The sequence below is a fragment of the Pollachius pollachius genome (assembly GCF_949987615.1).
Source record: "Pollachius pollachius genome assembly, chromosome: 14".
NCBI classification, from domain to species: domain Eukaryota; kingdom Metazoa; phylum Chordata; class Actinopteri; order Gadiformes; family Gadidae; genus Pollachius; species Pollachius pollachius.
Genome location: NC_136947.1, coordinates 15,570,130 through 15,637,449, shown reverse-complemented (window position 1 = coordinate 15,637,449; position 67,320 = coordinate 15,570,130). Strand labels below are relative to the sequence as shown.

General features: G+C 44.0%; 9 protein-coding genes across 13 annotated transcripts; 7 read left to right on the top strand and 2 right to left on the bottom strand.

The window, feature by feature from the left end:
• Positions 1–16,378: 16,378 nt before the first annotated feature.
• On the bottom strand, positions 16,379–18,694 carry ift22 (intraflagellar transport 22 homolog (Chlamydomonas)). Its single transcript, XM_079750451.1, has 5 exons — positions 18,489–18,694; positions 18,260–18,342; positions 18,024–18,110; positions 17,727–17,929; positions 16,379–17,168 (listed from the first exon to the last, which is right to left on the bottom strand). Exons 1-5 carry the CDS (start codon positions 18,525–18,527, stop codon positions 17,020–17,022), a joined length of 561 nt encoding a protein of 186 aa, XP_079606577.1. The 5' UTR covers positions 18,528–18,694; the 3' UTR covers positions 16,379–17,019.
• A 636-nt stretch (positions 18,695–19,330) lies between these two features.
• On the top strand, positions 19,331–27,152 carry LOC307085521 (outer dense fiber protein 2-like; the record flags this gene model as incomplete). Its single annotated transcript, XM_079750340.1, has 16 exons — positions 19,331–19,491; positions 19,614–19,749; positions 19,892–20,023; positions 20,131–20,205; positions 20,644–20,715; positions 21,047–21,163; positions 21,593–21,778; positions 21,917–22,026; positions 22,182–22,317; positions 22,599–22,709; positions 22,921–23,025; positions 23,495–23,653; positions 24,064–24,164; positions 25,952–26,114; positions 26,550–26,675; positions 26,832–27,152. The coding sequence occupies 16 exons, from the start codon at positions 19,331–19,333 to the stop codon at positions 27,000–27,002; spliced, it is 2,061 nt and encodes a 686-aa protein (XP_079606466.1). The 3' UTR covers positions 27,003–27,152.
• Positions 27,153–28,947: 1,795 nt separating this feature from the next.
• Positions 28,948–31,114, bottom strand: LOC307086492 (CCN family member 1-like; the record flags this gene model as incomplete). Its single annotated transcript, XM_079751719.1, has 5 exons — positions 31,006–31,114; positions 30,477–30,687; positions 29,706–30,050; positions 29,363–29,571; positions 28,948–29,244 (listed from the first exon to the last, which is right to left on the bottom strand). Exons 1-5 carry the CDS (start codon positions 31,051–31,053, stop codon positions 28,948–28,950), a joined length of 1,110 nt encoding a protein of 369 aa, XP_079607845.1. The 5' UTR covers positions 31,054–31,114.
• Positions 31,115–34,395: 3,281 nt separating this feature from the next.
• Positions 34,396–36,819, top strand: bcl10 (BCL10 immune signaling adaptor). Its single transcript, XM_079750450.1, has 3 exons — positions 34,396–34,656; positions 35,112–35,400; positions 35,788–36,819. Exons 1-3 carry the CDS (start codon positions 34,609–34,611, stop codon positions 36,243–36,245), a joined length of 795 nt encoding a protein of 264 aa, XP_079606576.1. The 5' UTR covers positions 34,396–34,608; the 3' UTR covers positions 36,246–36,819.
• A 193-nt stretch (positions 36,820–37,012) lies between these two features.
• On the top strand, positions 37,013–42,280 carry LOC307085639 (mucolipin-3-like). 2 transcript variants are annotated; one of them, XM_079750505.1, is made up of 13 exons: positions 37,013–37,130; positions 37,933–38,150; positions 38,249–38,416; positions 38,545–38,698; positions 38,998–39,073; positions 39,157–39,253; positions 39,454–39,553; positions 39,704–39,816; positions 40,224–40,373; positions 40,559–40,660; positions 40,955–41,077; positions 41,451–41,657; positions 41,805–42,280. In XM_079750505.1, exons 2-13 carry the CDS (start codon positions 37,938–37,940, stop codon positions 41,931–41,933), a joined length of 1,632 nt encoding a protein of 543 aa, XP_079606631.1. In that variant the 5' UTR covers positions 37,013–37,130; positions 37,933–37,937; the 3' UTR covers positions 41,934–42,280. The 2 variants fall into 2 exon arrangements, with proteins under 2 accessions (XP_079606631.1, XP_079606632.1); XM_079750506.1 differs by having other exon boundaries at positions 37,063–37,130; positions 37,938–38,150.
• A 189-nt stretch (positions 42,281–42,469) lies between these two features.
• Positions 42,470–48,196, top strand: ssx2ipa (synovial sarcoma, X breakpoint 2 interacting protein a). Of its 4 annotated transcripts, none has more exons than XM_079751475.1 (14): positions 42,470–42,570; positions 43,447–43,592; positions 43,846–44,012; positions 44,141–44,344; positions 44,571–44,681; positions 44,804–44,939; positions 45,027–45,102; positions 45,209–45,389; positions 45,594–45,753; positions 46,031–46,170; positions 46,409–46,582; positions 47,042–47,159; positions 47,280–47,436; positions 47,708–48,196. In XM_079751475.1, exons 2-14 carry the CDS (start codon positions 43,550–43,552, stop codon positions 47,844–47,846), a joined length of 1,806 nt encoding a protein of 601 aa, XP_079607601.1. In that variant the 5' UTR covers positions 42,470–42,570; positions 43,447–43,549; the 3' UTR covers positions 47,847–48,196. The 4 variants fall into 4 exon arrangements, with proteins under 4 accessions (XP_079607601.1, XP_079607604.1, XP_079607603.1 ...); XM_079751477.1 differs by lacking the exon at positions 42,470–42,570 and adding an exon at positions 42,573–42,662; XM_079751476.1 differs by lacking the exon at positions 42,470–42,570 and adding an exon at positions 42,617–42,874.
• A 92-nt stretch (positions 48,197–48,288) lies between these two features.
• Positions 48,289–49,647, top strand: LOC307085612 (guanine nucleotide-binding protein G(I)/G(S)/G(O) subunit gamma-5-like; the record flags this gene model as incomplete). Its single annotated transcript, XM_079750470.1, has 3 exons — positions 48,289–48,459; positions 48,891–49,033; positions 49,357–49,647. 2 exons carry the CDS (start codon positions 48,289–48,291, stop codon positions 49,014–49,016), a joined length of 297 nt encoding a protein of 98 aa, XP_079606596.1. The 3' UTR covers positions 49,017–49,033; positions 49,357–49,647.
• Positions 49,648–50,247: 600 nt separating this feature from the next.
• On the top strand, positions 50,248–52,354 carry fuz (fuzzy planar cell polarity protein). Its single transcript, XM_079751514.1, has 2 exons — positions 50,248–50,361; positions 50,627–52,354. Exon 2 carries the CDS (start codon positions 50,647–50,649, stop codon positions 51,964–51,966), a length of 1,320 nt encoding a protein of 439 aa, XP_079607640.1. The 5' UTR covers positions 50,248–50,361; positions 50,627–50,646; the 3' UTR covers positions 51,967–52,354.
• Positions 52,355–53,449: 1,095 nt separating this feature from the next.
• LOC307085497 (alanine aminotransferase 2-like) lies at positions 53,450–66,754 on the top strand. The gene is made up of 11 exons (XM_079750314.1): positions 53,450–54,145; positions 60,924–61,013; positions 61,196–61,304; positions 61,590–61,723; positions 62,110–62,353; positions 62,786–62,865; positions 62,982–63,118; positions 63,379–63,553; positions 65,208–65,363; positions 65,620–65,732; positions 65,886–66,754. The coding sequence occupies exons 1-11, from the start codon at positions 53,783–53,785 to the stop codon at positions 65,974–65,976; spliced, it is 1,692 nt and encodes a 563-aa protein (XP_079606440.1). The 5' UTR covers positions 53,450–53,782; the 3' UTR covers positions 65,977–66,754.
• The last annotated feature ends 566 nt before the right edge of the window (positions 66,755–67,320 follow it).

Sequence of the window (67,320 nt, the reverse complement as noted above, 5' to 3'; positions counted from 1 at the left end):
AAAGTTCCCGTTCATTAGAAAGCAATGTAGGATACATTGAAGTTCCTGCGCCATAGTGCGCCTGCATCTTGACCCGATGAGTCAGTCAGAGACTTGTGTAACTTAAGCAAAATCCTTTTGCAACTGTGTAATGTATTCCATGTAGAACTTAGGCTTTGGGTTATTTAAACGCTTACCAGCCTAAGCTGTGGCCAACGGTCGATGGCAGACTGCGCTGTTGTTCATCGTAACGCAAACAAGAGATTGAATATGAAAACCATTTCTCTTTGAAGGTTCGGACAGGTTTTCGATATGGATTTACGGTTGATTTTTTTAATTTTTATTCCAATCAGTTGCCGAATTTTAACTTCACTTTGAGATCCAATTTAATCTGGCAGGACTAGGCTTCGATAATGATTAAGAACCAACAATCTATACCTTTTCCCTTGGTTTCCTTTCATTTCTGTTGGCGAATAGGCCTCATTCTCGGTTTCTAATTTATCCTCGGGCGCACACACGCAGACTCACACACAGACAAACACTCATAAATTTGCAAAGAAGTCTCAGTGTTTACTGAATTGATAATGCAAGAAATGCTTATAGTAATAATACAATCAATAATAATAATAATAATAATGTGAATATTTACAAGAAGATTTAAGATGCAGGCCTGGCACACAATAGATACTACAAAATAGATCTACAATCTTTGTCTACAAATTTGCTAACAATATAAGGGTTGGATAGGTCTGATGTAGAAATATCAATAGACAAGGCTCCAGACCTGGTTGATTAAAACATACACACAACCTTGGCAATGAAAGTATATGGTCGTCTTTGGTTATCGCAGTAGTTCAATACATACTAGTATATAATTGTTTTGTAAGGGTTGTTAGGGGTCGATTTGATATGATAGTTGTAGCTAATCTGGGCTAATATAAAGTATTAAACACTGTTTATTGATGCCAACACATACCGAACGCCAGTGAATTGTGAATTATGGTCCGTTCAACGTTACAATCAGTCATTGTTTGTTTAATTCAAATTATGAAATGTGCACACGTCAATGAAATGTAGAATAAATAATTGAAGGAAAGAACAATGTTGTGCAACAATATATGTTCAATAGATTTAAAAAATGTAGACATGCAAAGATACATTCAGGAGCGAAGCTAGATAGCAAAACAAAATGGGGATGAGCGGCTGGCCAAGGTGGCGGCGTCCCATTGGTTGGAGTACGAGCGGCACTCTTCTCCTCGCCTTGTTTACAGGAAGTGCTTTTAACCTTATACAGATGGTCACGGTCACACAACAACATTTTTATTGCATTTTTTCGAGCCCGTAAAGGGCCCTGATTCTGCCTATACCTGCATTTACGCGTGGGAAACCCGGTCTGCCATGGCCCACTTGGCTGCGCTGGGCCCAGTGAAGGCCCTCATCCTCATGAAGGATTCTCTCTGCTGGGATTCTGCTTTCTGCAGTCGCAGCAGGCGTGTAAAACAAACAGAAAAGAGGGAAAAATGCAGCAGGTTTTGCATGATTTGTGTCTGCATCTTCAAATATTTCCCTTCGTTGAGATTCATTTTTGAATGTATATTCTTAAATCAGATCATGCAAGATACACAGACATCCTTTTTTCAAATAATCATGGCTAATGTATTCATCATATTCATCATTCTCTTCTAACGTTAAACCGACTCAGGGAAGGTGATTTCACGTAGAATTCATATCTGGAGACATATTTTACTAAAGTGCATGTTTAGAATCTAGTAAAGAAATAGTATTTTGTCTATGTATAATGTCAAATATATTTATGATGGATATAGGAAATTATTTCATTTATGTTGCTAAATTACTTTCTTAATTCAATAATAGTAGTGAAATCATCAGGGTAGTCAAAAAAGGTATTTTCCGTATTGACCACAAAACGCTTTGCCATTCACTTCTGGTTTGATTCAACACTTTCTGTCTGTCACGTGGGCAATTTGGAAATCTGGGAGGGCCTGTGTTTAACTGGCTACCATGTTGAGAGCCTCTAGAGAGCAGGTCTGTAAGAGATTTAGTGGGTGAGGCAGCCCTTCTCAAGGGATCTAGGAATGGAAGCCAAATCACATCTTGATTATTCTCGGTTGGATTCTTTCTCTGCAAATGTAATCCACCCCATTGTTCAATTTACATACTGTATTGACATATATTATCTTGGTTGTTTCTGCACATTGAAGGCCTGACTTAGTAAACCTGAGTTAATGAAGTCATTAAACCATGTCTAATTATAAAATCAACATGCGCTGGAATTACAGGGACATAACACGCTGTACTAACCTGTATTGTAAGTATATATGCAGGAGTTAGCGCCACACATAGAGGGGAAGTCCTTCAACAGTATACTTTTAGGTTTTCCATTTTGTATTTCCTTAAAATGAATAAGACTTTTGAACCACCTAAAAAACAGACACAGGACACATAATAACAAAATGTTTATGCCCTCTGTTTCATCAAAAAGGCGAGAGGTCATGTATTCATTGTTGCTGCTACAATTAGCCCAATCTATGGTGATGGCATGCAACATGTGATACATTCCACTGACTGTCTGGCCGAAAATATTCATATTTATATTTATAGCCAACCAGACAGAGAGACACATCCCATCTGAAAAGGGTTAGAGTCAGCTCTTAAAGTTATACAACGTTCATTACCTAATTTTACCCTTTCTGAGTCCTAGCAATAGTTTGTGATAAGTTACTCAAAATAGTTTGAGTCTTCACAAGAACCTGGCAATCGTCATTTTGAATAAAAACCCATAAAAAAATCGTTTGATCTCGTCTCCCACTTGCGTGAGAGAAATTATGAGTTCTGGGAAGGACTTCTTTGGGCCATTGTATTTGAGACTACTGAAGATCAAATCTCACTCCCTCTTTCTCTCCCTCTGTCTCTCTTTCTCTCCCTCTGTCTCCCTCTCTCTCTCCCTCTCTCTCGCCGTCTGTGCGGCGCTTCTGTTTTTCTCCAGCTGCAGAGATTGCCGTCTGCCCGTACGTCATGTCTACTTCTCTGTGAGCTGCCCAACATTAGCCTTTCCTGCCCCCCCCCCCCCCCCCCCCCCTTTTCCTAGTCTGTGTTTTTTCTCTCCATGCCCGAACCCGCCCCCCCCACCCTCTACCCCATCTCCCCAACCCCTTTCCTGTTGGTCACACAAGACCCCGGTCGTCTTTACGCACGGCGGGCACAAAGCCAACTTTATGTGAAACATGGACTTGGGAAACCCTCCCACACACACACACACACGCACACGCACACGCACACACACACTCACAGACAGACATGCATACAGTGGGCGCCTTGTCCATGCCAAGGACTTCCCACGCATGTAGGCGGTGCTGAATGCCGTCATGTTTTGGGGGCCCCGCAGAAACGGGCCCCTCCCTGGGTGATGTTAACCACTGACAACGCTGCGCCGGAGAGGCAGAATTACCCTTCTGAAAGGATTGTTCGTTATCAATATGTTGTTAGTCACAGCAAATACAAATACGGCACAATGAACAATTTCTATGGTTACGAAAGACTGGTTTACGTGGTAATGGTACAAATGCATTCATTGGAAATAAGTTGCCTTATCAAGCCATTTTTTAAATAAGACCCCTTGTTTCAAACATATCTTTAATTCATGAAATGCACAAATGTTTTGGTTGGACGTAGACAAGGTCAGGGAAAGCAGAGAAATACGTGTAGTCTTTGACTAAGTAAATAAATAAACTATAATTAATACAAAATAAACCATGCACAGTGGAGGCCAGTGAAGTCCCAGGGCCATGGCCAGAGGAGGGCGGCTGGCAGTGGCAGCCAACAGCCGGGCAGAGAAGTGGGTCTGGAAGACAAGGATCGTCTTGGAGTGTGACTCAGACAAGCCACGCATGACTTTGACCAGAGCGTTTGCTCTACGGCTCCTCAGATCCCAAAGCTGTCTGCCGCCAATATGGTCTTATCTGTCTGGGAATTGTAGTTATTTAAGGCGAGACGATGGGCTCCTGTTATTTGTCGTTTGTCTGCAGTGAGGACGTATATTGGCGAGATTGAAGGTGGAATGGATGTTCTCAGTAAGCAAACTCGCTGGATTTCGGTTTTTCAATTCATAACACATTTGAGATATGTTTGTCCGACATATTCTCAAATTGTGAACACAGATTTGTATATTAACACGGTGTGTCTGCTCATGCTCCAGGAGCCAGCCATCAAACCACCCATAACGCAGTCTGCGGTATCGCCATTCAGCACTCATAAACTACAAAGGATCAAGTGAAGATTACTTTTAAACGCTCCTTTCTGTTGTTTTCGTACACGCCCGACTCGTTGAAATGAACGGGCAAATGAGACTCCCAAAGCAAGTGGACCAAAGAAGAAAGGGAAGCGTGAGTGGAGAGCATTAGTCATGTGCTTCCTGCTGTTATGAGCAGCTCTGGTGGTCTGGAGCCTGGCCAGTCGCATTTCAACTCGATTAGCCGTCTGGTAGCGGCTATGGCCGAGAGGCAGGCACAAGTAAGCGGGTTTTATAAAAGCCAACAAGGATTGTTGTTGTTGGTTGATGTTGTTGACTGGTTCTTTTTAGTTTGACTTTGTTGTGTTTTGAAGATACATGTGATTTATCTGCTAAAAACAAAGGTAGGCTATTGAAGGGCCTGAAGGCAGTAGTAGAGAAGTACAGATACAAGACACATGGCTTGATTTAATCTCTGTCACCTCTCACACTCTCCACCACCCCCCCCCCCCCCTCTATGTTCCTATCGACCATTTCCTATAAGAGGTCCCTGATTCCTACTGTTTCTGGGTGGGTGGGGGGAGGGGGTGGGGGCATGTAAGCGACAATTATAAACAGATTACAGTAGCCGCATTGAAGGGTATTTCACCAAACTCCCATGTTTACTTTTTCACATCCTGATGCTGACAGATTTACCAACTTTAGCGTAGCTTTCAAAGTAAACAGAATCTGCTAGGCGCCATGTCCGTTCTAAATATGTTGGGACTGTGATCCTGAGCCCTGCATGCCCCATGGGGCTGAGATACAAAGCCACCGCACTGCGTCTGCCCTTTATCCAGAGGGCACACACTATACAGAGTACAGATTGTGGGATTGCACCCACGTGTACCAATAGGCTTTGAGGCAGGTGTGGATTGATAGTACAGAGCAAACCCTCAGATACAAATGGGGACGAAGATAAGAAAGCAGCAAGAGATAGCTTTAGGCAACAGCATTTTTGCAAGTCTTTCTTTCATTATATACAACCGGTGTGTTTATAAGTACAAGACTCTTTGGGTTTCAATGTGGGTTTGTTTTTCCATTTGTGTATTTGTTCTTGAGCATGGGCAAACACGCTTCCCTGCATGTGAAAGTGTGTTCAACCACTCCCACCAATTTAAATACCCGCTGCAAAATCATTATATTACATCTCTGGTAATCTTCACCCAGATCCCGCCACATCCCAAAGCGTGATTAAATAGGTAGTAGCTATAAACAAAATTGTAATTCGAATTAACGGGAAATCCCGCAATCTGATCAATTTTGATGGGTTATAATAAGTTTAGAAAAATAGAAGACATCTGTATGAAATAATAGCATTGACAAGCAACAGAGTCTCTGTTACCCGAGCAGTTGTATATTTGCATCAATATTGTCACAAAAAACAATTGTCACAACCCATCACAGGCGGCGTTCCTCAAGGCTCAGTCACTTTCTCGACCTTTTATTTCTCCTCTTCCTTGGTCGTATTCTCTGTCGGCCCAATGTCTCCTTACACACCTACGATGATCCCAGCCAGTTATACCTCAATGCTATCCCAAACCAACATGCTGCATCAACTTGCCTATATGCCTGCCTTTACGAGTTCAGAGGACAGACAACCTTCTCCTACAAAACAAATATCCTCCATGTGGTACCCCTCATCAAATCCACGGTGACACCACAACCTCCCTCGACGTCCCTGATGTCCCGATCACCACATCACCGACATAGAAACCTTGTGTGATGAAGCATACGATTTGACACCTATCTTTCCCTTGAGAATCAAATCAAGAACATTTGAAGAATTTACTGCTATCACCTTTGCAACATCGCCCAACAAAGACCTGCCCAAAGCAAAGCTGATGGAAAGATTGCTCATTGATGTACTTATCACCTCCAGGTGGATTACTGCAATAGTATCCTGGTCGGCTGTCCAAACAAATCACTCCAAAACACAAAGGCAAAGTATCAGTCTGTCAGGCCCTCAGTCTGTCGGACTTTAAGTATTAACTCCAAAGAGAGGAGTAACAGCCTTTGTTTGGATTTTATTATATTTAAGCTGCTTTATATTGTGTCTAGTGTTATGTTATGTTTGTCCTGTGAAAACATAGTCAGTGAAAATTGCAGAAAAGGTCTACTCCATTAATACCCTTTAACTTATCACAAACAAAATTAAACATAGACACACAGCTGCACAAACACAAAATTGTGCCCAGATTGGCTCACAAAGGAAAACAGGCGCACACCATTAAACCAAAATGCCCGCGAAAAATGTACACACACACACACAGTACTGCTTTCAATACATAGCTGTTTATCCAGGTGTGTCAGTGAGAGAAATTCATCCAGCTCCCCTACATCAGTGCGATGTTTTTGTGAGGATGTAAAGCTGCTGCTGCTGCTGCTGTGTGTGTGTGTGTGTGTGTGTGTGTGTGTGTGTGTGTGTGTGTGTGTGTGTGTGTGTGTGTGTGTGTGTGTGTGTGTGTGTGTGTGTGTGTGTGTGTGTGTGTGTGTGTGTGTGTGTGTGTGTGTGTGTGAGGGAGAAACTCTTCATGTCTACATCTGTGAAAGGTTTTCACTTTACAATTTTTTCTTTCTTTTTTTGCTATACGGTAATATGTCTTATATGATCATTGTGTAATTTTGGGTACTAATATAAGACTGCAATTAATTTCTGCAAGTCTCTGCAAGTCCAGTTTGTGAACATTGTATTCTGCTTTAAACTCAGTTTGCGTTCTTTTCAGCTTAGCGACTTTTCAGAGGCACTTAGCGACAAAGGGACATCTGGTGATGAGGTTTGTGTTGAGGGCTGTCTGGGCAGCACTGGATGTTTATGACCACGTCGTGACCAGAGGGGGATATGCTTCTCAGACACTTGAATTCTAATGCCACGGTCTTGGGGGTGTGGGCGGTGTGTGGAGCTCCGTCATGGCAGCGGTTGATTTTGAAATCAGCGTCTGACAGAGGGTTTCGCTTCTCGGACACGTATGGAACAACGCCACAGTGTGTGGTGCATTTCAAATTCTCATTATAACGCTCAGACAAAACAACGCAACTAGCTGAAGGTAGCCGTGGGTCGTAACAGTGGGGATAATACATCTCAAGAACTTTTAGCCGAAAACATTCTGTTTTAAATGTCAGTGTTCAAAGTTCAGCTCCTAACACTTAGGTGGGCCTTTATCTGTGTGTGTGTGTGTGTGTGTGTGTGTGTGTGTGTGTGTGTGTGTGTAGGTATCAATTTGTTTGTGTACGGGCTTGTGGGCCCAGGTGTGTGTCCGCCCATGATTGCAGAGCGACGAGTGAGCAACTGAAAGGGCTGCTCCGTACTGATGTGTGCACAGACAGACACGCACCTGTGACGGAGACACACCTGCAACACACACACACACCTGTGCTCTGGGTTTTGCTTTCACCTCAACGTTCCCATCTCCCTGTCCCCTAGCTCTCCCTGTCTCCTTCTCCCTCTCCATCTATCATTCAGCCCATCCATTTGTTCTCTCTCTCTCTCTCTCTCTCTCTCTCTCTCTCTCTCTCTCTCTCTCTCTCTCTCTCTCTCTCTCTCTCTCTCTCTCTCTCTCTCTCTCTCTCTCTCTCTCTCTCTCTCTCTCTCTCTCTCTCTCTCTCTCTCTCTCTCTCTCTCTCTCTCTCTCATAAATTCAACACACACACACCTAAGTATGAACCTCTGCTTGGCTACCCGGGCTGCTGATCGCTTGCTCCAGCTGGAGGGATTCCTGGCAGAGTGATTTTGTTGTGATGTCATGTAAATCACATTGCCAGGGATTTCCAACCAGCTGCAGCCCCCACAGCAGCACCCAGAGACCCCGAAACAAGAGCACCTCGATGGGAACAACAACAGGCACAGCAAAGTTCTATTCTGTTCTGACACAACCACACAAATATCCACACACACATACACACATGCATACAGTAAGATACATGTAAACCTGAGGGGCCCCCATTGGTGTTTGTTGAGATTGTCCACGGTACAAGAATACAACAATAGTCGTGAGAAAAGCTACAGGAATCGTCCAGGATCGGTGTCTGCGTCCAGTGGAGGATTGCCTGAGGTGTAGGACTTAGCTCGCTTTGTGAACAGTTGAGTAGAAAGATAATGTTCACAGTGGCTAAGTTCCGCACTTCACAAGCTTATTCAACTCACATTGATCCTGACCCATCTGTCTGGGATCTTGGACAAATGGGCAGATGGGCCATCGCATGATTGTGACTCCTTCAATGAATATTGACTATTACCCTTGCATTTGTGTTGACAGGCTGGTTTTGTTGTATGCTGGGCTTTGTGTATATATATATATAATAATTGTCATAGAAACGACAGGGACACAGAGTACTTGAGGTTATGCTTATTTTGCTACGAGCATCAACCATGCAGCCCTAAAATAAACGAACGAGATATTTCTCATTTGCATGTGTACGTTATCTCTTTTCTCAACACAGGTTGAGATAGGACCGCAGGAATGAACCACGGCAGGCAAGACGGTGTGGAGGAGGAGCGCGAGCACATGGGGCCGGGTGGGTGGGGCCCCCGGCATACAGGAAGGAAACGCAGGAAACGTTCTAGCAGGAAAACAATGTAATCATGAACCCTGGGCTCATTTACTGTCTGGTTGGTAATATAGGCAGTGTGTGTGTGTGTGTGTGTGTTTGTGTGTGTGTGTGTGTGCAGATTTTGGGCTGCAGATTTCATAATTACATCAATGCATTGCATGAGAATAAAATACATTGGTTAAAAGTATATTGTTTGAAAAAGACAAGGGACTTTCTCTGGCGAACTTGAAGCGGCTGAATGGGGGACAGCCTCTAGCAAACTTCAACCTGCTCAGCCCCCCTGCGGCTCCAGACAGATGAGTGATTCCCCTTGGTGGACTGGCAGTGGTGCAGTCGTTTGGGCTCAACCTCCTGTGCCTACTGAGCTGATAACAGTTAGATGTCAAAATAAGCACTGGCTCAGTTCAGCAGGAACCGGAGTTACGCCTTCAATAAACAGAGGGGAGATATCCGTCACCACGCACGTTTCTGCACTTGTAGTAAATGTTGCAGTAAACATTTGTAGTAAATGTCTCTCTTTGTATGTGTAAGCCTAAACTGTGTTGTTTTAGGTGCCATGTTTCTCGTTTTTTTTATTAAAAACATAAAAGTTCATACTTCCTCTATGACTCATAGGGAGATTGCAATCAGCAAGTACAGAGAGCTTTGATGTTGACCCACACCCACACACATACACACGACACACACACACACACACACACACACACATCCTGAAACCAACCTGTTGGCCATCGATTCTCAAGGCCTCGTGATGGAGGAAATTTGCTCCTGTTGGTTGTGTGTTTACTCAAAGATCACAGGAGCAGAGATTTTTCCAGATGCACTTCCCCAATAGCACATCAGATCGCCCTCTGTGGGAGCACATAGTAAAGCAGGGAAGAAGTGAACCTTCTGACTTTGAGAGCATTAGGGCTTTTTAATGCCAGTGTAATATTTGTAAAGAAGGCCTGAGTCTGGTTTTTCAGTTATGTAAGTAACTGCTCCTTTAAATGTGCAACTCTGACTCTCAGCTTTTAAGAACAAGCAATATATAGCAGGGGAAAATACCATTACCAACACCTAACTAACGTTGTACATCTTTTTCAATAATGTTCATACAGTCAACAGTTTGTCACTTTATAATAAAGATATTGATGAAGTGTAACGTTGATTCAGTAATCATTTTGTATTACGCGAACAAATGGGGATGGGGAACGAATTTCCCCATCGTGTCATATTATTTACCATACATGAATGCCAGGTCATATGCCCCTCAACTGTACAGCGAAAATACAGTTTCTATGTGAAACCAAACACATTACATATTTCGGTGTATATCTTACCTTGGACAAATAAAGACAATGTTCTACTCCGTACTTCCATTTTATTTGTGCAATTAGACCCTAAAGTTGCAGTGCTAGCACTTTGTCAAAATGTATCTATTTTTACAATTTGATTTGATAAAAAATATTTATTTGATTTGATCTGATGAAAATGTATTAAGGATCCGGCGACGAGGGACTTAAAGAATATGAACTCAGACACCAGACCAATAGTTATTTGTGGTTTTAGAACAAGGCTAGTACTAGTTGATAGGCTATTTCTGCAGTCTATCTAACACCCTTGTAGGTTAAAATCCCAAATGGTAACAAAACATGAGTATCATCGAACGGTGAGCACACATACCCTAACTTATCTTGTGTGCACATCCACTCATAACACACATGCTCAAGGACACACGCATGCATGCATGAAAGCACGCAGTCCCACCAACACACACACACACTCACACATAACACACACACACACACACACACACACACACACACACACACACACACACACACACACATGCACACACAAACACTGGCCATGAAGATGAACATTTAATTGGTCCATTGTGCAAGATACGTCTGAAATCAATGTTTTTCTGTTGTTGCTGGGGGTGAGGTGCTATCTACCTTGATCTAGACGGCCATGTTGGTGTCTTTGTGGGATACAATGTTTGAAAAAAAAAACAATCAAGTGATGCTCTGAACTTTAACTTGTGGAGAACAGTGCCTGCAGGCCAGTGGCTGTGGATTCTGGCCTCTTTTGTCGCTATAAGGGAAGACATGTTGATGCGATTGATTTGTTTTGTTTTTAAGCTTCCTCAAGCCTCCCCTCAGCCCCTTATAAACAAAGCTGTAAATAGCTGTATATTACAAAATAACATTGCACCCACCCAACATGTCTAAAAGCCACACATGGCTTACTCATTGTACTAATTAGGTGAGTGCTGCATGCAGCGCTCCACTATTGTTCTTCATAAATTTTATTCTCTCTTTCTTTCTTTCTTTATTATTCCCTACAAACATTGGGACCTATCTCCTTCCTCAATTTTTCACCTAGAGATTCCATTCAAATTTGAAAATATTCGGAATAGCTTGGAATCGCGTGCTTCTTTTCAGATTTTTTAAATATTTAATACTTTTTAAGATATTCTACTTTTAAAATATGATCTTTTTTTAACATGCAGTCAATGAGAGGACGGCAGAACCGTCCTCTGGTACTTCAACTGTTTAAGACGTAACTACAGGAGCGTCGGTAGCAATTGAAAACATTCGGGGCTGTAGCCCAGAGTCCTTTTAAAATGGGGTTTCGGGGTTTCTTCCCCGAGAAAATTTGAAAATCGGGCTGATGAAAATGCAATTGTAACGTAGTTTGAGAAGGAAAGGAAAGACCAATCGTCATGTCTGACTCTAGTCGGGGCAGGCCTACTGAGTAAGTTAATGTTTACGTTAAGGATAGGAAAGTGCACCACATACACCAGCAGCCAAAATGAGACATTAGAAAAGCCTGTAGCCAAATAAACACTGTCATGCGCCTACCCGATGTCAAGTGGACCGGGTTGAATTCACTGCAGGTCTCCTGAATCTGTGCAAACTAGAGCAGCACTAAACAGCAATATCGATGTGATGCGCTATGCATAGAGAATACAATTTGCAACATTTTGCAACAAACGATTCTAAATGTGCCCAAGGATACAATATTGCATCTGTCAGTTGTCAAATTTGCTGAACAAAATGTTAAACTTCAATAATTGTTCATAGTCAACGTATATAGTCCATTTATTTAAGCTCTCAACAGCATAACCATACAGCTTCGCCACATCGGCGGGAAATCACGGCACACGCAAAGTACATCCATGGAATCAGCCGTTCAAAGCCAGTATGCATGAATCGTATGGCAACTGGATGGCAGGGGATGCGGACAAGGAATACACCGAAGGGGGGAACATGAGAGCCCCAGCTCGCCGCATACTAGTAGCCTGGGTGCTTAAAGCGTGAAACAAGCTGGATACGGAGCTGGTGAAAAACTCCTTAAAAATGTGTGAGTGTCTGTGTGTGTTTTTGTGTCACTCTGTTCGAGCATGCACGACAGTTCAATTTTCTCATTAGCTGTTAGGTTACGTCTTTCTGACCAATCGCAGTTCAAGGCCGACCTGGGCTGTATCACTTCGGGAGGGGGCGCCCAGTTACTCCCCTCTAGACAAAATTGACTTGGTTGCGACGTTGACAGATTGTATGTGTTGCGTGTGTTGAGTGAGTGAGAGGTTGCGGTTGCACAGCTCAGGCTGCCGGACGGCGCTGCAAGGAACTTTTATAAACGCAATATTGTTATCCCGCAGTAATCAGCCCGGCGGCCCCGAAACGTGTGTGTGTGTGTGTGTGTGTGTGTGTGTGTGTGTGTGTGTGTGTGTGTGTGTGTGTGTGTGCATGCAGGCGTTATTCGATTGCCTGGTAAACATGTACGGTAATATTCATACTGGTTTAAATAATACATTTGATAGTATTTCCCATCTTTGCAGAGCAAGAGTTTTGTTTGAAAGTTCAGTGATTGAAACAAATAAAAGCCCGGGCTATTAAAGTTTTATGGTACCATTACCACAGTCATGCACCTACCCGATGTCAAGTGGACCGGATTGAATTCACTGCGGGTCTCTCGTCTTCTATCCATCTTACCAAAGATATTTTATTACTGTCCTTCTCAACACTCTCTGATCTCACTAAAAGGCTAGCAGCAAGATACAGCAATATCGATGAGATGCGCTATGCATAGAGAAGAAAGAATTGCGACATTTTGCAACAAGTTATTCTAAATCTGCCCATTAATGGACACATCAGAATTTTGCGGTTTTCACTGGCTACAATGTTGCATCTTTGGCTGATGGTAATGCAACCACAAAGAAGTATACTCTCTGGGGCTATTTTCATCATTATGTTTTTTTTATTTATTTTTTGACCGCACAGCGATCCGGGGCTTTTCCCGAAAGATCCGGGGCTATAGCCTCGAATGCCCAGGTCTAACGACGCATCTGCGTAACTAAATCAATTTTGAACCGTTTATCTTTGTTCAAACCATTTAACAAATTGACACACTTGTTTCTTCAATAATATCTAAACAGAATTTCGATATCATTTAAACTTTCTTCAGAATCACAGTTTTAGTTTCAAACCGTCATATTCTACAGTTGGTCCCATTGAAGCCGTCTGCCCATTCTGACACTTGGATGACTTAAGACATCGTAACTCGGTCAAATTTCAACCGTTTACCTTCGTTCAAACCATTTAAAAAATCTACACACTTGCATCTTCAATAATAACCAAACGGAATTTCGATATCATTTAAACATTATTCAGAATCACAGTTTAAATTTCATACCGGCTTCGTTTTCAGTTGGTCTCATTGATTTAGTTGACGCTGGAGCGTGATGACGTTCAGCAGTTTTGCCAGATTGGGCGGTTTTTCCCGCCAGATTGGGCTACTTTTGGAAGACGTTCAGGCAGTGTTGCCAGATTGGGAGGTTTTTCCCACTCTATTGAGCTACTTTTAATCACGCACCGGCTCGCTATTCTCTTACACACACACACACACACACACACACACACACACACACACACACACACACACACACACACACACACACACACACACACACACACACACACACACATTATCACCACATCATCACATTACAGGGCAATACATTTGACGTTTGGTCAAATGTATTGATTCTTCAATTCAATTCATTGCACATTTCTGCATTTTTAGCAATACTTTGCGCTTTTCATTCAGCGGTCACTTTATTTGTTTCCAACCATTTATTTTTTCTTAAATGGTGTGCATGTTTACATTGTTTACTCCATTTAGACTTTTGAACTTTTGTTCAAGTCCCTTCACTTGATTTAAGCCATTTAACGTTTCTTTATATCTTAATCTATGTGGCTTTAAAAAATATTTTCAACCTCACTTTGAACTACAGCACTCACCGCATTTTCTGCAGGAAATGCATTTTCTAGTTATTAACTGCTATCTTCTTTAAACACCATTTTAAACGTATCGAAGTGGGGAAAGATGAGGGAAGGATTTGTTGCAACAAATGTATACATCACAAAGAATAAACAGATATTAATTAAATGGGCAGGAACATACACATGCTCTCAGTGAAGCATTCAGAGTTCACGCACCCCTAACACACACACACACACACACACACACACACACACACACACACACACACACACACACGCACACATACACACACACACACAAACACACACACGTAACACACCCTAAGCAAATACATCATCATCATCTGTCATCCCATACCCAACCATATAATAAGGGGCAGGGTAATCACAGTTCCATATGAAATCCTGAGATGTGTGGCAGCATGCCTCACCCAAACGATCAGGGCGATAAAGTGAGATCTAAGACCACACTATAACTTTACCACAGCGCCATTAACCACAAACAGCTGCCCCTACATACTGTTCTGTCTCTGTGATAAGATGGTAAGGGAGGTCAAAGGGTTTAGTATGTGTAGAGCGTGTGAATGTCTTCCGTTATCTTAGTTGGACCCATTGGGGATGCCCCTGGCCTTGGCATTGTACTTTGCATTAAGAAGATAATGCAAGGTAGGTGGGAGGAGATATAAGGGAAGAGTTGAAGATGCAAGCATAGAGATAAATAAAGCCTATTTAGAATTTCTTGATATTTTTTTGACAATTTTGTTATACGGTGATAGTTACAGGTCCGATGACAGAAAATAGAGATGAGAGTGGTGGAAAACCTCACTCTTGCACTATGCCAATAAGAAGTAGAAAACAGTCCTTTCAGAGACCTAATGATTCCCCTCTTCACCCTTCTTCCTTCAAACACTCACCGTCAACCTCAGGAAGAGGACGGGGACAAGAGTAGGGCCATTCTCACCCTGGCCATTGTCTTCTTTCTCTCCATTACTCTTCTGTGTGTGTGTGTGTTTGTGTGTGTGTGTGTGTGTGTGTGTGTGTGTGTGTGTGTGTGTGTGTGTGTGTGTGTGTGTGTGTGTGTGTGTGTGTGTGTGTGTGTGTGTGTGTTGCTAGCTATTACAATCTAAGAGACACCATAATAATTATGCCGGTGTTTCCGAGCATCCTGTTTGTCCGTTTCATTGCTTGTGTTACTTTTGGTCGAATAACACAAAGTATGACGTAGAAAAGTATGTTTTTCCATTAGCTTTGAGATAATGTTTATTTTCTTTGTTAAATATAGACATAACGTTGCGGTCGGAAAAGAAAACGACCATGAAAATTATGTTTGACAGTTTTGACATCAAAATAAGTGTGTTAACTCATTTCCCTTTATCAAAAGGACATTGTCAGTCGTATACCATGTTGACCTGTTATTTCAAGCGTGTTTGGTCCTCCAGCGCCCCCATGAGCTGAGACTTCAACCTGCCGTTAAAGTCCTCGGTTTTCACTAGTTTTGTCTAATAAAAGCCAAGCTCACTCGGTTAAAACGGCAGGATTAATATTTGGATTATATTATACCCCATGCATTACTTTCGATTTTGTGAAAAGGGCAAGGATAAGTTGTTCCCAGTTGTCTCCTCTGTGGTTTTTCAGTTGTACACTGTGGTTTGTGTAATTGTTTTAAAGACTTTGAGACTGAGTTAGAGCACAGTGAATCATTTGTGCGTGATACAACAGTAATAAAGCCGTTTGGCGCAAAAACACAAACGCACAAATAGACCTGCAAGGCCTTGATCTGTGAGAATCCAGTCGGAACATGTATTAACAGCCAAGAGGAGGAAAACACATGTTAATGCAAAATGTGTAAGCACACAGCACTGATCCCGATCAGGCGTACAAACCCCATAGACCGGATGTTCTCTGGCTCTTGGACCACATCACTGGAAACTATTTCCAGAGCCTCAACCAGTTGTCACAGGCCTTTACACAGGCCGACTTCCCAAACTCTTTGGTTACATTGGCAACAACACATTCAAGATTCAAGATGGTTTTATTGTCATATGCACAACAATTACAGAGCAATCGCTGGCAATGAAATTCTTTAGTCTTGGGCTCCTCCAACAGTGCAATATAAGAGAAAGTAAAAGTATAAGAGAAACACAACTCATCTTCGCATTAAACGAAGATGAGCCCGCTTGTAATACAAATGCATGCCATTTACCTGGTGGAAATTTAAAGGTAAGATCCCATTGATATCTAAACACAGAGCTGCATGAATGTTTCTAAATTGACCTAAAAAACACTTTGTCCATTTTGCAACCCCTCAAGTCCGTCTCCATCTTTGATGTCCTTTGTGACTAGATCCATTTGGCAGATTAAGACATTCCCAAAAAGCTGTTCAAGTGCATCTTTGTGATCCATTTCTGATAATGTTAAGGTTTAAAATTGTGTGTTTTTGGAAATAGAATACCTTCACTTCATCTTGTTTTTAATACTTTGAAAGATATTGAAAGACACTGTCAGCATACAAGATGTGTTACCAAGAGAATTGAGGTAATGCCTGATTAAATAAAATTGTATTCAATTAAAAAATGAAGTTAATTAGACATGAAGTATGAAATGGGAATGGTTTATTTTCTTCAGAACATTATATGCTACTTTACTTAAAATTTGAATCAACTGATTTTCATTTCATCCATAGATTTTACAATAAACAGTTGTCTCTGTCGATAAAATGTACTCACAAGGCGCTTACAACCCTTGCATTCACAGCTAAGAGTAGGTGAGCATTTTAACTTATACCTATGTAATAAAATATAAAAATAATAACATAAACATAGCTTTACTTTGATCAACAAATCAAATAGGCTGTAACCTTCACAACTATTCATGAATTAGAAGCAAAGACACAAAGCTAACCAGCAATATTAACATTAAGGTGGATGGCTACGTAAGGATAGACATCTCCTCCCGCTCTCTACTCTCGGACAGCGTCGTCACAATGTTTCCCAGGTATCTGTGGAACGCTTGCCTCACCTCCTCAGGCTCGTCCTCCAGGTTAGAGTGGATATGGGGCAGTCTGCTCAGATGGGTGGCTGCATTGGAAAAAACGGGAGATGCTAGACCCCAGCGGATTGCTGTGTATACTATTCTCCAAAAGGTTTAGTACTTGACGACCCGTACTAGACCTTTCATCAATAATTCATGAGCCATGTAATTAGAGTCATGCTATTCACAGTATCTACAATCATTTGGACGTTCGGACGTTAAGCTATGGCGACCTGGATGCATCCAAAGAGTAAGAAAGGAAACTGCCTTATTAGTTATCACTACTATCACTACCCCTTGACATCCGCAACACCGACTCCAAAATACATAATTTAATCAAAGCTCAAAACTCACCTTTTCAAATCTGCGTACCTGATCTTCCCTTCCCACATCACCACATCACCATCAGCCATTGTCCACTTTATTTGAACTGTTTTTATTTATATTGTTTCTTGTGTATCTGTTTCTGATTGTATATCTGTTTTTCTAATGTACGGTATCCTTGAGAGCCATGAAAGGCGCCTTTTGGATGAAATGTATTATTATTATTATTATTATTATTATTATTATTATTATTATTATTATTATTATTATTATTGTATTACCCAGAGGGAGGCGCTCGTCGCTGTCTCCACTGCCAGGCTTGTGGTGCGATATCAGCAGGCACTGGGCGTCCTGCAGGCCCTGGGGGGCGATGAACATGGCGTGCCATGTCTCGATCTCTTTCAGGTGGCTGGGGACGTCCGGGTTGAAGACGATCACCACACCGTTGGAGTCCTTCATTAACGCCGGCCAGCATGACTCAAATCTGTCCAGACAGAATGGTTATCGTCAGGCAAACTGTTAAACTGGGACATCTCAGCCGTGTCACGTGCGAAGCCTTTTGGGGTGCTTGCTCTTACTTGAAGTCCCCTGCGCAGTCCCACAGCTCCACATCACATGTGGATTTGTCACCGCTGCCTTGATTTTGGGATTCAAATTCCAGGATCCTTGAAACAACGGAATGTTAATAGCTGGGGACATGCTTGGCTTTCAAGACCCACTTTGTAATTCTCAGCTGTGTGATGTTGTGGTGGACAAGATATTGTGTTAAAATGGCATCTCAGTGCACTCTACCAATGTTCTTTAGCAACTCTACCTGACTCCTTGTGTAGGACTGTATTCACCTCCCACCGTTTCCGTTGTGTCGGAGAGGAAATTTGCGAGGACCGTTTTCCCACTCTGAAATAATTGAAGGTCGAAGGTGAGAATGAAGAGAATGGAGAAAAGTCAATGCATTGCTTCGCTTGTTATAGTGCCTAGAACATTTATATAAAGGATGGATGCCTACGAAGCAATGAAAACATGCGACGAATCCGTGTACCTACCTCACTGGGTCCAATGAGAAGGATTTTTGCTTTGAACATTGCAGGAAAATAACGCAAGAAGTGACAAGTAGCTCATAAATTAGCTTGCCTGCTTTGTTTGACAGCAAAGCGAACTAAATGGCTGATCGTTTTATAGGCTTTACTCAATGCGAACATGTGGTTACTTCTAACGCTGTAGCTGTAGCTGTCCGGAAGCGATCGACTATGAAAACGTAGTAAGTTATGCTTAGCATTAGCATAGCATTCATTGCAAGCTTCAGTTGGTTTCTATGGTTTCCACGACCAACGTGTTAGCCATAGCCAATCGCAGGTAAGAGTCGCCCACGTGGCATGTAGGGAACCAATCAAGGCACAGCAACTACGCTTGGTCCATCGGCGTTGGTTTGTTGACGTCTCCTGAAGACCAACCAATCCTTCTGATCTTGCAAGAAGAGGCGATAAGTGAAACTGTCAAGCGTTGACAGGATTGCATGTTCGAAGGTAACTAATAAACATCTCATTACGCGAACTTTTCAATATTGAGTTATATATGGCAGCCAATACTTACCACGTTGCATACAATGTGCTAGTGTTAGTGCAATGAATGTTTTACACTAATTTACTGCATCTAATCTATCTTAATATAGTCGCCTGCTTAATCCAGGACGTTCCACGCATGGCTACTACTGGTTGCCAAGGAGCAATGCTATTGACTTACTTGACGACCCATACTAGACCTTTCATCAATAATATATGAGTAATGTACTAAGAGTCATGTTATGCACAGTATCTACACGCATTTTGATGTTCATATACTCTTCGTGTCTCTTGTCCTTCTGTAGGCCCCTGGAGCAATAACAAGGATGTCTGCAGAGAATCGCACAGAATCCACCCTTGGTTTCAGCTCTACCAGGGATGATCTCACGTTATGCTATGGTGACCTGGAGGCATCTAAAGAGTCAGAAAGGAAGCTGCCTAAACACAGCAGTCCCTATAGGAGAACACCAGTCGATGACAACTACTGGTAAAGTGATAAATAGAGAATACATCATGGAATCATTCATATCATCTGCAGAATGCTTATTATTTTCAATTAAATATTCTAATAACACTAACAAACTAAAGTTTTTCCCCACCCTTATTTAGTCTATTTAGTAGAGTAGATTTTGCTGATGGAGACCAGAGTCAGCTGATGAAAACGTTGCTGGAGGCTGAAGCAGCAGCCAACAATGCCGCCTTACAACTTGTGTCTTTCAAAGACACCATGGATGATGAATTTGCGGCATGTTTTCTATTCGTTTTTTTACCGCTGCAGACAAAACCCAAAATACATTTAACGTATGTAGAGCCAAGCATTTGCTGACTATTTATATTTCACTATTTGAATATCTTCATAGATTTCTTTATTCTCCATTCCTGTTTAGGAATCCCATCTGTCTGTCACCGACAAGCAGCAGGTTTCCAGGCAGCGAGGCCTTTTGCTGGAAAAGTTGGAGGTCTTTAAAAGAATAAATAGATCAGTTCGACAAAAATTGAAGAGGCTTCAGGAAGCAGAGGTGTGCTGCAGGGCCTTTCCTCAATGTAGGGGTATTGCTTGGAGGATTGTACCCTAACATTCCAATCTATAGCTCATTTGCATTTGTGTATTTTTAAAATTTTTTAGGCTGATCGACTCGCCACTGACAAGCAGATTGACATCTTGCTGAATAAGATAACACAGGCTGAGAGTGACAATGTGGTGAGTATTGGGCCACTTTTGTAAATAGAATAAAAAGGCCTCTCTACCACATACTTCAGCAATGATAGCAATCAGTTGTGATGTGTGAGTTGAGCGGTCAGTTGAAAAGCTTCAAGGGCAAAGCCAGTACAATCTTTGTCAGATCGGTTATTGGCAGATGTTGGCTAACCTTGTGCTGAGTAGACTTTTTTAAATTGTCTCAAAGAACATTCAACCCCATACTGTACATTCTTCTGAGAATCCATCTTTACAATTATTATTTTCAATCATCCGTTTTTTTTCTTCCTAAAAGTTGTTCTTCAAACATTGAATCTCTGACAGATTGTGTAACGCAAAGGCATCGCCGTACAAGCACTCTATATATTTGTCCAATTATAATGCAAGATATGAGTTGCGCTCCAAAAAGTGCTTGCATTTGTCCTTTCTCTTCTCCACCAGCATTTGAAGAGAGACTTGAAAAACACAGAGAAACAACTTGGTGAACTGATGTCTCTACGGAGGAAAGAACAGGTACTCTAGCATATAGGGTATACAGGAAGTAAAGAAGTAAATAAGTTAAGTTTTTATAAAGCACCTGTTCAGAGCAATTGTCACAAAGTGCTCCACCGGTCAACATAACGAAAGAAATAATAGATGCGGTACATATAAATTACACAGCACAAGGTTAAAACACGAAACAACGCCTGCCAATACACACAAGGTCTTTGATTGGATTTTCAAATAAAATCGAACCGACGTCTTAATTGACAACAGTTTGCAAATCAAGAGAAACAGTAAACTCTACATAGACACATATACAGACATTTGTAATAACCTATCAATGTGCTCCTTGATATCCTAGGAGAGCGCAGAGACTGCGCTTCATGCCGGTAGGACGGTGGAGACCACCCGGGCTCGCCTGCAGGGCCAGCTCAACCTCAAGGAGGCGGAGAACAACCGTCTGACCTCCCAACTGAGGGTGAGCCCCCCAACCCGTGGGTCCCCCACTAATGGGGCACTGTTAAGGGCCAGCGGCGGTAGCTCAGGAGGAAGAGCGGATCGGCCTGTTGCTGGTTTGATCCCCCATCCATAACAGCGATCAGTGTCCAGCACACTATTCATATTTAGTAATTTAGCAGATGCATTTATCCACAGTCAGGGACCGTGCATTTAGAAACATGTAAGTGAGGAGCAGGTAGGGTGTCGCTAGGTCAGGCTGGGATGGTTTGACTGAGAACATGGGGCATCGAGCTCCCCACCTTTTCGCCTGGGGGTCGAGCATCCAGGCACGACCCTGCATACTATCCTGCGGTCCAAAGCAGTGTATGTTTATAGCTCCTTAGCCCTTCGTGAGTACAGTACGTTAGTGTGTCCCACTGTGGAATGTCTTAACCGGTGTTGGTTTTAGGCGCTGGAGAGAACGCTGACAGAGCAGAAGATGCAGATGGAGGACCTGAAGGCGGCCATCACTGCTCAGTCTGTCAAGATGGCGCAGGACAAGGAAGCCCTCATAAAGGCCACGCACGCCCAGAAGCAGAGAGCCAAGAGGTTCGAGGCGGCCGTCGACAAATGCTACGCACAGCTCAAAGAGAAGGTACGCTGAAAAGAGTGCTTTTAAATCTGTCTCTTTTCTTGCCTTCTCTTTTTCTGACTAAGTTTCTCACTTTGAATATAGTTACTCTAATTTATTGTTCATGTTCCACAATAAAACTATTTATTGCGCGGCTTACAGGAAGTCCAGCTGGCCAGAGCTCTTTCTGAGAAGGACTCATGGAGGATACAACAGGAACAGCAGTCTGAGGAGCAGCATAGGCTGGTCACTCAGATAGAACTAATCAAAGGGTGATTGGTGATGTGGTCAGACATTGTGTGTCTGTGTATAAATTGTATTTTCCAATGTCAAATGGAATTAAGGAATTGTATTGATGGTATATACAGTAGATGGAGGCAGTCACAAGCAATGCTAACATGGTTAAATATGTGTTTCTTTGATGCAGCCATACCACTGATTTGACCGCTAGGCTCCAGAGAGAGAGCGGTGAACTCAGTACAGCTAACCTTACAGCCATGGAGAGAGTTGAGAGACTGACAGTGGAAAACAGAGCCCTTAACAGTGACAACGCAAGGATAAAGGTATAGTTTCCAACCCTTTTTGCTCTAGTTATAGGTCATAAAATATAGAAGTGTACATTTTAAATAATTATGTCACCACTGCCATTAATGTTAGAGCAAATATCAACCTTCTTTGGAAAACTAATTATTTTTGTGACATTAACTACTTGATCACATGGTTGGTTATCTAGTAGAATTGATGTTATTACTATTGAAGCTATTTACGAATGATAATAGCAATGACCTAGTTTAATTGTATTGAAATGAATATCATTAAACATAGGTGTGGGTTGTGGTTTCAGGAGTCGATATCTGTGTGCGAGCAGCAGTTGGCTCAGTGTGAGGCTGCCCAGACGGAGCAAAGGCTGCTCTCTGAGGACAGGAAACACCAGACACAACAGCACCAAAGCCAGGCACTCCACTCTATTTATTCTATATATAAACATGTAAGTGAGGAGCAGGTAGGGTGTCGCTAGGTCAGGCTGGGATGGTTTGACTGAGAACATGGGGCATCGAGCTCCCCACCTTTTCGCCTGGGGGTCGAGCATCACTGTGTATATAGACTTTTTTAATATATTTACAATTTAATGGATAAAGATTTGTGATGCTGGGCTTATTCTCTAGGTGGCAGCATTACAAACCGAGGTTGATGATCTGAGGATAAAGTATCAGAGCCTGGTCAAAGAGACGGAGAGCGAACGAGGTAGAAAGGATGAAGAAGTTGAAAAGGTAACTGCAATATTAGTACTATTTATTATTTATTTACTTCAGTAGTTCTACATTTTGTATATTTTTTTGCGTTTCTAATTAATATTTTCCTTGATTTGTGAGTATTTAACCCCAATAGGTACAGCTTTTTGCTGCTAACCGGATATTGTCTTCCTTGTTTGCCCTTGTTCTTGACCGATAACCCACAGTTTTACATACTGTAACATATGCAGCCTGCCAGTCCTTTCTGCACCCAATTCACAATGCTCTCCAAACTAATTCTCCAAACATCCCTACGGACCCCCCCAGCAATCATCTATTGGGTCTGAGGACGGATCACGCTGTCAGTTTGCACATTCACTAACCATGTGTCCTACCCCCTGGCTTTTCCCTTCTCCCCCCCCCACCCCCTCCCACACACACACACACACACACACACGCGCACACACACGCACGCCTCCTGCCGCTGTCCTGGTTGTGTGGACTGCAGGTGAGGAGGGGCCTGCTGAGGGGAGTGCAGAAGCTGGAGGTTTACCCTGAGTTACTGGAGGCCGCCGAGCAGAGCCTCTCCAAGAGCCAAGAGAACCTGCGGCGCTCCCAGAAGAAAAGCTCAGAAAAGTCTGAGTCCGTTAGGCTACTGCAGGTTCAGGTGTGCATTGTTGTACAGCAGTAGCATCATGAGCGTGTGACTAGAAGGAGGAGGCACTGACAGTATGTGTAATAAATGGCCAGTGTGCTGTCTCTGACCAGCAGGGAGCAGCAGATCGACGCTATGGCCTGTAGCCTCAGTCTCTCTCAGTAGCTAGCTCCTGGTTTGCTGTCTCTGCTGTGGCTTGCTATGATGTTTTTTAGATGTTTCTTCCCAGTGCAGTGATAGGGAATCAAAAGTGTGCTCAATGTGTCAAACCCCTTGTAGGCAAACTCCAACATAGTGACTGTGGCCATGTTCTGTTTGCAGTGTTGTGGTTGACAAATCACTGTGTTTGCACGTGACTTGCGATCCATCCATACGATCAATAATAATAAATAATTTCCACCGACTTTTTCATACTTTAACAGCTGGACAGTCAAAGCGAGCGGCTGAAAACTTCTGGAGACATGAGGAAGTCCATTCAGGAGGCAAACGCTCAGCTTGAAGTACAAATTACCTCTCTTGAAAAGTAAGACATCTCATCATCTCTATGATTCCAATTATAACCATCTAGTTTTGACTTAAAGGTCCCATGGCATGAAAATCTCACTTTATGAGGTTTTCTAACATAAATATGAGTTCCTCTAGCCTGCCTATGGTCCCCCAGTGGCTTAAACTTGCGTTCGGTGTAAAACGAGCACTAGGTGTTCTGCTCGCCTTGGAAAAAACGGAGGCTCAAGCGAGCTGATTTGGAATGTGGTCCCATATGTCGTCATAAAGGATCTAAGCTCCTGCCATTTCTCTGCCTCGCCCGCCCAGAGAATTTGGCCCGCCAATGAGACACGACCACGTGTGTGTGTGTGTGATTACACGCACTGTAACACAAGTGTTTGCTGTTGGTGTTATGGATAATAACACGTCGGTTCTTTGACGTCTCTTGTATTTCCACAGCGAGACTGTAGTTGGGGTTACCTCAGCCATGGCTGAGAAGGAATTGGGGGAAAGGAACTTTGGCTTTGACTCCCTGAAGTACCTGAACTGCGACATGCTGCCTGCCGCCGGTGGTCGCGAGGCACCACCGCCGCGAAGCACCACTGCCTGGCAGCGGGCAGCCGGCAGCAGGCAGCACGCGGTTCAGTCTACTTCAGATTGATGGGGAAGTGGAGAACCAGAGACGTCGGAGAACCCGACGAAGTCGTTTGTGATTCATAATATCGTCTGGAGGCGCACACAGCTTTTGGCCGTGATAATATGTATTATATGATATAGATAGCTATGTATTATATGATATTATTTAGATATAGAGCTCCAGGACTGTAACACAAGTGTTGTACACTTCCTTGTTATTTGGATAACCGTTCTGCTGTTGGTGTTATGACGCTTAACACGTCGGACTCTCGTCTCTGGTATTTCCAGAACGAGACTCGTAGTGGGGGTTATCTCAGCCATGGTTGAGAATGAATTGGGGGAAAGGAACTTTGGCTTTGACTCCCTAAGGTCCATGAACCACGAGGAGAAAGGGATTGTTGGCCGCAAATGTCTCCCGCTTGAGCCCCGCTTCCCGCTGCCGAGGGACCACCGCCTCGGCGCCGCAGGAGGTGGTGGTGCCTAAGCACTGACCGCTGCCGAGGCGGTGGTCCGTCGGCAGCGAGGCTCCGGCGGGAGACAACCGCGGTCAACAATCGCGGGCAACAATCCATTTCTCCTCCATGTCGTGGTTCAGTCTACTTCAGATTGACGTGGACGTGGAAGAACCAGAGACGTCGGAGAACCCGACGCAGTCGTTTGAGATTCATAATATCGTCTGGAGGCGCACACAGCTTTTGGCCGTGATAATATATATTATATGATATATATATCTATGTATAATATGATATTATTTAGATATAGAGCTCCAGGACTCCCGTATGTTTTAGAATATTTACAGAACACGGCTAAAGGCTGTGTGTGCCTCGCCATTGCCATACATCCACTGTAAACAGAGCGCATGGTACCGTGCTGCTCAGGGCCACACCCCCACCCTCCTCCTTGACCCGCCTCTCTCCTCCTCATTAACATTAAAGCTACAGACACCGAAACGGCGCATTTGGGGAAAGCTTAATGTGCGACTGGCTCGTAGTGGCTGTAATTCTGCACCACGGCTGAATTTCGGGAACGTCTTCAAATACTGTGTTAGGGGCCCACTAATATCTATATTAAAGCATCCATAAAGTAGCATGCCATGGGACCTTTAAATTTAGAACCAGATTAAGCTTTCTGTGTGTGCGTGTGTGCGTGTGTGTCTGTCTCTGTCCATGTGTGTGTGTGTGTGTGCAGGGAGCTGGAGGTACAGCAGCAGGAGAACGTGGAGCTGGTGCGGCGGCTGGCGAGTCAGGACGAGGCTCTGAGCTACGGCAGCAGGCAGCTGGACCAGCGCTCTGAGGAGGGCCACGCCCTCAGCACACAGCTGGAGGCCGCCATGTCCCACGTCTCACAACAGGTTGGGCCTCTGAACGTGTTGAGACCTTAAAAAGCGTTGGGATATTAGGCAATCTCTCTATTGATTCCGGTTTGATCCCCACGGTTTGTACGCTCTTATCGAAAGCGGCTTGCATTGAATTCAGGTGTATGGGGTTAATGAGGAGCTATGTGGGCTAGGCCCCTTCCTCATGGATGCCTACAAGTAGACTGCAGACGTACGGATTCAAACCAAGAAGAGCTGGGAGTCAAAACCCCTAACCACTAGACTATCCTGCCCCGGTATCCTCAAAGTCAGCAATAGTACCTTCCTAGTGTAATACAAAGGTCAAAAGTCAAAGGGTTTTTTATTCGCTATTTGTGCAAAAACAGTCTTTGTGCATAAACACATAGACTGTCTGGAGATCATATATGTATATTATAAATATACGTCTCCCCATCCCACCTCTTTGGCCAGGTCAGCAATGTGAAGGAAAAGGCTGTGAGCAGAGAGGACGCTCTTCAGACCAAGATCAAGGAGCTGGAGGCTGAGAAGAGCCGTAGGGACTCAGAGTTAAAGCTCCTTAGACAGAGCATGCTCTCTGTGAGTAAACCACCTCTGCACTAAGATATTATGATGCTGTTTATGAGATACTTAAACGTCTTTGACTCTGTCTCCAAATAAGTATGACGCCTCAAAGAATCTGTTTTATGTACGATGAAGTGATTTATATTATTGTGTCTTTATTCCCTCTTGCAGACTGAGAACAAGTTTGAAGTGCGTCTGAAAGACCTTCAGCGGAGCCTGGACCAATCAGAGAGCCACAAACAAAGCATTCAGAGCTATGTGGATTTCCTGAAAAACTCTTACGCCACAATGTTTGATGAAGGAGTTCAGCTGTCGAGCTATCGCTCATACTTTCTTAAGTAACATAAGGTTTCTTTCAGGATGAAACAATTTGTGCAAAAGACAACAAAGCAATTATTCTTTGTAGTAAGTAATTTGGTGTTTTGATTATTGTGACAAATCCCATTGTTTCTCAACTGACAGGGGGAGTGTAAGTCCTCTTTATTCTATTTATTGGAGTTTAAGCAGACATTCCTAGACAATTCCATAGTAATTGTCTTTGTTCTTTATCTTCGCTGTGCTTTTTTTATCAAAAGGGCACGAGGGAAGACATGTGATCCTAAAATATGTTGAGCCTGTTTTGATTCTTTCCCCCTAGGCAAAAACATGTGTTTTCTATGACATGCAACACTAGAAAGACATCGTCACCTGGCTGGTTTCAGTCTGTATATATTAATATATACAATAAAGCTCTGTATATGCATTATGTTCATCCCCCGGCTCTCACACGTGGCCTACCAGTAAAGCTTTGCATCTAATAGAACAATGCGATGCTTGTTTCTGAGTCTTGTGCTTATGTAGAAAGGTTCCTCTTTATCTGGTTGAGTACCAGTATGCACTGTGTAAATATCAAATCACACAAGCTTGCCTTGCCTGCGTTGGCAAGAAAAACTCTCATACCTCTTACATAAGATGAGCTTTACACGGCGGATGACAATATCAAAACTAAAGTCCCACGGATAGAGAAAATTGTTGCATTCCTAGTGGTCCTGCATATCAGCTATTCTTTATGAGCCATTGCTGTATGACTAAACTTTTTGTTTGTTTGTCATTAGCAAGGCACAGCAGTTTAATTACAACAAATGGCCGGCTTGATGAAGTTAAAAGCAGCACAACATGTTATAAAAAATATATAAGCATCAACTAATTAAATTGTCTGAATGTGCTGGTTAATGTTGAATGCTGGCAAAGGGAAAATGATCAATCACAATCAGAATGGCAGTTCGGTTAGCGTTTACAAGACTTATGTGCTGTGGGATATTTATTAAGGCTGGCTTTTGCTTCCACCTTTGTTCTATTATCAAAGGCACCAAAAAGACTTGTGTTCTCTTTGACGTAGTCTCACACCAAACGTGTGTATGCCCCGGAGAAAGCAACAGCCCTCTCCATGTTTATTGTGCGTTCCCGTCGAGGGCATGGGAATCGTTTCATTCTCTGTGCGTACGCCTCACTGGCCTGGCTCTTCTTCTGCGCTTGTTCTTGACCTTTGAAGTTCTGTCTGACTACACCCTTGAAATCAGTTTGGTCCTTCAACGTTTTGTTGGGTTTAATGATGGTTTAATAGTATTAATGGCTAGGGGCCCATCCTGTATCCTGGGTCATTATGGTTTTGTGTTGTCGCCCACATCCGTTTAAGATAAGATAATACTTTATTTAGAGGGAGGGAGATTTTTGTGCAGCAGTTACAAAACAAAGAAGGAAATGAGCAAATATATAGAGTGCAAAATAAACAAATAAACAATCCAAGAGTAAAATAGTCAGTAAGGTGCTTACAGCTGGAAATGTGACCGGTTGCTGTTGTAGGAGGCCTTCTAGTTAGGCCTATCGGTGTCGTCTTTCCCTTTCTACTATATTGGCTTACATAGAACATGTATGTAGGGTTTTATATCACTGAATCAGAATGAGCATATTGTCAGAGTATGATAGAAACAAACAGACAAATGCAACGTTAATGCAAAATTCATTGCATATCGTCAGTACAATTATGATATATTCAATGCATACATTATGTATGAAACATATTGCAATAACTACACATTTAGCAATGCCCTGAGCCATAATACATGTGATATGTTGGTTTGACTTAAAAAAAAAAAATACAGAGCCATTGAATGCTACAAAGCTTCACAATGAAGCATATCATCAAGCTCCAATAATATGAAGCAAATCCAAAGTCCTCAGCAGGAGAAGTCTGCCTCGTCTCAACTGCCCCGCACCCCGCCCCTCCCAAACCTCATGAACGAATCAATCAGTGGACGGCGTTGCCTTGCCTGGGGGACGCCCGTGGTCCGTAGCTACTGTCGCTGGGGCAGTCAGGCTCACACTTGCAGGTCTGGATCATCATGACGTTGTAGCTGAAGGTCCTCCCGTCCTGGCAGCCGAAGCGCACAGCCACTGTCTGGGTCCGGTTGGGACGGCAGCACAGACCGTCGGAGCAGGAGCCACAGAACCTGAGCTGGAACTTCTTCAAGCTACCGCAGCCCATGTGGGACAACTTCACCGGTCGGCCGGCGGCCTTCTCGGTGGGATTGCATTTCCCAGACGCCTGTTGTTGGGGGAGACAAAGAAAGTAAATAAACTCACAGGAGGGACAACTGAAGACCTAAAGCTGAAAACATTCCCCGCAGGTTTATATATGTAAAATAAAACACGCGTGTGCATACTTTTGGGCTGGGGAATGCAGTTTGGGTGCATGGGCGAACTTCACACATTCGAGTCTCCCTGGTCAGCTTGCACCGGCTGTTACTGTTGGACAGCCGGGCGGAAACCCCCATGCCACAGGACGTAGAGCAGGGGGACCAGGCACTGCTCTGGGCCGGGCACCTCCCGGGGCCCGACACAAGCATGGGGCCCTCAGGTTCCATCGTGAAAGCTGTGAGTAGAAGGTTGGAAATGAAAGCAAACAAAAATCGGTCCGATGAAAATCGAAATAATTCTCATTGTATAAAGATGACCAGGTTTCTTAAGTTTATGAAGTAATTGTCTACAGTACCTATCTCAACTAACCCGCAAAGGAGCCGTATCCATCGCTTACGAGAGCCAGCTCATCCTCGGCGGCCGGGCTGTGTCCCGACTTAAGTGTCTCCCCAGGGCCGGGCTCTTCCATCAGAGGTCTCCAGCTCTTCCCCCCCTTGTCCGAACAGACCAGCTGCTCACAGCAACGCCCGGGGGATTTCACCAACCGGTGCTTCTCACACCCCGGTTTGGACAGCGTCACTTTATGGGGGCACAGGGAGATGCATGCCACAGCAGCGTCCATACAGGTGCACTGGTGTCTGCAGTTTGGTCGAAAGCTCTCCCCGTTCTGGTAGATCCTGTTGTTGTACTCACAGGACCTTCCTTCTGATTTGGCTGTGGACCGTCATAGAAGAACCGCCCGTTTACATGAGGAGTCAGAGAAACCAAAGGCCCAATCCAGGAGGCAGGCCAAATGACACAGCAGGATCAAATCAAGGACGACGTCACCACATGTGTAGTGGGTGAGATCATGGTTAAAAGTGATGGGCTGTGTGTTTCTTTCAGCTGTATACTTTTAGTCACTTTTTCACTGCAGCCATCAGTTTGTTCAAAGTTAGAACCTAAACGATAAAACCCAACCAGCCACAGATCAATCAATCCAGGGATTTCAACCCTAACCCATCCCTCTCAATGAATTTGATCTGTTTGAACCCCGAAGAAAACAAATTTTGTAACCAAACCGTTGGTTGCAATTAGATGGTTTAAATGTATAAAATCAAACACGGTCAGGGTATTCACACTGGAGTCACATGCACATACCCCTGCAGATGCCGTATGCAGCTCCGTGACCTGCTCCGAAGTTGCATTTCAGCCCCTTGGTGCGGTCGCAGGGCTGCATCCGGCCGCAGTCCTCGTTGAGCTGCCGGCCGCACACCAGGCAGCAGCCGCAGTCGTCCGGCGCCAAGGACACTCCTGCCGCGCACCGCGGGGCGGCGGCGCTGCACCTGCACTCCCTGGGGCACGAGGACGCCTGCAGTACGGCATCAGGAGAGGGACATTCAAGGTTTACGTTTAATACACACTTCTTTCAAAGCAATGAGTGAATGCATGATTGATTTGATGATTGTAAGACTTACAAAACAATAATAGAAAGAATAGAGGAATGCAAATGATACACAATACTTTTTGAACTGAAATGACAAATGACTAAAATATATACTAAAAAAAAGAAAAGCAGTGTGCTCCTGAAAGAGCAAGACTGCACAGGTGTCAAAAGTCATCAATATGTTATTTATAAAACCAAACCATACCAAACCAGAAATCTGTTGAGAATGAAAAACTGCCTCACCAACTTCAACATCCCACATACGATCAGAGCAGCAGAAAACGCCCACATCTTCCCCAAGAGAGAGCCTTGTATTCAACAAGCCAACTCTACGATGCAGCGACGGCCTATCTCTCTCTCTCTCTCTCTGCCTGTATAGTCCCGAGCGGCCCACGAATCACGTTATATACACACACACACGGAGCAGATGTGACGTATGTGTGAGCTGAAGAGGTGTTCTACAACTATGCCAAGAATGCTTTGCAGCGTGTCCTCCCATAAGGCAACCCCCTGACCATCCCCCGCCCACCACCACCACCACCACCACTACCACCACCACCACCACCACCACCACTACCACTCAACCCATCCCAGAACCCCCTGTCCCACTTCCAACTTTCCCTCTGTTTCTCTTTTTATTGTTCATTTACTTTTATTGTTCACTTTTCTTTTTATTTAGCCTTTATAATGTAGCCAACCCATGTAAAATAATACTTTTATATTGTTGCAGGTATACTTTCTGCCAACTTGTAAACTTGAAATGGACGTTCTATGTAATCATTAGTAAGCCTTTTTTTTATGATCGTATATATATTGCTTTGATGATTGTTGATTTGCATATACATTCTATGGTTAGAGATATAACAAAGGATTCTTTTTGTGAAACATATTGCATCTTTAATACATTTCATAGCCTACCGATTTGATATTGTCTCTAAATGATAAGTTCAACAATGACTTCATCATTCCTGTTGAATGAGAGCATCTAAAGGGGGATTCCACATCAGTTCTTGGATAAATATTGAAAGGAAAGGCACATATTTCTTTGACCTGCATTCATTCTTGAAGTGTTATCCAACTCTGTTTAGGCTGGTTCACGTTGTCTGTAGTCAATGTTTTAACTTTCAATGATAAAGGTGAAGCTGATGTTAGTTTAAACAATTCACAGGTACATTCCTGTCCATCATCTACTATGGTGTGGCCAAAGCAGAGTTTATTTAACCTTGACATTTCCAAACAAGAGCCTTTGAGAATGTTTGAACATCCGCATTTATTTTTTTTCCATATTTACAACCAATGAGGAACACAATAAGAAATGTTATTTGCTAAATAAACATGCCATTTGACGCAACATTACATTCCCAATCGGCATGGTTTGTTTCTTGGCAAGAGCCACAAGGACGAAGTCAGTTATTTGTTTCAACCATGTGAAAGTGTAATTCACTGTACAAAAAAACCTGTCTGATGTGAGGAAGTGTTGGCACTCTGTCCACCCATATACAGTGGGGCAAAAAAGTATTTAGTTAGCCTCCAATTGTGCAAGTTCTCCCACTTAAAAAGATGAGAGAGGCCTGTAATTTTCATCATAGGTATACCTCAGCTATGAGAGACAAAATGAAAAAAAAGAAAATAGAAATAGATAGAAAATCACATTGTCTGATTTTTAAAGAATTTATTTGCAAATTATGGTGGAAAATAAGTATTTGGTCAATAACAAAAGGTCATCTCAATACTTTGTTACATGCCCTTTGTTGGCAATGACAGAGGTCAAACGTTTTCTGTAAGTCTTTACAAGGTTTTCACACACTGCTGCTGGTATTTTGGCCCATTCCTCCATGCAGATCTCCTCTAGAGCAGTGATGTTTTTGGGCCACACGGACTTTCAACTCCCTCCAAAGATTTTCTATGGGGTTGAGATCTGGAGACTGGCTAGGCCACTCCAGGACCTTGAAATGCTTCTTACCAAGCCACTCCTTCGTTGCCCGGGCGGTGTGTTTGGGGTCATTGTCATGCTGAAAGACCCAGCCACGTTTCATCTTCAGTGCCCTTGCTGATGGAAGGAGGTTTTCACTCAAAATCTCACGATACATGGCCCCATTCATTCTTTCCGTCATACGGATCAGACGTCCTGGTCCCTTGGCAGAAAAACAGCCCAAAAGCATGATGTTTCCACCCCCATGCTTCACTGTCGGTATGGTGTTCTTTGGATGCAACTCAGCATTCTTTCTCCTCCAAACACGACGAGTTGAGTTTTTACCAAAAAGTTCTATTTTGGTTTCATCTGACCATATGACATTCTCCCAATCCTCTTCTGGATCATCCAAATGCTCTCTAGCAAACTTCAAACGGGCCCGGACATACACTGGCTTTAGCAGAGGGACACGTCTGGCACTGCAGGATTTGAGTCCCTGGCGGCGTAGTGTGTTAGTGATGGTAGCCTTTGTTACTTTGGTCCCAGCTCTCTGGAGGTCATTCACTAGGTCCCCCCGTGTGGTTCTGGGATTTTTGTTCACCGTTCTTGTGATCATTTTGACCCCACAGGGTGAGATCTTGCATGGAGCCCCAGATCGAGGGAGATTATCAGTGGTCTTGTATGTATTCCATTTCCTAATAATTGCTCCCACAGTTGATTTCTTCACACCAAGCTGCTTACCTATTGCAGATTCAGACTTCCCAGCCTGGTGCAGGTCTACAATTGTGTTTCTGGTGTCCTTTGACAGCTCTTTGGTCTTGGTCATAGTGGAGTTTGGAGTGTGACTGTTTGAGGTTGTGGACAGGTGTCTTTTATACTGATAAGGAGTTCAAACAGGTGCCATTAATACAGGCAACAAGTGGAGGACAGAGGAGCCTCTTAAAGAAGAAGGTACAGGTCTGTGACAGCCAGAAATCTTGCTGGTTTGTAGGTGACCAAATATTTATTTTCCACCATAATTTGCAAATAAATTCTTAAAAAATCAGACAATGTGATTTTCTGGATTTTTTTTCTTCATTTTGTCTCTCATAGCTGAGGTTTACCAATGATGAAAATTACAGGCCTCTCTCGTCTTTTTAAGTGGGAGAACTTGCACAATTGGTGGCTGACTAAATACTTTTTTGCCCCACTGTATGTCACCGGAGTTTAAAGGGCCATTACAAACAGGTACAACTCAAGCAGCAGAACAGCATGCAGCATGAACGTCATGCCATGGTTTCCTATACTTTCATGAAATACCTGAAGAAACTGTTGACTTTTGTGGTCTGGAGCATGTTCCACTAAAAGCCATACAGAGTGGTTAGAAATTCCTATATGTTAAATCACCGACCGCTTCACATGCATTCCGCGCGCGCACGCACACACACGCACACGCACACGCACACACACACACACGCGCGCACACACACACACACACACACACAAATTAAACAGCTACTTTAACCTTGCTCTACATAGTAACAAGCGGTTATTTGTTTTCTGAACAGCCCCATTCAAGTATAACTAGTGAATGCATTTTCACATTTTGGAAAATACATGCCAATAAAGTGTCACATTTTAAAAGAATAATATTCACTTTATTCACAAAGGATGGACGCAAAGCATATTGCATATTGTAATGTTACTCTTGTTGACGTCACAAATACGTCATCGATCTGAGAATAAGGAAGTCCGGAGAGCAATTGCGGAGCAGAGGATAATGTCTATGCCGCGTAAAAGATTAGGCGCAGTCGTTAAACAACAAGTTAAACCACAACGATAATGCGAACTCTATTACTTTATTCTCGTGTTGGATTTGATAATAACTCTTAACTTTCTTAAGTGTCCGTTGATTATCCCGGAACACCTGAATTCTTTACTTCAAGGGGCGAGGGATGGATATTCACCTTACAGAAGATGAAATGGCAGACATTAAAAAAGACGTGAGTAGCTTATGCGGGTTCACGATATGGTTTACATATCGATTGAAACTAATTATTCACTCTAAGACCTTACTCTAAGCCCACATGCCCCCCACAGGGGGCATGTGGGCTGAAGTAGGAAATACCCAACTCAACCCTCCCTCCCTCCTTCTTGCGCATAGCAGCCTTACTGAAACCACTCTTTCCTCTTTTTGAGTGGGAAGTGCAGTGCACACTATTTTACATTGAGCTGGTCAATAAGGCCTAATGATAACAACGGTTGTAATCAGTTGTAGTCTAATGATTACAACAGTTGTAATCATTATCTTTCTTTACATTTATATACATTATCGTTGTTGTTTCACTTAATAATAAAATAAAGAAATAGATATAATCTATGTTTTGTATATTTTGAGAGGTCACAGCCCAGGCTGAGACCCTCCGTCCACTAAGCGGTTAGCGCCCTCTCCGTCCAGGTGCTGAACAAACTACGGCCCTACCTGGTCACCAAGATCAGGGCCGAGCGCCACTTCGACTACCTGCGCTCCCGCCGCGTCATGACGCGGGACGACGCCGAGGAGATGACCTCCCAGCCCACGCAGTCCAGGCGCGCCGGCACCCTGCTGGACCTCCTGAGCGACAACCCCCGCGGGCTGGACGTGCTGATCGAGTCCATCCAGCTGTCCCGCTGCCAGAACTTCCTCATCGCCAGGATCACGGACGAGGTCCAGAAGGCCAAGAACGAGAAGATCGAGGCGCTGAAAGGTGATGCCGAGCCCTGGGCTGGTTGCTCCTGCCGGTTTGTTTACTTGTCGGGGCCGGGGACGACGCCAGGAGCAGCGTTTGTATCGATGACAGGAGGCGCACTTCGTCGATTTATAGCGTCTTGTTTTTTCCCGTCCGTTGTCCCAGGGCAGGCACACGTATCAATATGAAATAGTTATGTTCGGATACATCGTATAATAAAACATGTTAAGATGGTAATAAAAAGGTTTGAGTGGTAGTGTGGGACGTACCCTCTCTGTGTTCCCAGGGAGTAAACAAAGTGAAAGGAGAACAGAAATCAAAGCGGTGCAAAAGAAGAATCGCTGACTTCCATAACCCTCTCCCTCCCTCCCTCCCTCCCTCCCTCTCTCTCCCCCCTCCCCTCAGCTGCCAGCACTCCTCCGACCACCAACAACCTGAGCGTCCAGCGAGCCCCCCCCGGCAGCACCAACGACCTCTCCAAGACGTTCTCCGAGGACTCCACCATGCTCTACCACCCGGACGGCGAGGCGAGCCCCTGCGCCTCGGCCCTCCTGGTGTCCCTCGAACTCAAGTCTCAGAAAGACGGCGGGGGCGGGGCCTCCGTGACGGGGTGGGACACGGCGGCGTCCTCCATCATGTCCACGGCGCCCTCCACCCTCCCCAGGCCCGGGGACCCTGGGGCGCCCGCCCTGCCGGAGGAGATGCCGGCGGAGGAGTCGTCGTCCCCGACCATGGACCCCGACACGCTCCAGTGCAGCGGCGGCGCCGACCTGAACTTTCAGCCCCTCAGGTCGAGGTCCACCAGCCCCATGTGTGCTGCTCTGCCAGCCAAACAGCAAAACCCAAAACTGTTCCTGTCGTAACGCCGCCCCCCCACACACACACACACACACACACACACACACACCCCCCCCTCCAACACACACACACACACACACACACTCTCCAGTGTCAAACATGTGTTGGAATGCACCACAATGCAAGTCGGGAGATGACCGTGTAGATGGCGTTGGCTCTGTCTTCTCTTCTTTTAAACGTAATGTCCGACAGGTTGTGACCTCTTTTATATCGAATGTTTAATGTCGTGCCTTTTTCAATAATGATGTTCATCACACACCGTGCCTTGTTCAGCTGAGCGTAATGCAGACATTGTCTCATAAGCTGCAAACATGTTGTGAATTTTTTCACTACAAAAAAAATTATTTCATTATCAATGCTACAATTGTATATGATCACATTATTTTATAATACAATAAACTCAGGAAACGATTATTGTATTCAATATGGGTATGTGTTTCACCAACTGTAGTTATTGTTCTTACTGTGAACCTTAGAGGCTAATGTCATTCCTTACACAAATTGCTAACTAAAGGCTAACTACATACATTTGAGGAAGTACAGCAAAGACATCGATTCATAATACACTTTTTGAGAACCCCTCGTTTCCCTGTTGGTGTTGAATTGCGACCCTTAAAGTTGTATGCATGAGTCTAGGCGTAATGTCCATTGTAAGGACATGAGCATTGCGTACTGTGGTGTTGTCCTACTGTTACTATTCCGAAGAATGAATGGGGAACTATGTTTTATGTTTCGGAAAAACTGGAATCTTCAAAAGTGACGCGAAGGAATGCCATGTCATCATATGGTGAGGACGGATGCAGCGACTTCTCTGTGTGAAGCTCATAAGACCGTGGCCTGGCTTCAGATGCAGAGAGCGACGGCTTGCTCTGACTGTCACATAGAATTTGGTAGGTGACACATTTTTGTGAATTCTTTCATGGACATTTTGGTGTTTTATTCCAACATCATTTTTCAATTGATAGTTTAGGTTTAAAGGGATTATCCCTTCCACCAAACTTCATTGAAAAAAGAAAATCACATATTAAAGAAATGTGGCATATTGTGTGTACAGTTGATATTGGTAAGAAGAGATAATTGGAAGCATTAATGAGAAGGCACATAGTAGAATGAGCATTTGCTATTATATAATCTCTTGTTTTTTTTGGAAGGTGATATTGTAAATCGTAAAACTGATAAATTCATAATTGACAATGTTTCATTGATTAACAGTAAAAGTACTGTACGTGAAATCATAGGGTTAGTGCTGTGTGTATTATGATTGTCTCCACTATTGTTGGTGCAGCTTGTATTTAGAGTTCTTAAATCAGGAGATTCTTGGGAGTAACACAAAGTTACAGCCGTCAACACATGCTGGAGAACCTGTTTGATAAACATCAGAAAGAAAGGCATGTCAAGTTTTCACAATACAGTAGATCTGTGAAAGTTCAATCCAAGTGTGTGGGTGTATATATATACTTATATATATATATATATATATATATATATATATATATATATATATATATATATATATATATATATATATATGTACACAGGTACGTACACAGAGGAGGAGGCTTTCTTTGGCACTCTTTAGGTTAAGGTTTTTAGGTTTAGATCAGGGGGGTAAAAAAAATAACACGTCTAAGGTATTCTCGATTCTGTTGAGTTCTACCTGGTATCTCTTGTTTTGAACCCCTGACTTTCAAGACTAGATGGAGGAGTCCCTTGTAGGCCCCAGGCCAGAGGGGAGGCCCCTGAAGGGCCATCACCGATGGAAGATGGACAAACAGGTCTGTGAGGTGGAGGACTTCAGGAGAAGGCTCAAGTACTTCTTCATGAATCCCTGTGAGAAATACAGAGCCAGGGGCCGTAAACCATGGAAACTAACATTACAAATTCTGAAAATTGCAATTATCACAATCCAGGTAAATACAGTATGTCCAATCTATGTTTTTTTGCACATTGATTTCTTTAATAAAACGTTTGAAAAATAGTTGATTATCTTGTCTATGTTTACCTCTAGTTGGTCTCTTTTGGCCTGAGCAACGAAATGATGGTCAGCTTCAAAGAGGAAAGCCTGCTGACATTCAAAAATCTGTTTCTCAAAGGATACAGCGATCAACATCGTGGAATACACACACTGTACACAAAAACAGACGTCTATGACCATATTCATTATGCCATTGATAGGGTGATTTACATTTTAATTTCAATTACTATTAGTATTCACTTTCGAAGGTATGAACTGCTAATTCGTTTTTGTTGTACATTTTTCTAAATCATCATAAAAAATCATGTTGTTTTTTAATGTTTTTCCAGTACATGAATCTTGAGAATCTCACAGTAGGTAATCATGCCTATGAGAGGGTGGATGGCCTGTACACTCCTCTATCTCTGTGCAAAGAGTTCTACAGGAACAGCAGCATCTTCCCAGGCAATGAGACCTTTGACATTGATCCACATGTGGAAAAAGGTACCATAAAATACAGTTATAGACAGTTACCGCTGAACCTATTCTGAACATGTACTGGCATGAAACGTTTTTAAGAACAGAGGAACTGTTTTAAATGTGCTCATCCGAATAATCATTTACTTATTGTTGAGGTGTTATTTATAAAGAGTGATTCATGGCACAAATGGAAAATAAAATTTAATAAAATAAATAAATAAAGAAAGAGGAAGCCTTGTGTTGGGTAGCTTTTTGTGCCCATGTCTAGACAAAACGTGTTTCTATTCATTATTTACTCTTAATTTTTCTGTTTACTTTCATAGTTTGTATGGCCATATATCCTACAAATGATACTGAAAGTTGGCCAAGACATCTGACCTTCTCTATAGATTTCAAAAGGTAAGTAGTTGATATAATGGCAGAAATGTAATCACTGTTTTCGGAGTGTAGCTTTATAATAATAATTGTTTGTCTGTGTTCAGGCTGCTGTCAGTAAACATCTACCTCAAACTGAGAGCCATCAATCTGCAGACTGTGCGGCACAATGAACTTCCGGACTGTTATCTGTTCAATATAACGGTAGTTGACATAAGCAAGATGCTGACAGGCCATAATCAGGCCGCATTTATAACACAGTAATATATATATATATATATATATATATATATATATATATATATATAATTTTGTATGTGGTTGTTGAAATCCCTTATACAATGTTATTACTATTCACAAACCAAGAACATCACGGAAAAATGCTGTTTTGTTTTTTAACACAGATCATGTTTAACAACCACGCCCACAGCGGAAGAATAAAAACTGAAATAATAAATGATGTTGGAATTTATGAATGCAAAGACTGGAATGTAGCAGACACTTGTAAGTTTTCACATTTTTAAAAAAAGCTTTCCAAAAAATTATAAACAAACAAACATACGCAACACATATTTATAATAATAACAACACATTTATACTGCCATTGATTCAACCAAACTGACCGTTCCTCTCCTCCATGTTCGGTCTACCAAGCTGGAAAGAATGACTACATGCTCTTAATGCTGGATTCTGTGGTCATCATTGCCTGCATCACCTCTCTCATCCTCTGCTCACGCTCCGTTAAAAATGGCATCCAACTCCAGTTTGTGAGTGAGGCAGAAAAAGTCGATTCATTGTGTTTGCGTCACCAAGAATTGATTTTTAACAGTCAGACACTTTAATTATTGTATACTAGGGGTTGCCAATACAGTTGGCTGCAACCTTTATGGTTTCCACACAGGAAAGAAAGTTATATAAGGGCATTTGTGTCCAAAACAACCTGCCAGTTAATGTGACCATCTTGATCAATTTAATATTATTAATAATACAAAGCAACAATCGGGTGGTAGTGATATCGGCTGAAACATTAGCCTACAGCAGGCCTATTGATATATTGATTGCGGAAAAAAGTTAGCATATAAACGGGTTCTACCCACTCCAAAGTAACAGAAATAAATAATTGATGTCTGAGCCTCTTAACATCATGTGTGGTGTATTGTTGTTTTTGTCGCAGGAGTATAATACGTTCTTCCAAACCTACTTCAGTAAGACTGTGCCCTGGGCAGATCGCATGGAGTTTGTAAATGGATGGTACATCCTCATCATTGTGAGTGATACCCTTACCATTGCAGGGTCCATCCTGAAAATAGGAATTCAGACCAAGGTATGATTATTTATCACATTACATTAATAGTGAGTGAAAGAGATTCATGTTCAGCATGTCTTATTTAGAGTCTATAATAATGGATAGTTAATTAAACTAGGCCTACTAAAGTCTTGCAAACAATTCTGTTTTTCATAATTTCATAATCGTTTATCTTGATTGTATGTATATATCTTTTATTACAGTACCTGACCAACTATGACGTGTGCAGTATTTTGCTCGGGACCGCCACCATGCTGGTCTGGGTTGGGGTCATCCGCTACCTCGGTTTCTTCAAGAAGTACAACGTATGAACTCTGTCTTCACTCACATGCCGTTTACTCCCCATTCAATACTAGTGCATTACACTAGATTAGTCATGAAGGAGATGCTTGAGAAACGACAGTGAGCTCAGCCACATGTCTTCAATGAGCAGGTAGACGTCTGGCTCAAAGATGTCTGCATGTTTTTGATCAAACCATTAGTCAGGGACTTGAACCCCCTCAACACTTCACAGTCCTGCTGCAACGTGTAATGCATTGTACTGAGACGGCGCCATGTATTCAATCACAGGCCATTTCCATATCATGGTGTTCTGCTAGATCCTCATCCTGACCCTGAGAGCAGCGTTCCCCAACGTGATCCGCTTCTGCTGCTGCGCCGCCATGATTTACCTGGGATACTGTTTCTGTGGCTGGATCGTGCTCGGCCCCTACCACGACAAGGTACGCCGAACGCACCCTAAAACCCCCCTCAGGCCTGGCGTGCATACGTGGTCATGCCTGCGCACCTCGTCAGTGGAACCCAGATGAAATGCTGCAAAAGAAGAATCTTTATTCCTGTGTCACTCTCGTGTGTCAACACCCAGCTGAAAAAGTATAACTTGTAATGTATTATATTAATGTGAATGTGATATAACTATACCTAATTGAACATTACCAGGTGTGGAGAACCACTCCGAACGATTTGTTGAGACCCCATTTTCAAACATAAAAATGGTCATAGAACAAACCATAGGACATCATACAATCAAATAACCGGAATAGAAGCATGCAGGATAGGATTCCCTCAATGCCGTCCGTCTGAATCTCCTTCCAGTTCCGGACCTTGGACAAGGTGACAGAGTGTCTCTTCTCGCTCATCAACGGGGACGACATGTACGCTACCTTCAAAGCCATGAGGGACAAGACGTACCTGGTGTGGCTGTTCAGCCGAGTCTACCTTTACTCCTTCATCTCCCTCTTCATCTACATGGTGCTCAGCCTCTTCATCGCCCTCATCACCGACACCTATGAGACCATCAAGGTGCTTTCCTCACCAGTCAACGTTGCTTCAGAGGCCGAAGTCCTCTCTAGAGATATGCTGACACATGCCGCTTGAATGATGCGTTATTCATTTGAACTGTCATCTACTTCAATGTCGTTTTTAATGGAAATAATGTTGTTTTTTTAGAGTTGCCAAGAAGACAAGATACCAGTGTCAGAGCTCCAGGCCTTTATAGCCGAATGCAGAGACCATCCTGAATCCGGGCGCTATCTGACTGATAACCAGACTGCTTCCTGCTGTGGCTGCTTTGGATGAACTGTACTCCGAGGCCCTTCCCAGAGATTAAAATTATTGTATTTGCCTTGGTTCAAGCAAGTTGACGTCATCAAGTAGCAAACACATACCCGTTGCACTTAAACACTTAAAAAAACACTTAAATTTAACTAAGCATTTGATTTGTGTTACACAAATGATGTCATTGTTAGCTATAAGAACGGTGCTAGTTAATCTTTGGATAAATTATGAGTTGATGTTTACATTGATGACCAATTTATATTGATGACCAATAGGCGTTTGTGTATTTTTTTAGTAGTGATGAAAGTTATGTAAATAAATGACATATTTTACTAAAGTGTATCTATTGCACAATTAAAACTGACGCTCGGGCCACGCAAGTTAATCTTTCTTAATGCAAAGGAGTCGCAAAAGACTTGAGGCAGTGTCAGTAAAGAGAACAACCTGTGTGTCTTTGTCCCATAACATAACACCTGAGGGCGCTCCACATTTGCATAATCCTCTCTCGGTTGGTTCGCATCCAATGTGCTGTTCAGATATTGGTTGCTTGACAACATGGCCTCCAATGACAGAGGTGTTTAGATGGACGCCGACACGGGAATACACTTAAAAACAATCAGCGCTCTGCACCTTCATGATGTTTGCCGAACGAGTTAAGGTAAAACACGGAGTATATGTTGCGTTCTCATGACAGTGTCAAGTGATCTGCGACACAGTGCGAGTTGTGTGGCTGTGTTTAAGGGACGGCAGGTGTGTTGGCAATACCATTTGTATTTGGATGATGGTTGAATGTCGTGTTCAATGTCGGACTATGATCAGTGAACGTGCTGTCCTCGGTCCGTGTGAGCTAACGTTAACAGTGCTGTAGCTGCCCGCTGTTTATCGAACGGATGATCATGGTGTACAACCTGACAAGGACAATTAACTAATGCAAATGCGTTCAACTTTGTCTCTGTGTTAAGGTAGGATGCTTTAATTGTATGACATAGTAAGGAGGACAGTTAAATCGCGTTATCTATATTATGCCCTACTAAGGTCAGGGTTGTAGTGAGTAAAGTGCGTGTTTTCATAGATAACACATGGCTGCTGTGCTGCTCCAGAGATTAGAAAGCACGAGTTGTTTCAAATGTGTCCACACACGCTCGACATACCGTGTGGGAGATCCGGCAAATTAACATAACGCATGATTAGATATATTAGATATATCAGTTTGTCAGCATTTATTTTACCCTACGACTTTATTTTATAGGAATATAAACTTTAAATTTAAAAGTCGCTGTGCAGATAGTAGACAGTTGTACAATATAGCTTTAGTTGGAGTGGCATGGGAGAGAACTGGTTTGTCTTGTTTTGACATGAATAGGTTGGAGGGTTCATAGTTGTGTAATAGCTTCTTTCTCTGGATCATTATTAATTACACTTTGTCCTGCCTAAGCTTGATGCACACACCCCTTCTTCAACTGTCTGATAGTACAATCTGTGTTGAATGCAACCTCGATTATCTACCCCCTGATTATGTGGAGGCTTATTTCAGGGCTCTGATCCAGCGAGTGCCTCCAATCTGCTGCACAGCTCTTAATCCATCCCCAAGATCAGACTAAACTGATGACCGCGCCTGTGTCCTAAACTTCTTTGATATGGGAGACTGGTCGAGGACTTCACCATTAGGTGTATCTATGGGTAAGTGGGTTGTGCAATTTGAACGCACCCACCACCAGGCTAGGTCGGAAATAGATAGGTCCATGAGCTGTATTCCCAAATCGTCTCCATGTGCCCTATATATGTGTTCTCATTTCCAAGCTGTAACCCAATTCTGTGGCCTTCTGAGGTAGTGTCGTGGACGTGTCATTGTTGTATTACATAATCAAACACATTTTTCTGTCTATAAAGACCAGCAGTGCAAACAGCCTTTTGTTTGCTCTCTCCTTTTTAGAGAACTCTGAGATCTCCAGTATATCACGGGTGACCCTCTCCTCGTCCAGACCAAACCATGATTCACTGTATTCCTCCTCTCTGCCACTGTCCAAAAGCTCACACAATGTCCTAAGTGCCTTCTGCATCGAGGACAACGTGCCACAATGCATTTTATACATCAACCAGGTACTCGCACCTGCACTTGCACTTACTTATACACGTTACTCCAATGCTCCGGTGACTAGTTCACGTCAAAGCTGCATCAACTCCGTGTCCTCTGTCCTGCCTCAATACCTACCATTCCTTCATCCCAGGAGCTGGTTTCGTTAGGCCTCCCCTCCATGTGCATCGCAACGCCAGTGGAGGCCACGCTGAGCTCCGTGCCCGCCCTGAACGCCATGTACGAGCTGTTGCAGGCGCAGCGCCGCAGCCAGCGCTCCCTGGAGGAGCTAGAACGAGATCTGCTGAGGACCTCCAGCACCCTGGAGCACCTGCAGACCGGCAACTACCGGCTCAAGGTACCTTGGGTAGCGGGGGGGGGGGGGGGGGGGGGGGGGGGGCGGCGGTTGCGTGTGTTGTGTTTTTTAAAAAACGCTGCCACTGCAATGTAATGTCAATACTTATCTGCTCTTGTCGGAATCCATGAATATCTTAACATTGATTTTTGTCCAAGGACGCAAAGGTGAACCTGCAAGGCCTGTGATAGCTGTATTTCATAAAATGCATTGGACAATGTGTCACCAGGATCAGTTGGAACTACTGAAGAGGGAGAAGTCTGGACTACATGAGAAGGAGCGACAGCTACAGCTTAAAATTGAGACCTTGCAAAGCTGCCTGAAGTCTGAAAAAGAGGAGGTTTGCATTTTTAAATTCTGTCATTTTCTTGAATAGCAGTGTGTGCATACACAATACACAATACACAACAATACACAAGGGTGCATTGGACTAATCTAGTTTTTTTTTTTCTCCCTTGACAGATCCAGAAGCTCCAGAACATCATCGCTGGCCGTGCCTCCCAGTACAGCCATGACGCCAAGAGGAAGGAGAGGGAGTGTGTCAAGCTGAAGGAGCGCCTGGGTCAACTGCTGATTGACAAACGGGATAAGAAACTAGGTCTGCTAGCCGCCTGTCGACAGTCTCTTATCGTGTGGGTTGGGGGGTGTTTGTGTGTGTTCTGAGTATTCGGATCAATTCCAACAGCTATAGACGTTTTGAACTACCTGGGTCGATCGGACGGCAAAAGGATCCAGTGGAAGACGGGGAAAGCTGGAACCAGGTAGACTGGCTCATTATTAGAAATATAATTCTGGGCAGTTCATCCTGCGTCTGCCCTCGCTTGTCACAGCAGTTAAAACCTTGCCATGTTTCTTATTCTTCTCCAGCCATGAGGGAGACATGTACAAGTCTCTGCTGAATGACTACGAGGCTCGCCAGCAGTCTCTGATGGTGGAGAACAGCGAGCTGAAGAAAGTTCTCCAGCAGATGAAGAGGGACATGATGTACATCCTGAGTCCACACAAGCCCTGTGCCAAAGGGTCGCCCGGAGACGACAGTCACGAGCGGGTACCTTCTTCTGATTGGTCGAATCCGTCATTGATGTTTAAAAATGTGTTAGTTTATCTACAATAAAAAATCATCCTTAGTTATGCCTCACCTCGGAGTGAAGCTATTGATATTGTATTTAAGTGGCATCTTGGCATTCATATCAGCACCTGAACATTTCTTTTAGTTTGTCATGAATCTTGACTCCCCTGGGTCTTGTTGTAGGGTTTCCCTCAGGCTGGTTTGGAGGGGGAGGAGGAGATGGGCGAGTGCAGTAGGGAGAACCTGGACCAGTCCTGTGAGCAGGCCCGGGAGCAGCTTACCAACAGCATCAGGCTGCAGTGGAGGAGGCTGAAGAACCACATGGAGAAACTGGACAGCCAAGGTACTGCTGCGCGGTCACACAAGCTAATCCCAACGCCTCGGTATGATGGAAGCTTATGTGAGGCATTGACTTTAAAGCATAGGGATTGTATTATTCATCGGGGTGTTGATATGGTCAAATCCATATCCGCAATAAGAGTCAGCGGAGCCATATTGGCCATTGAATTATCCGTGTTCGGAACGTGAAGATTACTCAATGATCCTAATATCCTACCAACACAATAACCCCTCCCAATCACGCGACTTGTCTTCTTATCTTTTATTTGTTGTCTTCCTAGTGTCCCTGGCCCAGACCCAGCAGCAGTCTGGAAGCGCGGAGGCGGTTCCCAGGGAAGTCCACGAGGAGGAGATGCATAGGATGAGGCTGGAAGTGCAACAGGGCAAGGATTTCATTCACACCCAGCAGCAGCTCCTCCAGGTGGGCCATGGCAAACACGCGCTGCCACCAGACTTTAGACACCGACTTTTAGACTTTATAACAGGGCTTTCTCTCTATTTTTTTCATATTTGTTTTGCTGTTGCCTCGTCTTTGTTTCAGTTTACAGACTAGATACAAAAATGCAAGCGTTCATCATAGTGAATTGATGCAAACCTGTTTACAACCAGCAACTGTAATGCCTATTGGGCTTGATCTGCCTGCCCGCCCTCCCCAACAGAAACAACTGAACTCCTCGTTCGACGAGGAAACGGCAGCGCTCCTCAACGACTGCTACACGCTGGAGGAGAAGGAGCGCCTCAAGGAGGAGTGGCGGCTCTTTGAGGAGCAGAAGGGCAACTTTGAGAGGGAGAGGAAGAACTTCACAGAGGCGGCCATCCGACTCGGACACGAGGTAGGCCCACTATGAGTCTCAGGTCGAGGACGTAGTGCACGGCACTGGCCAAAGACATGTTGGCGCTCTAGGCAAGAGATCATTCCTCCAACGTATTGTTGCCCTCCACGTGCAACCAAAGCCCCCCTCAAACGTTATTGGTCTATACCACTGGGACTAAAAACAGACACCAGACCCCTACCGATGACTAAATATTGTCCCTTTGCTTACAGATTCTGCATTCATATGCAGCCATCTGTTCATAGATGATGCATCATATGACACACTTGCTTATTTAACTTGCCTTCCAACCTGAACATCTAGTATGGACTGAAGCGATTCTATACATAATCTGTTTGCCCGAAGAACGTAGTCCAATAATGCACTTGTTGACCTAACACTACAATAAATAATAATAATAATAATAAACTGATCAGCAAGTCTTGACAGTAACTTATTTTTTCTATTTGTGTCCTATAGAAAAAAACATTTGAAGAGGACCGTGCTGGCTGGCTCAAGAATCAATTTCTTAACATGACCCCATTTGTGGACCGAAAGAGATACTCCTTGTCTGACTCCCAGAGTGCCTTATCGATCAGTGAGTGATCACCTTGACTATACTGTTGGTTATTTTAAAACTGGTTGACTTGGACTAATACCTACCAATGGGCATCTTGGATAATTATAACTATTGACTGGATATATATTGTGTGGGTAGGAAGTGAGCCAGAGTTGCCGCAGTCTTACACACCAGCCAAACTGACAAAGTCCTCCACCTACACTGCGTTCTCCACTCCGTATTCTTCCATCAGTGCTGGCCTGCCATCCACAACAGAACTATACCGTACACTCCACCTTATACAACCCGACACAAGGTTTGTTGCATCACTTGATTCAATTACTATTGTTATGAATGTTTAGCTCTGTCTATAGAGATGTTGTTTTTTTTTTGTCAATCACCAGATACTTCACCTTGATCAGTTTTTTACTTATGTATGCAAATATAAGAAGAATGCATTTTATATTTGATTAAAAAATGTATCTAAATATTCCAGTTGAAACCAACTATTAACATCGCAGTGTATCAGTATTTGACTTGTGCTCTTCTCTGGTTATGACGGCTGTCTTTCTGTAACTTTCTTTCAGACACTCGAAGCGAGGGAGCTGGCAAGAGTCCAGCAGCCCCATTCGGGCTGAGAACCCTTTTGGGAAATCAAAGCGTAGTGTCCGATGTAGAGACCCTTGTATCCTCTCTCTTGACAAAGACGATGACAGCCCCCTCTGAGGACACTATATTTATGGAGTATAATTAGCAAATGGCTTGGCAGACTACATATTATGCGCCATCAACACTGCCTCAGGATGCCACTGACTTGTTATTTTTTCAAACATGGATCTTCACCAAGCTTGATCACAAAGGAGAGCACTTTAATTATATGTTTGTTTATCTTTTTCAAACTATTTGGGTATCAGCCAAGCACTTGTCTGATTACTTTAAGAACACTCCGTTTACCCATCTTTGGATTTTGTTGTACTTCAAAAGACTTTTGATTGAAAAGTGTTTTAATGAAACTCACTGAGAAATATTGCTTATCTAAATGATAAGCAACGTGTGCAATAAAAGTTTTTGTATTATCCAATTGTTTCACATACTTGTTGTCTTCCATGTATTTGCCCCCTAGTGAATTGTTAAAAGAACTGCACCCAAAAAAATAACCGGAATCCGGATGTCATCATCTTTTGCTTTTGTCCCCCAGTCTTGTATCTCTTTAGCTAGAGAACTATCGCACCGCACAGCATTATATTTACCAGTCACCATGTCCAGTTCTTCAAATCTCGTCGCCATGAAGAAAATTGTGCAGCAGCTACGCTTTGAGGCGAGCATTAACAGAGTGAAGGTATTTATTGAATGATCTTAAATAACTAATACACCTGGAAACCATCCGCTAACGGGGCTAACGTAGGTGGGCGACGGCGTTAGCAGCTAATGCTGCTCGGGAAAAGAAGGGCGTGGGACTCGAAGGGAGGCTGTTGATATCCTGTGGACTCTGGGTGTCAGCACGATGAAAACCCATTTTAAAGAGGGTCGCGTTAACAATGTCTCGATACATTGTGGCGTGATTGACATCATAGATCGGTGTAATGCAGTATTTATGTACAGTCCTTGTGAAGCGCCCTAAGGCGCCCCCTGTTTGCACCCACCGAAATGATGAATCAACCGAAACGATCGAAATTTCTATCTACTGAAAAGTGTGCCTGTGTTTATTTTACATCAGTGTTCATAAAATGTACTTATGTTGGTGTGTCACTTTCGTTCTCTCGTTTACAGGTGTCCCAAGCTGCTGCAGACCTCCAACAATTTTGCATGCAGAATGCCATGCAGGACCCTCTCCTGACCGGAGTGTCGTCCAGCACTAATCCTTTCAGACCACAGAAAGTCTGTTCCTTTTTGTGAGACCACTGCATTCATCGGTACGTATTTAGTCTTCTTATAGTTAATAACGTCTACATATTATTTTTTCTTGCTTGTTAATCGATTTAATTGGTAAATTGTAAACTTTGCATAGAAATTCGAAGATTGTTTTTCCCATTCCATTTAGATATCTAATAAAAATGTAACTACACTCATGAAAACAATGAACACCATTTTACTGGGATGGGGGGAGAGATAATCTTTGTATTGCTTCTTTGTGAAGAGGTTGGATAACTGACAATGATGGCATTCATAAATAAGTATGTACTAGCAAAACGAAATAGGTTGTCTTACCGAAATATATTTTGTATTTGTTCCACAGGCCTTCTGTTAAGTGCTACAGGGAAAAGTTGACCTCAACACTGCTCTTCATGTCAAGCCATTATAATACTGCCACGTGATCTCTTTTGTGTCGATAAAGATGAAATCGTGTCAAAATTGCCATCTATTTTCAACCCGAGGAGAAGAAAGACGGTTTTATTTTTCATGGCACAGTGTGATTTTTTTTTTCCAATTAAATTATTGTGCCTTTTCTAACGTTCTATTTTAGCCATCAATGTTCTTGACTTTTTTGTATTTAAGGATTAAAATACATTCTTTACTACTCTCTCAAGTAAGCTGCATTGTGTGTCTTTTTATCATTTTTATTTTTACAATGCAACATTATTACGTTTCTCATTATGATAAATAGTGTTATATTATCATTATTTCTGGCATAATTTATGGCCAAAATTCCCAAAAATTATTTATGGGTCACTTGAATTTATAATCTTTATATTTTTTTTGCCTCAGTAAATTTTAAAGTACCGCACGTTTTAACAGTTATTAATTATGTATCGACATGGTAATTAGGTCTCAATTCAATGCGGGTTGAATGATCAATGTTCTCAGTAGCGCCCCCCTGCGTCAAATATTGAGAAGGGTCGAGCTGCAGCTCCACCTCCTTAGGCCCCTTAGTTGGCCAATGGGGGTTGAGCATGACCTCCCAGTTTTGTGAGCCAATGGGGTAGCAATTAAATGAAGACGGGGGTGGTTAAATCCGGTAGTATCGCGAGACTCAAAAAGCGGAAGTCAAGAAAAAGGAATTCCAAAGACACAATTATTTTAGTTATTCTAACTTCATACTGAGCTCAGGCATGTATTTCAGTATTAATAGTTCGATAGAGTGACATGTTGGTATCTATTGATGAAACTGCTTTAGCCATGGAGGACTTTAAGGTAGAAAAATCAACGGTGTCATGTGACCGGTGTGCCATGAGTTGCTGTGGAAACACGAGCCGCTTGGAGTTCCTGTTACTAGTCCATCTCATCTCATCCAAACCATAATGTACTAACTAATATTAATATTGGACACTCTTTCCTGTCTCATAATGTACCAAGATAGTACAACGATGCCTTTTCTACGGATCAGATGAGTCCTTTGTCAGGTCTAGAATTAGATTAGCCTTATTCAGGTAAATCAGGTTAACTTCATATCAATAAGGAGAGTTTTTAAATCGGACCTATCTTTATTCCTGCAACAAAATATTCTTCATAAACTTTACTTTATGCACCTAATATATCTTAATGTATCGTATCTATAATTCCAACAGTAACAAGTGTCCCATGAGAGATGATGCTGCAGGATGGCTCAACGCAGATCCTCTGCTTAACTGCAAACAGTGGCGTTCCTCTGTTCACCAGGGGGGCCTCAAAACAGCTCCCCTTCTCCGTCATCGGCTCCCTGAACGGAGTCCACATGTTTGGAGATGGCCAGGGCGTTGTGTTGTCCAGCTGTCAGACTGACTGTGGCGGTAGAGTTGTATGGCGCGTCTTCCACGATAGCGTCATGCTCATTGCTGTCAACGGAGGACATCGGTCAACGGGCATCAGTCAAGGCCATGTCAAAGGGGAAGAGCTGTTCCTGGAGCGGCTGCTGGAGAACGTGTGGAACTGCATGGTGCTGGTGCTGGGACGGGAGGAGCTTACCAACGTGAGGAATGTGGAGCGGCTGAAGAAGGACCTCCGTTCCTGCTTCGGCCTCATCGACCAGCTGCTGGAGGACAGGCACCAGGGCATCATGGGAAACCTGACGCACTGCGCCGACTGCCTGCTGCCCCCCAACCCCGCGCTGGTCCAGGAGGCGGTGAACGGCTTCACCCAGTCTGTGGACAGTGAGTTTGGCTGCCTGGTGGTCCACGGCCGCGTGGCGGCGGCTACTGAGAACTGGTGGCGCCTGGCACCGCAGGAGGTGATTCTGCTCTCCGCTCTGATGCGCATGCTCTCTTCCTCTGGCTCGGCCTCTTGCGACTACCCGGTGTTCCTTCCCCAGGGCAGCCCCACGGTGGCCCACCGGCTCCTCCGCTTCCAGCTGCTCCCAGGGGCCGACGTGTGCGTGCTGTGCGGCCCCACCCCTTCCCTGCAAAAGGCCCAGAGCGACCTGGTGAGGCAGTTCTGGTCCCCGTTGGTGGAGACGCTGAGGGATTGCCTGGCCGTCGGAGAGCGCTGCCTGCCCGGCACCGTGTCCCTCCGCGTCCCCGACGTGCTGGCCCTGCTGGTCCTGAACCGGGAGGCCCGGCGCTCCGTCTCCTGCGTGCGGGCCAGTGCCGAGGGCAGCCCCACCCTGCCCTCCAAAGCCCGCTGCCGGGAGCTACTCAGGGTCTTCTACATCTTTGCTGCCACGCGCTACTTCAGCCAGGAGGAGGCGCCAGTACCCGGCGTTCCGGCAGAGGAAAAGGCCCAAAGGAGAAGCAGCGCTTCTGGGGACTTTGTGGCTGGATTTCCCCACCAGCCCCTGCAGTGCTATCTGGTCACAGAGGAGTGCAAGTGCTACGGCCTGCAGACCCAGCAGCATCAGCTGTTCCTGCTCACCCCGCTCTCGGTGCCCACCTTCGCCCTGAGGAATGTTGCCACGCAGACCCTCTTGGCTGTCACAGCAGACACTGGGTTTTAAAGAAACATTTCTTACTGAACATGTTCAATGTGTTTCAGGCACAGGCTTTGTTTATGGCTATCTACTGTTTTTCAAACGGGGACTCACCAGTCCATAGTATTTATTTTAAATATGAATTTGGTTTACTGGGAGTTATTCTGTGTCACTACATACTGGGGATCAGTACAGGAAACCACAGTGTCTCAAATTCACGTACAACACCAAAGGGAGGTAACTTGTGATGTGACTTAGCAACTATTGCAAATAGCCCTTTCTGTTATTACTTAGCTTACTCTGTGACAGTGTAAGCTTAGCTTTGTGATTGAACCTATACTTGAATTATTCACTGTGAGAGATCAACTGAGACCTATAACCCGAGGGCAATGTCTGACCGTTCTTACTGTTTATATATCCTGTTGTTTCTGTCCCTGTTTATGTTGCCTTCAACCCTATGATTGCTTCATTTGAAATATCTAATGATTGTCTAATACTGACATTGATTATTCTGTGTATTCTTGCCAATTGAAGCATTAACAATTATGTGTTGTTTGTGTCTGGATATCGATGTATATTCAAACAGATCAGATTATTAAATGGAATGAGATGAAAATGACCCAAATCGAATCACAGTGACTATTAATGTGAGGAGCTCTATTATGCTATAGCCCACTGAAGAATATATGTTTAATTGGATTACTGTGAATTATAATATTTAAGTGGATGTGGTTGGATATTCAAATGTGGCAAAATGATAGTGGCACTGTTATTTGTTATGTGTTCTTGAGCGTTGGTAGAGAAGTGATATCTTGCCAAAGCACAGGGTGTTCAAGCCCTCAAATTTAATCAAAGTTTGTCCTTACCACGATGGTCTAAGCTGTTGCCAATCCATGATAGAACCCTGTCCCTTGCGTGTGGATGTTAAATGTGTGAGGGGGAAAGTATTTTAAAACTTTTAAGTAACTCCTGACTGGAAGAATGGCTGGATTGACAGCAGCTATACAGAGAGCTGACCTTGTTCCTCCACCTGACATTTGCCCTACAATAGTCTACAATATGCCATCCAAACTCAAAACAGAATGCAAAGCATGGGCTTCAGCCTTGCAGAGACAACTGGCTGGTATCTACTTCTGGTTTCCAGGGGTACAACTTCCTGTGGTATTGTGGAACTCTTTTTAGCAGTTAGATTTATATCATGAACTCAGATGCATATGAAGATTAGACAGACAGTTCCTCACATTTAACATTAAAAACTATAAGAGGAAAGAAAAACATTCTCAAACAGAAGATAAAATGCAGGCTATTGTTAAGATTTTTTATTGGCATAGTAGAATCCTTTCCAAATCTTCCCCCCACGTGTAGTGTAATTCGAAAGGTGGTTGAGCGGTCGAGCCTGGTTGGTCCAGTGCTCTTACATAGCCCCTCTTATCCCTTCCGTCGCCTCGGTAACCGGAGACTCAGCTCAGATTGGCAACATAACGGTGTGTGAGCAGAGAGTAACGGCATGAGGGGAGGGGAGGACATCGTACACACAAAGAGGCGGTTATTCAACTCGAGAGACGTTTAGAGATGTTGCCGTTAGTGCTGAAGTCCTTTGCCCGGATCGTTGTTGTTAAATTCAGTACTTGTTAAGTTATACACCGTAGCGTAACGCTAACCAGTTTGAAGAAACGAACGCCTTCCGCCGGCCGGTGCCAGGTTCAAAGGTCCAGGCTCGGCGTGGTCAGTTCAGAAGTGCGGTTGTGGCACTTTCATAGCGTTGGAGAGTTTGGCTAGAGTTGGGACGGTGGTTGCAGAACACCAAGGATATTTTAATATATCTTCAACCCTTAAGAATAACATGGCAGCCACTTGGATACAAAGAATACCGTCTAGGAACGTCCGTCTTCTCACAGGTGGACGGAACGACACGGCGTTCGTTTGCGGCGGCGTACAGCAGCGGCAGCAGCACCCCGCCGCACACCCGAATAGCCCGGGTGTTCATTCATCGTCCCCGCTGTACCGCTTCGCTGCCCCGAGCAGAGCCCACTCTGGACTCAGTGCCTCGCGGCTTGGATACGCCAAGGAGAAAATGTCCGAGAACGGACCCTGGGGCAAGGTGCTGACCATCGACACCATGAATCCCACGGTGAAGAAGGTGGAGTACGCCGTGCGGGGACCCATCGTGCAGCGCGCCGTGCAGATCGAGAAGGAGCTCCGGGAGGTGGGTCTCTCTCTCTCCCCCCCCCCCCCCCACTGCAGGCCTAGTCTTTGTTTACATCTTTTGACCTATTCGGTTTAATTTGACACGGATAGTGATTGCTAAAAGCTTTGTGCCTTGTATTCGATTTCATAACGAATAACGGGTCCAATCAGTCGTTGTACTTGGTGCTTACGGTGCATGTGACGTTACTGCATGGTGCACTGACGTTAACAACAGAGGTGTCTGGGTACCAACAAATAATGCAGCGATGTCGTTTTAGCAGTTGTTATCCATACGTTGGACATTGAGGACATTGGAAACATATTCATTGATTACATATTCTTGTGCCAACTAAGACTATATAAGTCTGAGTTGCACGTGTATGGAGGTACCTCGTCAGGTCATTTGTATGTGGAGTGGAGTGAAGGTATTTGGGCAAACATATACTTTAAAATCCTATTTGCAATCTTGCAGCATCTGTACCGTCCCGAATTGTCGACTTTATTCCCGATCCATGACCATTTGCTTCTAATCACCATTAGAAGATTAGTCCCTTTCCCGAGTATTTACAAATCCACCCCTCCCTCCCCCCAACGTCCCTTCGTTATTTAATTAGCAGAAGGCCTATAATTAGCCAGGCACACTACAGATTCCAGGGAGATCTACTGAGATATTTGGCCGGGCTCACCTAGACACTGAGCTATTCCTTTATTTCTATCTTTTTGCTCCTTTCTCTCTTCGAGTGGTTGGAACTCGCGGTGTGGTTTACAAGTATCGGAGGAACGTTGTCCATCTCCAATATTTGCAGTGTCCTCAAAACATCTGCTGTTACTATTTTTCAAGCGATTACTATTTACTACATTCTGATAAAACCGTGTTCATTCCATGATTGCCATCTGTGATGGGGGCTACTTTTTGAGAAAAACATTGGACGCCAGGACAATGACATACTCTATCCTCTCAGACTGGTTGGCCGAATAAATTATACCCCTTACTACATACTCTACAAAAACACTAACGTGTGTACTAAGGCGCATCATTCATGCCAACACATTGGTTTGAATAACGAATAGTTGAAAGCAATAGCCTGTTCTTCTTTCAGCAATTCATGTTGTCAAGGAAACCAAAGCTTGGTGTACAGAGTGCAGTCAGGTGTGTTAAGTGTGGTTGGGGCTATTAGCCTCCCTTGGTGAGAGATGAATCTTGTGTCTCAGAGAAGAGACTTTTATAGCAGGTGTTCTGTGAGAAGATGGCCTATTTAAGACCTTTGCGGTCCTTCAATGCTGTTAATAGAGGGCCAGCTCATCCTTAGCCAGTGGGCTCTCCTATCAAGCCACCAGCCTATAGGATAAATGATGCCCAGAGGCCTATATATTCAGTGTCTACCAAGTTTCAAACACTCTGTACTCGTGTCACCCTGTACAAATTCAATGCCTGTGCTTAAGCTATAGAACATTTTGCATCCTTTACTTCTGTCACTGTATCACTACCTGAAAATAATCGTCCCTATTGTACAGAGCTCCCAGAATATTTTATTAATCTCTGTTGAAGTCACAGAAAAACTGATGATTGATTTATTTCAAGTTGAAGTCTTGAAGATAACCAAAGATTTTCATTTAAATACACTTATGTCACCATCGCCGAACAAGTTAAAACAATGATGATTGAGCCTAAGGCCCACTGATGAAAGCCTGTGCATTTGCAGTGTTATAATTGTTACAAACTGGGTGTTGGGGACATTCCTGCCATGCCCTCAAATAACAAGTAGTGCACAGCTAGTGATGCGTTTGCCCTCGCCTAGCGGCAGTTGGAAGGCCCGAGATTCTGGGTACGGCGGAGCCACCACAACAGGCTCGCTCATCAACTCACTGGTGGCTCAAGCGGCTCAAGATGACCACTTTAACGCTATGAATGTTGCATTAAGGGTAAGATGGTTGGCCCTCAGACTGGCCCACAAACACATAGTGCTCCCATCTACGATTTTATTTCAAGCAGCAGTGCTGAGGTGGGTATGAGGTGCACTATGTTGATGCACGCCTGCACTGTGTTGATGTGTGCAACCAACACTATTTGTCAGTTGTCAAATATTGATTATAGACATCATTATTTGCATGGCGGTATTAATCCAGTGGCAGCACTGTGCCCCCACTGGATGCATGAAGGAAAAACACTGGGATAGGTGTAGGGTGTCTGGGAAGTGGGTCATGATGTTTTATTTTTTATCAGTGAGGATTTTCCAGTCACCCAATCTCACTCACTCTCTGTCTGAGTGAGATTGCACAGTTGTCCTCACAGTAGATCCTGTTAATCTTAACAATGATTGTTTTGTACTTAAATCAAATAAATCATTTTATGAGGAGACTTTGAACCCTGCTAGCTGCTAGCACATTATTCCTTCCTAATCCTTTAACTCAAAGTTCATTGTTGTTGGCGATTTCACTTTGATGTGAAGTTTAAAAAAAAACATAAACATTGCTGTGGATGTAATGAGCTGAAAGCAAAAAACACATAATTAGTATTGTCACTAGGCAGAACTATAGGAGTGAATTGCCTTCAGTCTTTAAATTGGGTTCATTGTTATGGGAACAAAATCTGTGAAACCCTGCGCGTCAGGAGAGAACAGTAACGTAACGATGGCAATCAGAAGTGACACACAGCCATATAAAGTACAACAGGTAAATAATTGTCCCTCATAGTTTTAATTTATTGTGAACCTTGTTTGACACTAGTTTAAAATAAGAGCCTATCTTCAGCCCCTTTTGGGGTGGTTGGATATTCTGTGTGCTTTGCTTGGTCTTTGCTGAATGTTTGCTCCCACAAAACATAGGGAACCACCCAACCTCATCGGTCAGGGGAGGTGGCTGTTGTTCCACCAACTGGGGGGGGGGGGGTTTGTTATAAATGATCCTGGGCTCTTGATTGTGAATGTTGAACCATGGACTTAGGAGTGTGCATCGGTCCGGCCCTTCCATTGGCTTAGCCAAAGAGACGCCTCCCTTGTGCAGCCAATGAGGGAGTGGCCAAATGAAGGTTGTGTTCTTTTCGATGCAAAATATTTGGGCAGGATCGGCTTTAGCAGTTGACTTTGGCAGGACAAACACCGGGGGGGATTTCAGCTGCGTGCCTCTGGAATGAACAGCGTGTGGCACCCTTGGGTTCCAGTCAGACACCTGGTTGTGTGTGTGTGTGTGTGTGTGTGTGTGCGCGTGCGTGGGTTCGTGTGTTACTGTGTGCCAGGGATCATGTTGTTTTCTCAATCTCTGTTTGCTGTGACGCACATTTTATGTTCCTTTGCTCAGAGTCAGGCTGACCCAAGACTAAGGCGACTAAGGTTTAGAGGATAGGAGCATTTTTCTGTGCATCTTGGGCTGTATCTGTAAGATAAGGCACCCAATCGGCCTCCTGGTCTTGATGTAATGGATTGAATTTATATAGCGCTTTTCTAGACACTCAAAGCCGCTTTACAGTGAAGGGGGGACCTCACTAACCACCACCAGTGTGCATCACCCACTTGGGTGATGCACAGCAGCCAATCTGCGCCAGAACGCTAACCACACACCAGCTTGAGGTAGAGAGAGGGAATTAATGAGTCGGCCAATTATAGAGGAGGATAATTAGGGGGCCAGATTGAGTGAGCCTGGTTGGGCCAGGACACCGGGGAAACCTCTACTCTTTGCGATAAGTGCCCTGGGATCTTTTATGACCTCAGTGAGTCAGGACCTCGGTTTTACGTCTCCTCCGAAGGACGGGAATAACATAACACATTAGGGACACTGTGTACACATTATGGACACTGTGCAAAGGTTGTTTGGAATGAAACAAGTGTTTCAGTCCAAGTGTTTTGTAAACAAACACTTAATTTATTTGTATTATGTTATTCCATATTTGAGATAGCTTCTTAATGATGTAATATCGGATACATTTTTTAAATTATTAGTATTCATCCATAACATTCCCTCTGCTGAAAATTAGATCAAGCATGCATGGTTCTGAAAAACAAATCTCTGGGAAAAATGTAGACCAGATGTGCGCTGTGGTCACATTGTTTTTGTGTGTGTGTGTGTGTGTGTGTGTGTGTGTGTGTGTGTGTGTGTGTGCGTGTGTGTGTGCGTGTGTGTTTTGCTGACACAGCAGAGTTTAGTTTTGCAAGCAGTAACTTTTGCTTTGTTGACTTGCTAAGAGACATGTCCTGTGCTCGGCCATTAGCTCAGTTCCTTCCGCTTGTTTTCTTTTGATAACAGCAATGGAGCAAACAACGAAGTCATTCAGATCTCTAGAGTTGAACAGACCTTCCCTTCACAGCTTTCTGCACAATTATGATCTTTTAGATTTGTGCTACTCAAGCCTCCATGCAGTTCATTGAGTCAGCAGTTTGTTCCTGTGAATCCCACAATGACCTTTCAAAACATGAGAAACTGGGCATTAGTGCTATGTCTGACATGTTATAATGATGATTAGAGCCCAAGCGATGTATCTGTTGGCCGATTCTATCGGTCGATATTGGCTTGTCACAGATATATCGGTGTCGATGCATATGTTTGCCGATATGCGCTGATGTTAGAAATAGTGTTGATTTTATAAATGGAATCGCCTCTTTATAAATCCTCTATTGTGGTGGTTGATAAACCAAATTCTTTAACTTGGTATATCCAAATAAACACCCCCAACACTTAGTTTGACATGCCTAACCCTACATGATCTGTGTGAAGGTTAGTAGCCCCCCCAATACCGTGATTTTAATGCTGTGTGTGTGTGTGTGTGTGTGTGTGTGTGTGTGTGTGTGTGTGTGTGTGTGTGTGTGTGTGTGTGTGTGTGTGTGTGTGTGTGTGTGTGTGTGTGTGTGTGTGTGCGCGCGCGCTAGTAATGCGTGATATAAACGATATACGATAAAAATGGCCTACGATAGAGATTTTTCTATCGCTCTATCGCGATAATGCATGTTGATGACGCAAAATACAATGTTTAAATTTTGGTTTGGTGCAATTCCTTTTCACATTGCAATTTTCGCAACAGTGCCAGAATTCGTCAACAAACCTTTATGTGTGCAAAGAACGTTAACCCATTTGTACCGGCTGCTGTGCGGCGCAACATTCTATCTAGTAGATGCAATGTTGCTCCGCGCAGCCTGTACAAATGGGTTAATGGTAAACACGCATTGATGCGCAATCCGGTCTTAAAGGTAAACACGCACAGATGCGTGATCCGGTCTGAATGGGTTAAATCATTGGACAAAAAGGTCTGGGGCGTTGTAAAGCGTTAAAGAAAAAGGGGGGGGGGGGAAGCACCGGTGAAAGTAAACAATCATGGATATCCAGCGTGATATACATTGATCTGCGGACTGGTCCAACTCCTTCTCCCTCTTCCTGACTCGGAATGTGTTAAATGCATCGGCATTTTAAAGTTATGTTTTCCAGCATACTTTTTACTTGCTTTTGTCGGACCGTCGGGTGGTGGCTCAACATGGAGCAAAGAGGAGAAGGAATGTCTTTTGGATATCGGACCCAAATATCCAAAAGACGTTCCGTCTCCTCTTTGCTCCATGTTGAGCAACGTCTCCGAGACCACCTCTCCGGCTGGGTCAACCTCCTTTTGATGGTTAAAAATATCACGTAATCGACAAAAATCTTAACAATCAATAATCGATCATCAATTAATCATGCCCATCCCCAATTGTCAGTACAGTGTCTGTTTCTTATCTAGAAAGACACCCGTTTTTCCTGTTCTCTGCATCTTGGGTGGCATTTACGAACCAAGGACTTAAACTAAGTGTAGTGCCTTTTAGAATGGTTTGCACTAAAGGAAAGAAACCCAATACTAATTTTATTTATCTGCAACATTATGTTGTATGATTACAGTGTTTCACAATAAATGTTCTCGAAATGACATACTATATTTCTCTTTTTTTTAAATACATTTAGCAGTTTGGCTTTCCTTAGGGTCTATGTAACCTGTTCTGAAACGGTTATTTTATGATTTTATATCGTGATATATATCGTTATCGCAAGAGGCTGCAATGTATATCGCAATATGGATTTTAGGCCATATCGCCCATCTCTAGTGCGCGCCTCTCTTTTAATGGGAGTGTGACAATGTTATTCTTCTCTTGTTTATGTGCATGCGTGTGTGTTGCTGACACAGCAGATCTTAGTTTTGCAAGCAGCAACTTTGCTTTGTCGACCTTCTATGAGATACTGTCCTTTGCTCGCCCATTAGCTCAGTTCCCTAAAATTTAAGAAGAGAAATAAGTCCCCAACTAAGAGAGAACTGCTGCGAACACAGGTGGTGATCTTTTCGTGACGTCTGAGGGCCCTTTCCAAGGCGCTCGGACGTCACGATCAAGGTGCCGCCTGTGTAGACGTGTGAAGCTCTGCCTGGGCAGCGCTGTACTGCGCTGTCCGTGAGAAATTTGACCTTTTCGACACTTTGTACAACGCCACGGTGTGTGTGGATGGTGAAGCTCCGTCTGAGCAGCGATGTGTTTAATGTCCACGTCCCAGTGAGGGGTAGGATTCCTCGACAACTATTATATTGCTACAGTGTTTGCCGTATTTCAACGTACTTTTAAAAAGTATCATAAAGTTGCAGTTGGCCGTAACCATGGGGATCACATGTCTCCCCCCCCCCCCCCCTCCCTAAAACTCTCAGCCCAAAACAATGTTTTTTTGAATATCATAGTGTTCAAATTCCAGCTGAAAATGTGGGTGGACTGGCTCTTTAAGCAGTTTCATGCATTACCCAGCCAACCTCTTCTTTGCAGTCTATATCATCGTTTGACATTGTTATTGTCTTCTGTCTGCAGGGAGTGAAGAAGCCTTTCGCTGAGGTCATCAAGGCCAACATTGGGGATGCACACGCCATGGGTCAACAGCCAATCACCTTCTTCCGACAGGTATGCAGTCTGCACCGAACCTCTCCCATGCCACATCTCCCACACATGGCACCGCATTTTGAATGATTGAATTCCATCCAGCTGCTGTTTAAAATGTTTAAACTGTCTCTGTGTCTGTCTCTCTCTGCCTCTTGTCTCGCTCTCTCGCTGTCCCTCTGTGGCTTTCTGCCGATGGTCCTCAGGTGCTGGCAATGTGCTCTTATCCAGAGCTGTTGAACGACAGCTCCTTCCCAGAGGACGCTAAACATAGAGCCCGCCGCATTCTGCAGTCCTGCGGAGGAAGCAGTCTTGGTGAGGGGCGTTCTCTACTGGGCCGCAGGTCACCTTGTGAACTCGGAAAAAGTAGCTCATCTCAGTGTTTGTACTTGTCAGACTCCTCTATCCTACGGCAAGATTACGTACCTTCCAAGTCAGAGTAAATGAATACATAATCAGCTCTCTCTGTCTTGCCGTCTTTCTTTTCACTCACTCGCTCACACATTCTCTCCACCCCCCTCCCTTCTCCCCCTCTCTCTATCTCCCACTGGTCTCTATTGTTGCCCTGGGTCTCTCCATGACCTTTGCCCCCTCTCCCAGGCGCCTATAGTGCCAGCCAGGGCATCGACTGCGTGCTGCAGGACGTGGCCCGCTACATCGAGCGGCGGGACGGCGGCATCCCCTGCAACCCCGAGGACGTCTACCTCACCACGGGCGCCAGCGATGGCATCATGGTGCGCAGTGGTCTTCATGGGGTTTTGTTATCCCTAAAAGTTCAGCGTGGACGGTTACGCCGCCTGCCTTCGTTGTGGACCCAGTTCCACATCAGTTTTTGGGTTCAGCGCTTAAACTTTGTGAAACTCCCGTTGGTTGTGTACCTAGGGAGATCTGGCAGGATTAATCTCCATTATGCTAGAACCCTCAGAACCATAGAAAACGCAAACTTTGTCTTCATTTTAATAACCAAATAGAAACAAGGAACTATTTTCCGCTAGAATGCGATAGATATAACCCCAACGCATTTGACGACATCGAAAGCAGAGAAGGCTGCGCCACGTTGCATGGCCCCCATCTCTGTCGCCATGGGAACCGTCTGGATGTGTCCTCCTATGCCCTCCAGACCATGCTGAAGCTGCTGGTGTGCGGCGAGGACGAGGGCCGCACGGGCGTGATGATCTCCATCCCCCAGTACCCGCTGTACTCGGCGGCGCTGGCCGAGCTGGGCGCCGTGCAGATCAACTACTACCTCAACGAGGACAAGTGCTGGAGCATGGACCTCAGCGAGCTGAAGCGCTCCCTGAAGGAGGCCCGCCGCCACTGCAACCCCCGCGCCCTCTGCATCATCAACCCCGGGAACCCCACCGGTAGGAAGGCCACGGCGGCGTGCGTGCGTGCGTCTAGAGTGAGCGTGGGCGTGTGCGGATACGAATAAAACCCTCGACAAATGTGACGACTGTTCAAAATTCAATCAGTTAATGTACAAAGAGAAAGTGTGGTGAGTGTGATGTCATAGTCACGTTCGGAAAGGTCACGAGACTGGACAGGGAAGGGTAGAACAACATTTAAGGAACAAAAATATGTCAATGGTAGCAATATAAATGGTTCTGCTTTTTGTTTTATGGTCCTTGGCTGTAGCTATGCCTTGCCATTGGACTGAAAACAATCATTCTTGTCTATTCTTAATCAGTAACCTTTTTGCCACGATGGCAATGTTTTAATACCAAATTGTCCACTAGAGGGCAGCAAAGGATGGCACTGCCAAACTCAACACTGAAACACAACCCCTTCTCCCACAGGCCAGGTTCAGAGCAGAGATTGTATCGAGGATGTGATCCGGTTTGCTGCTAAAGAGCGCCTCCTACTGATGGCAGATGAGGTAAAAACGATGTATAATTGATTGTGAATGTTTTTCCTTTTGTACAAGAGTAATGTAACGTTTCACCACTTCACTCTCTGTACTATAACGCAGCGTGCGTGTTTATTGTGGCTCAGGTCTATCAGGATAACGTGTACGCAGAGGGCTGCGAGTTCCACTCCTTCAAGAAGGTTCTGTTCGAGATGGGACCAGAGTACTCGGACAGTGTGGAACTGGTCTCTTTCCACTCTACCTCCAAGTGCTACATGGGAGAGTGAGTTTCAGGAGATTGTATCTAGAGGCGTAGGGGGAAAGTGTAGAGGCTGGGGTCGACTCCCAGCCGAAAGGCTCCAGGTCTGAACGCCTATGTCTGCAGTCAACCTGTAAGCACCCTTGAACAGGACGCCCTAACCCTAACCTTTATTAAACAAATCAAAGTTACTAAATAACCAGACTAGGTACTGTTTGGTCAACACGGTGCCCAAGTAGTTTTCCGTGACCCGCTTCCCTGGATGACCTGTTTGTCGTCTACAGATGTGGCTTCCGTGGGGGCTACATGGAGATCATCAACATGGACCCAGAGGTGAAGGCCCAGCTAAACAAGCTGGTGTCGGTGCGCCTCTGCCCCCCTGTGCCCGGGCAGGCCCTCATGGGGCTGGTGGTCAACCCCCCACAGCCCGGGGAGCCCTCCTACATCAACTTCATCAAGGTTTGCACAGGGCTTTTCTCCAAAAGCTATGGTGTACCCTGTTATTATTAATCAACTGTTGACTTACAGATGTTGATTATACGTGATGGATGTTTTTGGTCAAACTTTATTGGTTTATATTAGACAATTCAAAGCTTTAATCGCAAAGTATTGGGGAGTTAACTCGCGATTAATCGCACTTTTAAAAATGTATTTTAAATCCACTCCAATTTGAATTATATTATATTATCAAATAGAATGACACATTATCATTCATACCAAATGTTCTTAATAAGCAAAAACTAGACCAAGTGATCTTGGGAGAGTTTATTGACTCACTCAGTGAGGGTTTAATGTGAAACATATGGAACGCCACAGATTTGGGAATTGTTATCAGTTAGTCACTTCCTGCAAGTGTAATTGAAAGTAAAGAAGTGAAAAAATAAAGAATTTGATATGTATGTTGACATTCTGTGGGCAAAACCAGAAGCGAGTACAGCAAAATTTGGGAGCGCTCCCCCCTGGTGCTTTAAAAAGAGAGGACAAGGAACATGTATAAACAATCTATACAGTATGATAGAAAACAATAAAAAAAACTCTATTCTGTACACCATTGATAAATAAACTATAGGCTACTGTTGCTTTCTAAGCTAAAAAACATTTTGTGGGCAGAAAAACTAACACATGAATACACATCTAATATAAATAAAACTGAGTTAAAGTGCAGTTGAATGACTTGTAAACACGATAACCCAATATTGCACTAGTCCTTAGAAAGTGAGATAGATAGATGGTTTACAGTAACACAGTACACAGTTTACAGTACACCTGCCACATGTTGTGTGCGTATGCTTGTGCGTGTGCGTGCGTGTGATTGTCCGAGAGGTCAGGTCTTGGCAACGTTCAGCGCCTGTATGGCCCTGAGGTAGAAGCTACATTTTAGCCTATTAAACGTGCGTTAATGCGTCAATTTGTATTAATCGTGTTAAAATATGATGTGTTAACGCGGAATTAAAGCGTTAACTTACCCACCCCTAGTTTATATACAGTGTGTGTATATGTGTATATATATATATATATATATATTATGGCTGCAAATTGGCCCTCCCTGGGATAAGCCATCCCTCCTCAGGGTTCCTTCCCTTTCCCATTGTGTTTTGGAGAGCATTGAGTCCTCCTGAGGGCTTAGGCCAGGGAAACGTGGGCCTCTCAACCTCCTCAAGGTTATACAACCTCCCAGTAACTTAACTTGGTCGCTCTAATAGCCCTGCCTTCTTTAACGGCTGACCTTTCTGCATGTCCCATTGCTATTGATTTGCTGCAGACAGGCTTCTGTTAATCTATACTTCACCACGCTCCGGTGGCCTGCTAAGTCTTGAAACCCAAAACCATCGGAAGGCTGTTGGGTTTGGAATGGGGGTTTGCTTTGCCTCCTGCATTAATGTGGTTCATCTCAAGTCCTCCATGTTGTCTCCATGTGCTCTCGGTTCACTGTGTGTGTTCCAGCGCATTCTGAGCTTTTTCAGCACACTGCTATGCTTGTTACAACTCTGCCCTACTGGTTGTTCGCTGAGGACGGAAGTTGTTGATAATTATTAATCTCTTGACCCTCGCCTTCGTTCTCTTATCTTTCTTTCTTTATTTTTCCGTTCGGTCTCTGTTATCCCCCCCCCAGGAGCGCTCCGCCACGCTGAGTGCCCTGGCAGAGAAGGCCCGACTGACGGAGGAGATCCTGAACACGGTGCCTGGCATCAGTTGTAACCCCGTGCAGGGAGCCATGTACTCCTTCCCCAGCATCAGCCTCTCAAAGGCAGCCATCGAGGAGGCAGCGGTCAGTCCCCCCTCCCAGCCACTTCATAGTGCTCTGTCGTTTTGTAGTTTTTCGCAAACTATAATGCCCGTCACCCAATTTTCAGTTCGCCTATTAGAGCTCTCACGAAAGTAACGTTTTGAACATTTGTGTTTATATACTGTACTTTTCTCACCCACTCACTCATGCACACACATTCTTCATACCCACCTTTGAAATTGCCCATGTGTGATAAGAAACGCGTTGCCTCATCCCTTTCCCGGTGTTCCTCCTGCAGGAGAACGACCAGGCCCCGGACATGTTCTACTGCATGAAGCTGCTGGAGGAGACCGGCATCTGCCTGGTCCCCGGGAGCGGCTTCGGCCAGAAGGACGGCACCTACCATTTCAGGTAGCAGGGCCGTGGGTTCACCGCACATGCTCACAAGCGATCCCACTGCTCCTCACTCATCTTTCGTCAAACTGCTTCCATTTCAGTTGCTTTGTCGCCCCCTCTTTAAAGGCCTATCCATGATAGACTCCTCTCTTTCATCCCCCCGTCCAGGATGACCATCTTGCCGCCGATGGACAAGCTGAAGGTCCTGCTGACTAAAGTGAAGGAGTTCCACCAGAGGTTCACCAACCAGTACTCCTAAAGCTGCAGCCCCCTCCTCCTTTCAGGACACCAGGGGGAGTGCTGGCGCACCGATAGACACCACAAACTCAATAAATAAGTCGTTTAGAAAGTGCCTTCCCCTCTAAGTGGCTTTGGTGGTCTCCATGATGATGTACTTTGGCCCCCACCTTCTGTGCGGTATTTCGTTTGGAAAAGGTGCAAACGGAGAAGCGAACTCTGTCTCTCTCTGTCTCTGGTGTATCAGCAGACACCACTGCTCCAAGTTGGATGAGACACAGTTCAGGAGTAAACAAAGGACGGCAGAGTCGTGTCATGACGCACACCATCTTAACGTGTGCCATTTGCTATCTTTAAACAATATATACACGTGCATACATAGGCACATACGTACATACAAACATACGCTGGTCGGCGTCTTTCTTTTTATAACAAGTTTACAATGAAAGCTTGTCTTATGGATAATGAAATGAACCTGAAATATGAAATGAAAATGTATGGAATATATGCCAAATAATAGACGCAGGAATGAGAGGTATCCGTTGAAGCAGATGAATATAGACTAGTACAAAGAATCTCAAAGACCCCTCCCCTTTCATTCTGCCTATCACTGCATTTGGATGATTTTGCAGTTCTGATTTTGACTTTTCTTTAAACCAAGTAGGTTTTCGAAGGCGCACAATGTTTTAATAATGTCATCTGTCGATTAAACTCTGAAATGTTTCTGTTATATGACAACTAATCATTTGTAAAGTTTTGATATGGATGATGTAGTCTTTATTTCTCTGCCTTAATTCTGAATAAATCCTAATAACCGCAATGGATTGTCTCAATGTCATTTACTTATTCACACCAGGAAAGTCCTTAGTTCGATCTCTTTGGTCCGGACCAAAACGCAATGTTTATTTGGTTTGGTGCGGTTCCTTTTTACATTGCAGTTTTTCGCAAGAGTCCGAGAATCTGTCAGCAACGCACTTGTGTGCACAGAACGTTCAATCATTGGACAAGACGGTCGGGGGCGGGGTAACACGGGGTAAGGCATAAATAAAAGTAAACAAACTATGGAGATTGTGGAGATTCAGCGTGCTGCCCTCGTTGTGCTTATAGTGATTGGTTTCATACAGTTACAAACATTTGCAGTACTTTTGGAGCATCAGAGGCGTTTGGCAGAACGTCGATTTTATGTTGATGCTATCCGCAGACCGCTCGAACGCCTTCGCACCCATCCTTGTACTGAATGTATTCAATGCATCGGAATTTTAATTTTTTTTTAAGTGTTCTCCAACATACTTTATATGTTGGCGTCTGCCCAAATAACCAAAAGACATTTTGTCTCCCCTCGTTCCATGTTGAGTAGAGATGGGAT

Excerpts from the sequence above, each read along its gene's own strand:
- ift22 (XM_079750451.1), bottom strand. The coding sequence starts at position 18,527 with ATGTTCAAAGCAAAAATCCTTCTCATTGGACCCAGTGAG. Across the intron at positions 17,930-18,023 it reads GACTGCGCAGGGGACTTCAA|ATTTGAGTCATGCTGGCCGG; the intron begins GTAAGAGCAAGC and ends CTGTCTGGACAG. Across the intron at positions 17,169-17,726 it reads CGACGAGCGCCTCCCTCTGG|CCACCCATCTGAGCAGACTG; the intron begins GTAATACAATAA and ends TTTCCAATGCAG.
- bcl10 (XM_079750450.1), top strand. The coding sequence starts at position 34,609 with ATGGATATTCACCTTACAGAAGATGAAATGGCAGACATTAAAAAAGAC. Across the intron at positions 34,657-35,111 it reads TGGCAGACATTAAAAAAGAC|GTGCTGAACAAACTACGGCC; the intron begins GTGAGTAGCTTA and ends CTCTCCGTCCAG. Across the intron at positions 35,401-35,787 it reads GAAGATCGAGGCGCTGAAAG|CTGCCAGCACTCCTCCGACC; the intron begins GTGATGCCGAGC and ends CCCTCCCCTCAG.
- LOC307085639 (XM_079750505.1), top strand. The coding sequence starts at position 37,938 with ATGGAGGAGTCCCTTGTAGGCCCCAGGCCAGAGGGGAGGCCCCTGAAG. Across the intron at positions 38,699-38,997 it reads TGATCCACATGTGGAAAAAG|TTTGTATGGCCATATATCCT; the intron begins GTACCATAAAAT and ends TTACTTTCATAG. Across the intron at positions 39,074-39,156 it reads TTCTCTATAGATTTCAAAAG|GCTGCTGTCAGTAAACATCT; the intron begins GTAAGTAGTTGA and ends GTCTGTGTTCAG.
- ssx2ipa (XM_079751475.1), top strand. The coding sequence starts at position 43,550 with ATGGGAGACTGGTCGAGGACTTCACCATTAGGTGTATCTATGG. Across the intron at positions 45,103-45,208 it reads ACGGGGAAAGCTGGAACCAG|CCATGAGGGAGACATGTACA; the intron begins GTAGACTGGCTC and ends ATTCTTCTCCAG. Across the intron at positions 47,437-47,707 it reads CTTATACAACCCGACACAAG|ACACTCGAAGCGAGGGAGCT; the intron begins GTTTGTTGCATC and ends ACTTTCTTTCAG.
- fuz (XM_079751514.1), top strand. The coding sequence starts at position 50,647 with ATGATGCTGCAGGATGGCTCAACGCAGATCCTCTGCTTAACTGCAAAC.
- LOC307085497 (XM_079750314.1), top strand. The coding sequence starts at position 53,783 with ATGGCAGCCACTTGGATACAAAGAATACCGTCTAGGAACGTCCGTCTT. Across the intron at positions 61,014-61,195 it reads CAATCACCTTCTTCCGACAG|GTGCTGGCAATGTGCTCTTA; the intron begins GTATGCAGTCTG and ends GATGGTCCTCAG. Across the intron at positions 63,119-63,378 it reads TCCAAGTGCTACATGGGAGA|ATGTGGCTTCCGTGGGGGCT; the intron begins GTGAGTTTCAGG and ends TGTCGTCTACAG.